This window comes from Maylandia zebra, linkage group LG5 (assembly GCF_041146795.1).
Source record: "Maylandia zebra isolate NMK-2024a linkage group LG5, Mzebra_GT3a, whole genome shotgun sequence".
NCBI classification, from domain to species: Eukaryota; Metazoa; Chordata; class Actinopteri; order Cichliformes; family Cichlidae; genus Maylandia; species Maylandia zebra.
In genome coordinates this window covers 39506846-39569757 of record NC_135171.1, presented here as the reverse complement: position 1 = coordinate 39569757, position 62912 = coordinate 39506846, and the positions used below count along the sequence as shown (strand labels likewise).

At 40.5% G+C, this 62912-nt stretch overlaps 2 protein-coding genes across 2 annotated transcripts; both read right to left on the bottom strand.

Annotated features, from left to right (window-relative positions):
- Positions 1–9544: 9544 nt before the first annotated feature.
- On the bottom strand, positions 9545–56920 carry LOC101482544 (serine/threonine-protein kinase 4). Its single transcript, XM_004559032.6, has 11 exons — positions 56452–56920; positions 45606–45686; positions 43867–43995; positions 42722–42836; positions 42301–42465; positions 41928–42095; positions 40351–40488; positions 39673–39801; positions 39224–39446; positions 23979–24139; positions 9545–14567 (listed from the first exon to the last, which is right to left on the bottom strand). The coding sequence occupies exons 1-11, from the start codon at positions 56493–56495 to the stop codon at positions 14409–14411; spliced, it is 1512 nt and encodes a 503-aa protein (XP_004559089.1). The 5' UTR covers positions 56496–56920; the 3' UTR covers positions 9545–14408.
- An 837-nt stretch (positions 56921–57757) lies between these two features.
- cox6c (cytochrome c oxidase subunit 6C) lies at positions 57758–62579 on the bottom strand. Its single transcript, XM_004559034.4, has 4 exons — positions 62456–62579; positions 59943–60057; positions 59378–59510; positions 57758–57900 (listed from the first exon to the last, which is right to left on the bottom strand). The coding sequence occupies exons 2-3, from the start codon at positions 60045–60047 to the stop codon at positions 59385–59387; spliced, it is 231 nt and encodes a 76-aa protein (XP_004559091.1). The 5' UTR covers positions 60048–60057; positions 62456–62579; the 3' UTR covers positions 57758–57900; positions 59378–59384.
- Positions 62580–62912: the final 333 nt, after the last annotated feature.

Sequence of the window (62912 nt, the reverse complement as noted above, 5' to 3'; positions counted from 1 at the left end):
ACGCTTTTTGGAAGTTAAATAATGTCGAAGCAGACGAAGATACAATCTCGAAAGACCACGGCCGTCGTGATGAACAATGCTAGCCAAACTGACATGCTAGTAGCAATGGGCGACCAGCCCTCGCCCCCGGTGGACACCGCAACTCTCGTCCGTGAGGTGACCGATAGCATCAGTGAGGTAATTGACCAAAAACTGTCTGCACTGTCGGGGACACTGGAGAAAATCTCGTCCTCGCTGGAAAACGTCTCCAAACGCGTCACGGAGGCAGAGCAGAGAATCTCAGATATGGAAGATGGGGTGACTGACCTCGCGGGGAGGCTGGCTGAAGCGGAGGGGAGGATTAAGGTTATGGCAAAAGGTTTGGACGACTTAGAGAACCGCAGCAGGCGCGACAATATTCGCATCATTAACCTGAAAGAAGGTGCGGAGGGTGAGAGCCCTACTCAGTTTTTTGAGGCTTGGCTGCCTGACACACTCGGGCTGGGACACAGCTCCGCGGGTAAAGCCCGCATTAAAATTGACCGCGCACACCGGGGCCTCGGCCCGCGGGGTGCTCACCCCAGGCCGGTGATCATCAAGCTCCACAACTCCGGAGATAAACAGCGGATTATGGCTGCAGTGAAAGCGGCCCCCGAACTCCACCACGACGGGCAGCGGATCTTCATACATCAGGATTTCTCCTACGCGATCCGTGAGAAACGACGGGGATTTAATGCTTCTTGCCGTGCCTTAATCGACAAGGGCATCCGCTTTAGGATGCGCTATCCAGCGACGCTTGTGCTGACTTACAATGGCAATGAGCACAAGTTTGAATCGCCTAAAGATGCACAAAGTTTCATCAATGCGCTGGATTAATAGATGCTTGCCCCGTACAAACTGTGGCACTGCAGGACTTAACTGGGACCGTGTCATTGGACGCCTGAGTCCGCAGCGTTTAACGCAGTTTGAGGAGGCAGAGACGGTTTAACGGGGAAAATAGCCTAATTGTTTACTCAGTCTCTAATTTTGATTCACAACTGACAGTAACCCGATTCCATTCAGGTTTGGGGAGCGGGGGCGGGGTTTTGCTTTGTTTTTTTTTTTTTCTTTTTCTTGTCTTCTCTCTCCTTCTCTCCCGTGGAGTGAAACTTCTTTTGGCTGCACTGGGCTTGTGACACCACCCGGTGGGTGGCATTTTCATTTTTGTTTGTTTCTTGTTTGTCTGTTTTTGGTCCGTGATACCTTGACGTTTATCTTGATTCTGTTATTGTATGCAATTTGTTGTGTGGGTGAAGGTTCCTTTGCCATCTTTTTGTGATGGTTTTGTTCATGTCAGCACGGCCGGTTCAGGCCATGGGTTAAGTCTTTCACATGTCTTTTATTATGATGACTCTTTCTGTTTGCCTTGGGTTGACGATTCTTGTCCAATGACAGATTACTTTTGCAATGAGTAACACTAAAATTATTACTCTTAATGTCAAGGGAATTAACCACGTCATTAAGAGGCGCAAGATAATTTCCTTACTCAAAAAAGATAGAGTGCAGATTGCATTACTGCAAGAGACTCACCTCACAGATTCCGAACACCTAAAACTCAAACGTGATTGGGTGGGACAAATTTATTATTCCTCCTTTAACTCTAAAAGTAGAGGCGTCGCAATATTGGTCCATAAAAATCTACCATTCACGCTACATACTATTGTAAGGGATACGGACGGACGATTTATTTTGATTACTGGGCTTCTATATGGGGAATTAATTCTATTGGGAAGTGTTTATGCACCAAATACTTTTGATAGATCGTTCTATTCAAATTTTCTGGCAAAAACCTCCCCTGTGTGTCCGAACCACGTAATAATTGGTGGGGATTTTAATTGTGGCTTGAATCCTGAAACTGATTATAATCCACCAAAATCTCAACCATCTTCAAAAATGGCAAAGGCTACAACGGACCTCTGCTCAGATCTTGGTCTCTTTGATGCTTGGAGAGTTTGTAATCCACATGTGAAGGACTTCACATTTTTCTCACGCCCCCATTTTTCCTTTTCCAGAATTGACTACATGTTTGTTTCTGGATCTGTCCTTGACAGAACCCGGGGCTGTTTGATCCACACATGTGCGCTTTCGGACCACTCATCAGTTTCAATGGAGCTATCACCACCTTATTATGACCCTTCGTCTAGACATTGGCGGCTAAACCCAGCTCTCCTTAGTGACCCTAAATTTGTAAAGTATTTAGAAGATCAGTGGGAACTCTATCTTTCTACAAATGACTTACCGGGGGTTAGTGCTTCTACTCTATGGGAGGCGGGTAAGGCATTTCTCAGGGGCTCCGTTATCTCTTTTACCTCGGCAAAAAAGAAGAGCAGCTTAGCCAAACAATTAGTGCTTGAACGCGATATCACTGACTTGGAGAGGGAGTTTAAGAAATCCTCGTCTATTTCTGTGCTTCGGAAGTTGGATGCAGCTAGATCGGCCCTGGACCAACTGTTAACTCAGAAAGCGGAAACTGCAATATTCTATGCGAAGCATAGATTATTTGAATCAGGCAACAAACCTGGACGCTTGCTCGCCCGACTTGCCCAAGGGAAACGGGGCTCTTATGCAATACCCTCTCTAAAAGATAAGGCAGGTGTCTTACAGTTTGAGGCTAAACTTATCAGCAAAATAATGAAAGAGTTCTATCACGACTTATATTCCCCTGAGTGTCAAAATACTGTAGACGCCAGGAAACTGTTTCTTGACACTGTTAACCTCCCTATACTGTCAGAGGAAAGTCGATTGGATCTATGCAGCCCTATCAGGGTGCAGGAGGTCTTGGATGCAATTAAATCCTTACAGAGTGGGAAGGCTCCGGGCCCTGATGGGTTTGGGCCAGAGTTTTATAAAAAAATGGCCAAACATGTGGCGGGTCCTTTGTTGGGAATGTATACAGAATCTCTTGAGAGGGGCGTGCTTCCACCCACCCTAAACCTTGCCCATATATCCCTGATCTTAAAGAAGGATAAACCCGCGGATCTGTGTACATCCTACAGACCTATAAGTCTACTTAGTGTGGATTGTAAGATTCTGTCCAAAATTTTATCCAGACGTTTGGAGGAGGTTCTGCCGGTTCTGATAAAGCCTGACCAGACGGGATTCGTCAAGAATAGATACTCCCGCTCCAATGTCCACCGACTCATAAATGTTGCGCAGTTCTCTCAGAACACCAATTATAGGGCTCTTGCGATCTCTTTGGATGCTGAGAAAGCATTTGATCGGGTGGAGTGGGAGTATCTATTTGATGTTTTGGACAGGTTTGGTTTGGGATCTGAATTTGTCAAGTGGGTCAAACTGCTGTATGGGGCCCCAGCTGCAAGGGTCTTGGTTAATGGCTCGGTCTCGGATGTCTTCCCACTGGGTAGGGGAACGCGGCAAGGATGCCCCCTCTCTCCCCTGTTGTTTGCACTTGCTTTGGAGCCACTGGCAGAGGCTATAAGAACTGATCCTGAGATCTGTGGGGTGACCTTGTCGAATACTGAATACAGGATTTCCCTTTATGCAGATGACGTGCTGCTCTTTCTCACTAAGCCAGAAACTTCTATTCCTGCACTGACACATATCATCAACCAATTTGGCCTCTTCTCAGGGTATAAGATAAATTATGATAAATCTGAAGCTTTGCCACTGGGTGACGGGGGGAGGTGGGACGCTCCTCCTAATTTCCCTTTCAGGTGGTCGACCACAGGTTTCACATATTTAGGTATCAGGGTGCCCGCAGACACAGCGGAGTTGTACAAGTTGAACTTCAAGCCGATTGTGGCCTCAATCAAGAATGACCTCAATAGGTGGTTTGACCTCCCCCTGTCTTGGACGGGTAGAATAAGTTTAATCAAGATGAATGTGCTACCCAGAATATTATACCCCATTCAAATGTTGCCTCTCAGGATCAACAGAAAAACATTCATAGAGATTGAGGGATGTCTTTCTAAATTCATATGGCGTGGGAAGAAATCTAGACTAAAGATACAGATTTTACAACTGCCCACGGATGAGGGGGGTCAGGCACTGCCTAACTTTTTATATTACTACTGGGCTTGTCATGCACAAATAATCTCAGGGTGGTTACATTCCTTCCTTCACCGGGGCGAACCATCGGTAGATGCCTGGTGCTGTGACCCTCTCTCACCTCTTAGTCTCTTATCCACTGACCTGGCGGACCTCCCTCTTGGTGTCAGAACTAATTCCGTCTTGATGCCCACTTTAAAGGTTTGGCGTAATATTACTGCCCACGTCGGAAGAAGAGGTTTCTCTAGTGCACTGCAGCCTCTAACTAGGAATAAAGCTTTCCCCCCGGGTATTGGCATTAATATATTTGATGATTGGTATTCTAAAAGTATAAGATTTATTTGTGATCTGTTCGAAAGGGGTAGTTTTATGGCCTTTAATCAAGTTCAAGTTAAGTATAATTTACCACAGAAACACTTCTTTGGATTCCTGCAAGTAAGGCATTATGTGAACTCCCTTAAATTTCCAGCCAATCAACCAGTTTTGAACCCTGTTGAAAGCTTTCTTCTCAAAGTTAACGAGGAAATGACTACAAAAAAGAAATTTATTTCTCTTTGTTATGGGAAATTGTTGTCTTTGAACTTTATAACCACTGATAAGGCCAGGGTTCGGTGGGAAACCGACCTCGAAGCTCAGGTTGGTGCGGAAGCATGGTCCAAAACTTTCAGATCTGCCATGAAATTGTTTCCCTGTAACAGACTAAAGGAAAGCCAGTACAGAATCTTACATAGACTACAGCGTACGCCGGAGTTCCTAAATAAAATTCACCCTCAGATCTCTGCTCTTTGTGTGAAGTGCAATACGGCTGTAGGGACCTATTACCACTGCATATGGCAATGTCCTTTGATTACTAGATTTTGGAAGAATATTGCTATAGAGCTTTGCTCTATTTTCCACCGAACGATCCCACTGAACCCTATGCTGTTCGTTCTGGGTTTATCTATAGAAGGGCTCTCTCTGTCTTCTGTACAGATGCTTTTGTTAAGTAAACTTTTACATTTGGCGAGGCGATGTGTACTGTTTCAATGGATTCAGAGACGGCCCCCTACTGTTACACAGTGGTACAGAGAACTGCTCAGGGTGCTGCCGATGGAGCGCCTCAGTGCCATCATAAAGGGCAATTGTAATGCATTCTGTAGCATATGGCAGCCTCTGCTTGATCACCTACCTCATGACCTTACTGTGCTATTACATAAAGGGGACTCGCAGTTTGTTTTTAAACACACTGATTAATGTCTGTGTTTTCCCCCCCCCTTTTTTTATTTTTTTATTTTTTTTTTTTTTTATTTATTGTTTCCCTTGACTTCGAATGTGAAACGCTTTACATATTTTGTCCCAGGCGTGTGTACTGGTAACTCATATACCTGCATTTGCTTTGGTTTTTTTTTTTTTTGTGCTTGGCTGTGCTGACTTGTTGCTGTTCGTGTTGTTCTGACAAAATCAATAAATCATCGTTTCAAAAAAAAAAAAAAAAAAACATTTCCAGACTTTAACACAGCTAAAAAAGTTCAGCAGTGTCGCACCAAGACTGAAGCTATTGTCTCTCTTGGAGCTATGAAATCCAGTACGGTGACATTTCTCAGACTTAAGTAACCATGGAACAGAGAAAATATTCCCAATTTGACTGGACGAATGGTGGCGTGCAAACAAAGTTAACTGAGGTTAGAAACGCCAATTTTTGTAAATTTATTTATTTATTTATTTGCACTTGTTGACTTGTAAAAGCCTTTATGACATTTTTTATTTCACCATTCATTAACCGCACAGAGAAGGCATCTTTTAAATATGTTAAAATTTTCTTTAAACAAACAGTATTATTAAAATTCTTCATAACTGGGCCAAGTGTCCTCTGTTTTGGAAATCAAAATATGGTCACTCTAGCAAATGCAGTTAGCCCACATGTGTCAAAATCAGTGTGACTGACTGACCTACAGCTTTACTGAGTGAGAGGCCGGTGTGCGCCGTGTCACTGTTATGTTGCTGAGGGTTGTGTTTTAACCCAAACCGTGATCTTTAATAAACCTAATCAGTGACTGAAAGAAGCGCAACCAAGTCCCAAATGACTCGGACCGCTCAGGTTCTAACAGACTTTGTAAACTGTCTCTGAAACTGGGTCGTTATTTTGTCACATTTGGTTTAAAAAGACACTAAAGCCAAAAGTCACCTTATGATTAACAGTGAGATGCAGGCAGCATCTGAAAAACCAGAATTATCTCTGAGAACTGACTGAAAAATCTCACTGAGGTGTAAAAACCTAAATTGAACACAGATTTTGAGTGTGCTATAATAAACATGGTTGTGGATGTTTATAAAAATCCTTCCAGACGTTTCAGACTGGCTCAAGAAGGTGCACGAGACCCTCTCTGTGAGGAAACACTAACCAGACAGATGACGCTTCAGTTCATCTCCTGGAGGGTGATGAGATGCAACGTTTAAGCTCTGACTCAGGACAGCAGCTGAAAACCGTAAAATCATAATCTGTTGCACAGAAGAGCAAATACATGAAACTCAAGAGTAAATCATTTAAATTTGGGTCATATTCTAAAGATAAATAAAGATATACTGCATCTTACAGTATTTATAGATTCCTACAGGCCTGTTTCAGTTTGAGATGCGTCATTGGTGTTTGTTTAGTCATCACTTTGTGAAACGTCAAACACTTTGTACTCGTAAATGAACCAAACCTGTCAAACTGTCACTAAAAGTCAGTTCTGACGCTGCTGAGAGCATCAAACTCAGCATTCACCTGAGCTAATGTCTCTTTCTTTTTAATTCTACTAAGTCCTTTTCATGTCCATCTAATTTTTACACTCAGTTTATATTCAGTGTCCGTTGGGCACTTTGCTCTCTCCCTCTCTTCCTTTTGTTTTCTTTGTCATCATATCAAATGCAAATCAAATGTCCTTTAAAACTTGTCAAAGTCAAACAGAAGATAAAAAGGCACGTGTTGAAGAGAGAAAGGAAACCTGAAGTGCTGCATTTATAAAAGCACTAAAGATGTTTCTTAAAATGGAGACAACAAGTTAATAAAAAAGGGAAAATCTGAAAGAGAGCAAAGGAAAACAGAAACATTAAACTCATCAAATAACAAAGTTAAAGACAAGACATTTAATGAGGTGAAAAGATACTTTCACAATAAAAAAAAAAAAAAAAAAACAGGAAATGAAGGATAACCAAAACTCTTAAACACGACAGCATGAGCCTCGGTGCATATTTCTTTTATAGTTTTATGTAGCAGACGGTGGACGACAACACTGTTCTGGCTCTGGACTAACTTTTGAACTTCTAACTTAAGAAGCTGTTAACAGAAGAACTGGTTTAATATTTAGTTCTATTCTAGTTCCAGTTCACTCACCTCTGGTTTACTTACTATAACAACTTTCTTTCTGAGAGGACTGAAACCGTTAAGACGTCTTAATGAGAATCGGATTTGGGTGAACTGGCCCTTTAAATGTCACCTCTCTGCCAAAGCTTCGTTCTGAAAGACAAGCAGGGTGAAATTTCCGCAGGATGAACGACATTAAGATTGTTCTGCAGCTTAGCTTGAGTTTCACATAATGGATGCTTGTGTCGGACGAGTCTCCGGGCAGGATTCCTTCCAGTCTGACAGAGAGCTGATGATCCACAGTTTGAAGCTGTGCCACGTCGAGTTGGGGCTGAACGCTGTTGTCTGTTTGAAAACGCGGAGAGAAACTGAGAAAGGTTTTTGTCATCATTTGAAAAAGCCTTGGCACAATGTTTCTCAGCCTAAACACAGTGCAACGTCTGCCTTTTCAGCATGATGAGAGTGTGTTCAGGACTTTGGAAGAAAAAGTAACGGATGAACTGTAAAGTTTCAACAGTGCTCAAAAGGAAACAATTAAGGGATTAAGGGAACAATCAGTCAGAGCAGTTAAGCATCAAGGACATCTCTCTGTCCAGTTAGGAAGCAAAAACTACTCCGACTCCACTTCAGCTGCTTTGGATCAAAGTGACATCAGGAGCCCTGGAGAGGCTGGACTCCTTTAAAGCAGCACAGGTAGTCCAGCTCCTCTAGGACGGCACGACCATTCAGGTGCCGTCAGGGTTTGTCAGTCTCAGAGAGAGACATCCAATTCATTTAGTTCAATTCAATTTTAATCATGTAGCTCCCAATCACAGCAACAGTCAGACAAAGGTGGCTTATCCAGTCATCCAGTCAACCCCCGGAATTTGTGGGGGTTGTGTTCCTAGAGCCCCTACGTTCCTGGATGTGGTGAATGAAAAGGCCATGAATGCCTATTTCTATAGTTTGAACCCTAAATATGCAGGTGGGCAGCATCTTAGAGCTTTAGGAAGAGCAAAAAGCTCAAGAACACTCAGCAACATGCAGCAGGTTGGGGGCAAGGCTCTACAGTGGGGGGGCAGTTGCCCCCTCTTGCTCCCCAGTAGATCTGCCCCAGTGCTGGATGTCCTCTTTCTAGGAAAACTCTCTCTCACTCACTCACACACACACACACACACACACACACACACACACACACACACACACACACACACACACACTCTTTCTGTTTTATTTTTGTCGGGACAAACAGCACATCTGCAGACAGACTGAAGGAGAGAGAGATCAGATTCGTGACTGGCTGATTAAAAATTCATTTCTGCTATTTTGGCTGACAGTCAAAAGTCTGAACAAGGAGAGGAAACAAGAAAAAGGGGGACGAGGCGTGCCTAAAACGTTTGGGTGTTTGTGATGGATCTGATAGGACACGAGAAAACTTTCAGAAAGTGCAGAAGGCAGTGAGAGTCCTGCAGCCAACGCTGATGATGAAGGCAGAACATGACTGTGCAAACTGGAACATCAGTTATTTCATCAGATATAAAATCCAGTATGGAAATACTGACAGACAGTCACATGGCAGAAACAGTGTACATTTAGCCACGTAGAGTCAAGACGACCTGCTGAAGCTCCAACTGAGCAGCAGGTCTGAGTAGTTCAGAAACTGCTGATTACAGGGAACGGTTAAAAAAAAAAGAGCAAATATCCAGTGAGCAGAAACTGTGTTAATGTTTGATGTCAGAGGTCAGAGTAACTCAGTAACTCAAATAACCGCTCGTTACAACCAAGATATGCAGAAGAGCATCTTGAACTGTAGACAGCAGAAGACCACACCTGTCAAATAACAACAGGAAATTGTGGCAATAATTGCAACAGACTTATTAAAACTGGTGAACAAATGATGAAATATAATTTGCCTGGTGTGTTGAGTCTCAGTTTGGGATGTGCTGCAACAGGAGAGTTACATGAAGGATGCAGCTGACAAATCTGCAGTTACTTTGTGACACTGTCATTTCAACATGGACCAAAATCTTTGAGAAGTGTTCTTTATATTTAATCTCTGCCATGAAGAATTGAAGCAGTTCTGAAGGAAAAATGGGGTCCAGCCTGTTACTGCCAAGGTGTACCTAATGAAGCGTCTGCTGCGTGTTTACAGTTACATTTGATTTAATTGGAACTTTAATAAGAATCTATATGTACAAAAGTAAAAGCAGCATCTTTTATTGCTTTAGTTTTTTATTTTCTTTGTTAGACAAGCAAACAACAAAAAACCCACAAAGGACACAAACCAACCAAACACCAGTGATCTCAAACACAAGCTGACTTTAAGGCCGACGCCAACAGGAAGCAAACTCAGATCCTGACATGCTCAAACAGATTTATACAAAAGGCAGAGACACAAGACGGCAGAAAGATTTTCACTTAGATTAACTTGTAAAATAAAAAGTCTAATCTGGAGTTGCTGAACTAAAGCAACATTTCATGTTTTTCTCTGGTTTTCTTTGTTTTGTTCGTTTGTTCACTTTTTTCCAAGAATCCAATTCTGGTCTTTATTTGATCCAAAAAATGTTTGTGCTTGAATATTGAGGTGAAATTAAACAGCTAGTTATATAAAACCAGCACGAAACAAAAAGTTAAAGAAAGAAATGTTCACAAAACAAATGTAGAGATTAAAGAGAGCCTCATTTTGAGTGTATGGATTTATCCATGAATCACTCGTTGAGTAAACTGACATGCTGCTCAGTTTTGTTTTTTTTAAACTCAAGCATGTAAATTATATTAAATCAAAGTAAAAATTCAACAGTCTCAAGGTTGAAGAAGTTTGGCTGTACCAAAAATAAACCTGCAAATGCTTTCTGATGTTTGTTGTGGTTTCCATATTCAGCAGTTTATGAAGAATCAGTCAAAGGTTGGAAAATCAAAGAAGCATTTAAAAGTGTCTCTGTTACATTAAAGAAAAAAAAAAAGAAAAAAAAAGAGGTCGTCTAGTCTCCAGTGACTTTGACTTAATTTCAGGCAGCAACAAGCAGCTCATGCAAATAATTCAACAACAATCAGGCGCCATTATTTTAAATATGTGTCCCCTTTTTCTGAACGTCGAGGGATCAAAACCAGTTTTTATATTCTGACAGCCCCACAGTGCATCCACAGTTGGTAGGACAAGGCAGAAAAAGCTTTGCCTGTAACACAGCAGGAAATGAATTGTGCTCATGAGTCATCATCTTACAGAGAAACACAGGAGACACCAACCAGCTTAAAGGGGCAGTTCAAACAAACTCACAGGTTCTTCCTCCGGCCTGCACTGATATCCATCCACCTTTATCAGTTTGGTCTCAGACATGCCTACAGCTGCTTATTACTGCAAAGTAACAGGCTGATAAAACACGAGCATGTCAATGACTGTAACCACAGACCTGATGGATGATCTGCATCACAAGAAGGCTCAAAAAACAGTGTGAACACAGAGAAATGATCCAAATTAGCTGAGCTGTAGACAGACAACGGTCAGCTACAGCTTCCCAAGGTGGACAATTCGAATTTCAAGCCACAATCAAATCTAAACAGACATAAAGGAAAAGTGAACCCACTGTACAGTTCTTATGAAGGATGAAAACAGCCACAGAGGGCAGAAACATTTCTGCAGCAGGCTGCTAACATGTTTATTTCTGCTATGATGCTGTGGACCGAAAGGAAACTGGCCATGTGACTAAAACATGGCTGGTGGATAAAGAGCACCGCAGGCCACAGGAAAATGTGCACATTGTGGATTTGAACCACCCGTTAAATACAGCATTGTGTGATGAAATCCATCTGAAGGGTTTCCCTCTGAAAGCAGCCATTCTCACATTTTTTCTAAAGTCCTGTTTTTGACACTGAACTTTTCAGCTGAATGAATCAAAATATACACATGCAGCCGAGTGTTGCTCATATATACAGACGTGACCGTGTATGAAGGAACTCTGAACCATCTACAGCGTTTTCTAATTGGTTCTGCCATTATTTCACAGCCCTGAGGAGTTTTTATGACCTGAGAAGCTCATTTTCATCCGGACACACACACAAACCGTCACCTCGCCGACTGACTGCGTCACCGCTAAACCTACGTAGAAAAATATAAACCGTCCCTTATTTTCTCTTGTGCTGGACCTCCTAAAGGAATGTCAGAAGTTAAGTCTTCTTGGCACTTTTTCAGGAGCGGCCTCGTCGAGTCCGCTGTGCCAGATCAAACCCGGGGGGATAAAAGCTTTGTTGAATCTGCTCCATAAATCTGTCAAACCAGGTCTGTTTTTTTAGAGCTTATTTTAGGAGAGATAAAGAAAAAAACTGGATCTGAAATGAAAATCCAAACAATAAGAAGGGCACTGGTGGTTAAACAAAAAGGCAAATGTGCTCATATTTCACATTTTGGTGCAATCAACAATCAGAACATCAAAATTCAGAAGTTTTAGGATCCCAAACTTCATGTTTTACTTACAAACCATCATCTGTGCTTTCAAAAAATGACTTTGTGGAGAGATGGAACAGTTAGCAAGTAAACGGATATAAGAAAGATGAGATCTTCTCGTCTATCGTCCACTGTCAAACATTTATAAGGAGACATTAATAAATGGTTCCTAACACACTGTAACGTTACAAGTGCCCACGATATGCTCATTTACAGTTTCATCGTTTCATTTTGCAGCAGACTACGTCTACATGTTTAATGTTAAAGAATGCAGGATTTTCCTCACAGGCTTCACTGATACAGAACCTCTGGCCCTGCTGTGATTGGTCACCTGTCTCTGCTGTGATTGGTCACTTGGCTAATCGAGAATAAGGCACTGTCAGAGAACGTCTTTGTAGGGAGTCGTGCTGAGACGATCCAAAATGAAGGAGACTTCATTGAGCTGCAGCCAAAAATGTAAAATTTGCAGGGTCAACATTTTTGATAGAAGGGCAGGAGAGTGTATATAATTCTACTTTCTCTCTCTAAATACTTTTTAAACAAGCTCAGCTGAAGTAAAATACGTTTTTGTAAGTATTAGAGACGTGACAGGAGCGTGCACCACGAGTACAGCAGCTTTGATTTCAGTCATGAAGCGAGCAGGAGAGATTTTTAGATACAGTCGCCTTCAATCACAGCCGGCTGCTTCTGTTTGTGCTGTGGTTCAACCACACTGCTCTGGGAACGGGCATAGTCGAGGGGGCCGTCCTGACCAATCAGCATGTTTTAGCACAATGCGAACATTTTAACTCGAAAGAAAAAAAAAATCTGCTTCACTGGAAGAAAAATTAAATGGCCTGAGTGTAATTTTATTTTTATCAAAAAACAAACACAAAAAAAGTCAAATGAGGGATTTTCTGTGTAGAGCACAATCATTTTAGCCCCCGAGCTCCACACACTCCACTTCACTCAGGAAAATCTGTCTACTGCCCCCTGCTGGACTTTAGGGAGTTTCTCTACAACAAGTTTTGCTTCAGTTTAGCGAGAACAGTGAGCGAAGTTCATCTGAGGACGAGTCAAACCAGCGGCCGGGCGGCCACTGTGCCCCGTGCTACACTCAGAGACCCACTCAAACAAAGGAAACGTATAAAAAAAATTAAAAGGGCACTTCATTTAGTCTGCATGTCGACAACAATAACTCCTCCTGTGCTGTAATGACAGGATACTGATGACGTACTGTAATACTGGAGTTATGAATGTCGACACAAACTGGAAACACTTGAAAATGTCTTTTAACTCCTAATTTACAGTGTGTTAGAAACATTTACTAAATATTGACATAGTTCTACAGATTTGTAATTTCATGTAGCCAGATTTCTTTTTTCTTTTCTTTTTGATCATCTCAACCTGTCAGATTCATCTTCTGACCCACAAGCCGACAGACAACCGAAACCCAACCGAACAAACCAATCAGAGAGCAGAATCATCACCTGTGAACTGTAAACACTCCTCATTAACTGGCCCAAGAGCTGAGATGACGATCGCATAATCTTATAAATATATAAAACTGGAAAAAGTGAAATGATGTGCTCTACAAAGCAAAGAATACGTCTGGTTCACGAACCACACTCTGCACTAACTGATCCCATTTTTCTGTCTTCTTTACTGAAGTAATTCTGCAGGCTGGCTTCATGCTGCAGCTGCAGGAGTGAGAGAAATGTGCTTCAGCCCACAGAAGATCAAAGACAAAAGAAAAGATCTAGTAACAGTTTGGTCGCGAGGCACAAACACAAAGTCCGATATAATGAGTAGGACTTCAATGTAACACCAAGTTATGAAATGTAGAAAACAGAAACGCAGGGACATGTACCAGATTAGAGAGTTTCCTCAAGCAGCTTTGAAAGAAACCTTAGCTTTGGAGTTCAGAGCAAACTGTGTGGAAACACAGAATATGTGCAGCATCTCTCAGATGACCAGTCGAGTGGAAGAGGAGAAAAACTGGTTATCCCCTCTGCTTTTAGCTGTGAATTCAAATTCAGTGATTTGTTGTCTTTTAGAGATCTTTGGAAAAGCAGACGTGCCGACAGAACCCAGTTTTATCCACTGTCCATGTTACATTTTTGTGCATTTTTCAAGAATGAAGATTCATCCTGTTCTATAAAACACCTCGCTGTCAGACGCAGAAACCTAGAAAAGCTCCGCAGCTTCACCAACAATGATGGCAAGAAGTTAAGTAATAGACGAGTACCGAAGTTTAACAGTCAGCAGTTCAAATGATGATGTACCACATGATTACAGACAGGACCTGACGGTCTCCAGGTATGTTCACCTGTTCACCTCCTTAAAGCAACTGTGTGCAAGCTTGAAATAAGCAGAAAGAAACTCGAGTCCAAAACTGCTGCTGATGATACTGAAATGAAAAGAAATGCCACAAACAGAAGGATCATGGATCTCAAGCAGACAAAATAAATGTCAATGATATTCAGCTGAACAGCTTTTCTACAGTTTTTCTTAGACAAAGGTCCAAAAGCTCAGCAGGCAGACGTCAAACCGATAATCCTCACTCCCCAAACGTCACATCACGCAGAAACTCCAGCAGCCTCGGTGACGTTCCTCCAAACTGCTGCGGGAAACGTGAGAGAAATCCTTCAGAACTTCTCAGAAGTTCGGCTGCCTTCGTTTTTTGGCCTCGATGGCGTCGAGGATGGGCTGCCTCTTGGACTGGTAGCGCTGGCGGATCTCCTCGATCTCCTGCTCCATCTGAGGGTCCAGAGAGGCGAGCTTCAGCCGCAGATCCTCCACCGACCACGTGCTTACCTAGAGGAGAACACATTGAACTATGTTAAGGCTGCTGTGCTTATTCATCAGCATCGAGGACCTCGGGTGTGTGAGACGGAAAGTCAGGGCACCTCATTAAGAGCAAACATTTATTTTCCCTGAGTTTGACGAGCGTTGACTTTCAGGCTCCTCTCATGTGGAACCAGCTCACAGTTTGGCTTCAGACTCCCTCCCTGCTCTCACCTCTCTGCTTTAAATTATAGTTACGAGAAACACAAAGTTTTCTGAACACTGAACGTTTGTCATGAGTGAACTCTCACGGTCAGCTTTTGATACACACAACGCGTCACAACGACATTCGAAGCAGGATTTGATGACTTTAGGGTCAAAGATCAACGCGGACGCAGTCCATTAGTGGACGCTGACAAAAACCTTTACCGCGCCCTCAAAGTACGTCACACATGACAGCAATAACCAAAGTGTCTGATGAAAGTATCTATTTTAGCAGCTTTCAAAGGATGAATCTATTGACTTGTATTCAATCCCTCCTCTCTCGGTTGCCGGCCTCAGACAGGGACCTGGTGCTTGCTTTAGCTTTTCCCCAGGGGATTCCCCCTCTCAGCTTTTACCAGCCGCACAACGCTCTCAGGCTATTTATTACCCAGAATCAATAGAGCTAAAATAACGCCGCCGTTTGAGTCCACTAGACAGATAACCGTGAACAAGGGAAGGTCCTACAACTGGACTCCAAAAAAGCGGCCAAAAGGGCCAAAAGCTCACATCAACATTTGCTGCTGATATGTCCAGTTCATTCAATATATTTACAGTAATCAATCATGAGTATTGCTTACAGGAATCATCCAACTAAAGCATTTAAAAATGGGACAAGACCTTCTTTGATTTATGGACTCATCAATGAAGAAGTAAAATTAACCCAACAGACCAACAAATATATTTTTTATGTCAGAAGCATTTTAACTTTTGGAGAAGACAGCTTAATTATTAAACTAGCCAATAAAAAAAATACTCACTTATTAAATAAATGATGAAGTGCATCAAAACAGCAACGGGAGGTTTTAACTGGAATATTAAGATGTGACCTTCGGGCATGGACGTGCTTGTTTTTTGTTTTTTAAAAGGTTCCTTCATGTAATGATCTGCTAGAGGGTGTGGGGGGGCCACAGCCCCGTCCTCCAGGGCATGAAGCAGGTATGGAGGAGATCAAAACTCCAGACATCCAGAGGCCCCCAGAACACAAGAGACCAAGGAAGACCCACACTGTCCCAGTAAGAGCTAAGGAGAGTCCCAGATGAGGGCTCACTCAGCAGCCGCGGAGCAGAAGCCAGGGGGGGTTGCAGTGACGCGCCCGTGAGCTCCGCCGGCAGCCAGCTGTGCCTGAGTGACCGAGCCCCAGGCCGAGAGGCCGGGGGCACCCCACCTCCGAAGTGGCCCGAGCGAGCCCCAGGCTCCAGGCCCCGATAAGCGGCCGCCAAGGAGTGAGCCGGTGTGTACCTGGACGCCCATCCCCGGACACAAAGAACCACCAACGCACCGACGTCTGAGGGAGTCCGCCACTGGCAGGGGAAGTGGTGGTAGGGGGAGATAGGCCTCCAAACCTTGGAGGGCCTGAGATGTCCCCAGAGAGGTGGCGCCTGACACCCAACCTGACATATAGACACAAACATCCATTCCCCCCTCATGCTCTCATATGCACTTACTCCACACTCAACCAACGTGGAGACAGACATAAAGAGACGCTGTACACACAATCACACTCCCCAATCGTACTCTACAAACCGGGTCTAGGTACCCTTGCCCCTGGAGGGGGGAACTGCACCCAGACCCAGGTGGTGTTTCCCTTTTCCCTGCGGTGGGGGGAGGCAGACCGCCCCGACTCCGCAGCAGCAGGGAGGCTCCACACTCCAGACCGCAGTCGGACGGCCAACTCCTCCTCCTAGCCCCCCCGCTCCAGCAGGTCGCAGAGAACGGGGGTGAGAGAAGACTCCAAACCTCCCTCCACCCGCTCATTGTAATGTTGATGCATGTGTGTTCTAAGGTGCATTTAAAACCCAGGAGGGCATGGAGCTACCTGCCAGAGAGCAGCAGGTAAGCGCATGGTCCCTCCTGCTAGCCCTCAATGTCTACGTGTATTTAACATTGAGAGGTGGGCAACGATGCCAGGGGTGGGGTGTACACCCTGATGGTCCATGCTCACAGGTGTACACACGGGTGATCACACCCACAAACTACACCCTTTTTGGCTCCTACCTCAAAGCACACTGTGTTCTGTTGATCTTATGTGCTGCACAATAATGTTTAACATTTAGTATTTACTGTCATATTCCCATATATCATTGTGATGTTGTTTATTCTATTACTCTTGTTCTCTTCTGCTTGCTTTCTTTTTTCTTTCTCAGCAGGTGACCCAGGTGATTGATATATGCATTTTTTTTTAATTTTTTTTTATTCTTTTTTTTCTTTTTCTGCTCATTCTGTTGGTTTTTGTCTTTTGCCCTTCTCCCCCGTCCCTCTTCTCAGCTGTTTCTCTTTCCCTCTTTCTTTCTCCCCTTCTTTCCCCCAGTCAAGTCTGTCCCATGTTCAGTAAGTGAAAATAAAATAAACAATAAAAGGTGAATCAAATGGACCATTATGGCAAGGCTGGGATGGTCAATTTGGTAAAGTAAATCCGTTGGGCATCTTTGTTTGCCTTTAGACAACAATTCTGATGCAAAAGAGCCAAACGGGACAGGCAAAAAAAAAAGAAAAAAAAAAAAAAGAAAAAAAAAAAAAGATGTGACCTTCGGAGCTTTATCAGTACTTTTGCTGATCAGCAGGTTCAAACCCAAAGTGAAAGTGTGCTTCACCTAAACACAGACGCACATCACACCTGTGCACCTGCTGCTGTTATTAACAGAAGGATCGCTCGGCTCCTCCCATCACAATCCTCAACACTGAAACCTGCTTCGACTCCAGCGGTCGGTGCGCTCGACTTCACAGCCGACTGAATTCATTCAAACTTCAACACAAACTAAAACTTTGACGACTTCTTCAGTTAAACCAATAAAATCACCTGATGCACTTTGACACATTTGACACAGCACACTCTTGACTTTGTTGTAACTTTCGATGCCGGGTTTAGGGAGGAGTCCCTCTTTAAGGATGCGGTCATTAAAATGAAAATATGAATTATCCATAATGTTGTTATGAGCGCATTCTTTTCAGCTGCAGCTGTGATGCATTATTTTGTTGAGCAAACAACTACAAAAACACACACTTTGGTTATGAAATATTTAGCACCTGAGCTAACTGCTTACAAACCGTCTGCTCTCTCAGCTTTTCCACAGCACGCTGCATAATTTGACCAAAAACACAGAGCCGCCCTCTAAAGGGAACGACATCAAAGCACTCGGTGGCTGTACAAGAAGAATGGGGGTGGGCTTTCCCTCTCCACCTATCCTTATCAAACCGAAGGGTATTTAAGGCTGCTGTGTGTATCTGTAGTTTTCATATTTTGCTGTAGTGGTAAACCCACAGCTGAATTCTCCCTTTTCAGCTCATCTCAGCACTTTTCTGCCATTTTAATTCCCTTTCATGCAGAAACAGTTCTGTGAGATCTCAGCAGCCAAACACGAGTTTGCAAAAACAGTGGAGCATTCAGCAGCTGAAGAGCTAAAGGATTTCACTGTATTGTTGGCTGCAGATACAAAGCTGCTCATCTGTTCTGACATTGTTGCAGCTCGTCCTGCCAGCTCAGAGCTTTCTATGAGTACACAACTTCTTAAGTGTGCGCAGACTACAAACGGGGCTTTGCTTGTAGAAATGGATGTACCGTCACAAGAACTAAAGATTCCATTTCAAACAAACTTCAGTGCAGCTTTAAGAGCAATCAGGCTCACCAACAGCACTATTCTCTCATCTGTTTCAAACTGTTCTAAGCAGGACAGCGTTATAGAGTCAGTCTGCTCAGGAGCAACCAGAAAGAGCACACTGCCCCATCAAGTGTTTCCTCACTTCTTCACTCCGGGACAGATTTTGTTCGATTCACATCTAAATATGAAATAAACAATATGAAAAAGCAGAACAGCTGATTACTGGTAATAATGTAACTCAGTGTTGCAGTTCACCACAGAACTAATGTAACAGTGTTACCAGATTACTTATTCTCAGTAAAGCATTATTTGCATGATTTTTTAAGTAAGGATTAATATGCGTTACATTACTTCTCTTGAGTAATGACTGAAACTATAGAAATGATCAGCTGTGTCAAAAACCTGCGGCAAATGGAGAAGACGAGCAGCACATCAGGATGCTTTTCACTCCCTTTCTTTAAAGCTGTATTTACACTTTAACAGCAGCATTTCATCTGCTAGATTCTCTAAATGGGGCTAATTATCACAATCATTAATTAAAGATTGCAAAACAACCCAAAACAAAACAGAACTTCGATATATCTCCGTGGGAACCTGATATGGGATCTCACTGTTGGTCAGAGTAAAATTCAAAGCAAAAGTTGTTCTGCTAGTTCATCAGGCCCTGCAGAAGCACCAGGCTCCAACTGCTCTGGCACAGCGGTCCCCAACCCCCGGGCCACGGACCGATACCAGTCCGTGAGTCGTTTGGTACCGGGCCGCGAGAGTTGAGGCTCGGGTGTGAAATTTATGGTTTTCAGGGTTTTTATCGTTAACTCTGTTTCCCTGGGTCTTTTTCCGTGTTGCAGTTGTGTCTTATTTTGAAAGAAATATTGATGTGTTACCATAGCGACCAGAGAGCATTAAGGGGCAGAGAGGGGGATGTTACTCTCAGTGTTGTTGGCGCAATTTCAGGAGGACGCTGCTAATAAAGTTACACAATTACACATGTTTCTGAATTTATGTTTATTTTTATATTTACAAAATGCCAAATACCAGTTTTTGTCTTGGTCGTATCATTTTATTTTGTTCTATTTATCCACGACACCTTAAAGGCCGGTCCATGAAAATATTGTCTGACATTAAACCGGTCCGTGGGGACCGCTGCTCTAGGGTTCTCTGAGCCTCGATCACACAGAGGTCAAAAGTTGAGCCATAGACTCAGAGTAGCTGAAGAGAGCCTTCTGTTCAATAGCTGCTTTCATTCCAGACATAAAGACTCAAACAGGAACCTCTGGAAACAAATCCATGTTCATTAAAGCAGTGGAGAACGTCTGATTTTCAGTTAAGGTACACAAATCTTTAACAATGAACGCCTGCTGGCTCTGGCTGTACTCAGACATTCAGACGTGTTCCCACCAAGTCTGACTCCCTCTCGAACGCATGACGGCTCCCTGGAAGAGGTTTTGAACCCTTTATGCAAAGTTTCCATTCATCCACAAGCAAAAGCTAGGGTACTCCTAGTGCTGGTGTAAGACACGGATAAATGGGAGGGTGGTGTCAAGAATGACTAAATTAAATGGGTTAACAATAACTGTTCCCAGTGCTGATCACCAGCAGGGTGTTTGAGGAAACTGCTACTGGCTGAAGGTGGAGGAGGCGGGGGAAGGCACAAAGGAGGGACAACCTACTGAAGGAGATACAGAAGCCTGGTGTGACAGAGGATGAGGATGCTAGGGAAAGGTAATAAAGAAAAGTTGAAAGATAATGTCTGCTGAGATTATAAGATGAGTCACTAAAGCAGGGTGGGGGAACTCCAGGCCTCAAGGGCCAGAGTCCTGAAGGTTTTAGGTATCACCCTGGGTCAGCACACACGAATCACATGAGTAGTTCATTACCAGGCCTCCGGAGAACTTCAGGACATGTTGACGAGGTCCTTTAGCCATTTAAACCAGCAGACACCTCAAAAACCTGCAGGACACCGGCCCCTGAGGCCTGAAGTTCCCCCACCACTGCACTGAAGCAGGAAAGCAAACAAACTCCAGTGGTCTGTGTGTGTGTGTGTGTGTGTGTGTGTGTGTGTGTGTGTGTGTGTGTGTGTGTGTGTGTGTGTGTGTTGGCATGTCTCTTTAAGTTGTTTAACAGTTACGTTTTGACAGATCATGTGACAGATGAGGGCTCACTAGACAGTGACTGGTTTCAACCTGCATCCGCTGACCGTCTGCCAGCCAAGAACATGGACCCCTTTACATCTGAAGAGGAGAGAGAGAGAGATAGAGCGAGAGAGATAGAGAGAATGGAAAAAAGCAGCAGGAGGGATGAAAAAAAGAAACCAATAAGTGAAGAACAAAAATAGACGGGAATGAAAACAGAGAAAAAGAGAAAGCGCTGGGTGGTGCGCGGGGAAGGTTGTTCTACGTCTTCTCATGAATAATGCCGGTTAGTGCTTTCCTCCATATGTTCTTATGCTGCATTGTCACACTACTAAGGAGGCTGGAGCTAAAACCACAGCTAAAATGGTAAATATTAATGCAGGACAGCTATATATAGACCTTAAAATCCTATACAAGATGATGACACACCTTAAAATAAAGGTGAAAGGTGATTTATGCAAACACCTCTGCCATGTACAATGGGGACACTATTAGCAAGGGTCTACAGAGACGAGAGTGAAAGAGCAACCCTGCGCGGGAAGAAATAAACCTCGAAAAGATTTTAAAAAGCACATGTATAAATCACAAACTGCTGGAGTTTTCAACGAGCCTACATGACTGTCCCGGGTAAGAGCATTAAAAAAACATCTGATAGCAAAATACAAAAATAGAAGAGCCGACATATCTAAAATTAAACACAGTCAGCATGCGGCTGTCAACAAGCTGTCTCAGTGTATTAGAGATCCAAAAAGAAATTAGCTTTTTATCCTCACATTTGAAAGTCTAATGGAACAATAAATCCCCCCGAGTGGGATTGGAGTCTTCGAGTAAAGCCGACTTGATTTTCCCCTAAACGCTGCAGAAACAGCTTTACTTCTGCTGCCATCAGGTCGTCTCTGTACACACAGAGGCTCAGTGCTAATTGGCAGTATGTTCATGCACCGCAGACACAGAAATACTCAGATCCTCTGTGCTACAAAACACAAGGCAAGTTCAACCTGTGAAAATGTCAGTATTAGTAAAACCTGCGTTTATCCTCTGTGCTGTTGTAGTTATACTGAAACTAAACTGAAAAGTCTTGAAAAGATAATTTAGCTGACTAAAATACAAAGATTACACTTTGAATAAACAGTATTGTGTAATAACAAAACTAACTGAAAGAAAACAAACAAATCAATCTGCTCCTCTATTAAAGTCCTGCGTTGCCACTGCTTGCATCCACACTCTGATTCATTTGGTCGCCACCTGCTGCTCGTGGTCATAATGAGGGCAGCACCTCATTACCAACCCCGAGTGAGCTCTCCACCTTTAAACTGGCTGATGATAACAAACACATTTAAAACAATGCAAACCACAAAGAGCAAACCTAACTGGAACTTCCATATGTCCAGTTATGAGCCAGCTGCTCTACACTTCCTGTAAATGTGCAGGTCCTGTTCCTCAGTGTTTTGGGGAGCATTTCAGCTCAACGCAGTCTCTGATCAAACAGTGTAGACAGGAAGCATCTGTCATGTACTTCCTCTTGTCTATAAATGCATGCTGCTTATATTCCTGCGTGTTCGAGTGCAGATGTAAATGTTTAAGTCAACTCGTCTCCCTCGAACACACAATCCAAAACTTTTTCAAGTCACTGAGAGACGATCTTCTAACTGAACGTGTGCCTGACAGCATGTAGGCGTCACAGCCACGAGCGATACACCTCTGTGATGATCCTCTGTGTGTGTGTGTGTGTGTGTGTGAGTGTGAGTGACTGTGTGTTTCTTCCCTCCTTCCTACATCGAACAGTTACAATATTAAAGATCCAGGAGAACAAGAGGGAAAATCAGGGTCAACCAGCGGGGAGCCGTCACTGTCTGTTAGTGTACCGACTTCAAACGCACAGTTGCACACATATAAGTGCATTCAACACACACACACAGACACACACACACACACTTGAAAATTATGAAGTCATACATGCGCACATTCAGCAGAACACACGTCTTTGTTCTTTTATGGCTCAAACAGCCGCTGTGAAATTCAGTGTTGTACATAATTCAAGCAAAGCTTCACCACTGATAATAAATTCTGCAAAATACAATTTTGCTTTATTGTTTTGTTTGTTTCTTTTTAATAATTTCAGCTTTTAGGATTCGGTGCCTACCTGTAGTTTTATTTATCGTTTTGCTTTCTGCTGATGCGTCGTCTGAACAGCTAAAGGTGAAACGGCAGCTGGGTGATCAGGTAAGAGAAACCACCTCGCAGTTAAAGGTCACATATTCAATATTTAATTCCAGCAGCAGGAGCAGCCACGCGTCCAGCATAAATGTCTCTGAGCGAGACAAACAACCTCTGCTTTTTCGTTAACATGATTTCATCTGAGGCATCAGGCTCTGAAAAGTGAAGCAACTCAGAAGCTACAATAAACTAAATTTTAACCATTTTTAGAGCTTTGAATTTAAATTCTTTAACCTAAGACCCGAACTCTTCCATGGCATTTTTAATTTCTCTTTGCTATTTGGGCTCATTGGCACTTGATGAATGTAAAAACAAAGAATTACCTGATTTTTGTTTCTGAGAAAAATGAGATCCACATATGAGGATATTCGTTTTAAATTTCGATAGAACAGTGGCAGTATAACGTCCTCGTAAGTGGATATCAGGCCCTTGAAGAGCAAAATTGAGTATTTTGGTCTAGACATCACTCATTGTTTATTAGACATCTCCACAGGTTGATCTGAAGACATCAGACATATTCTGAGAGGTTCTAAGGAGCATTCAGCCCGATCCATATTGTGATTAACCTCCGCCCTCCTGCCCTTTCTCTATGGTTTAATCTGAGTTCTGATTAGCTGCAGAGGCTCACCTGCATGCATATAAAGCCAAAGGAGAAGGTGCAGTTGGGTTAGCTCCATCTCCTCCATCCACTTTGGTAGTTTCTTATTTATAATAAGTTTATGAGCTACTGGCAGTTTTCAATCCTCACTAGTTTAGTTTAGTAACTTTATTTTAGGAGAGAAGCCTGAATCACACGGCTCATTGTGCAGCTGGTTCACCGTCTTCATCTCCATTACTCGTGTTGCTTTTTAGAGCAACCTGACTGCAGACGGCAGCAGCGCACTTAAATACACACACAGTATTTGTACAGGTAATATTTACCTTCGCCCATCAGATTTATGGTTTGAGTGTTTTCTTACTTTCAAACCTGTGTGACTTTTCCTTGTATTTAATCAGTATTTCACTTAGATACCAGGAACATTTCCAAAATGAAGACCTCTACTTTTTATTGAAAACGAAGCAGCTGGTGGGGATCATACCCCTGTGCCGTGTTCATGGTGCCATTTTAAATATAGTTCCTGTCACCTCAGTGCTTGTACTGATGTGAATTCAGTAACATCTACAGGTGTTCAGTGGACCAGGTAACGGCTTCACGGTAAAGTGTAACAGTGTGCGCCACGTTTCCAGCTCACCACTTCAAGATCTCCTTCTCCGGGCAGTTTGCGGTTATCAGCGTTGTTTTGTCCTTTTCCTCCTCCGTCATTATGAATGTTCGCCTCCTTCTCCTTCTGCTCAAAGTACTCCAGGAAGGACGGCTTGGCTGGCTTGGCAGGCTGCATGGTCTCATCTCGCCCTGTAAAACAAACAGCAAGTCCAACATTTACTTTACTGCAGATGAGTCTTAGACTGTGAGAGCGACACGCACAGACTCCATAATGGACTGAAATCTCGAGGTAGCTTCAGAGACACCGCACTGAAACACAGCAGCAGGACTGCTGAGACCTTTGCTGCTGTTCTTGCAGCGGATGACGGGTTTGCTGGAATCGAGTGTTGTTGAATTAAATATTTCTTGGAAAAGGTAAAGTGGGGCTCTGGGAGTTCAAACATGGGGGATGCTGTGGTTTTACAGCATTGTTTTAGTGAACTGCAGCAACACTGGCAGCTGTTAAGATATTTCTGTGACTGTAATTTACATGTACTCCCCTTTACAGACTGCATCCATTCATTTTTCCTCCTTATTTAGAAGCTTTGTAGAAGGAGAAGATCCTCCTACAGTCAGTCACATCAGAAATGGAGACGTGCGAGCATTACTGCGTGCTGACAAAGTGCATAATAATTCAAACTAAGGCAGAGCATTTAGATGCACTAAACTGCTTTCTTTTTGCACTTAGTTTAAAACAATCATTCACTTTACCACAAACTCGTTTTCCTTGTAACTCAGTTTTTCTGGTGATTTAAGTAAAACATTTATAAATGCAAATCAGGATCTGTTCCCGGCAAAAAAGGATTAAAACGGTGCAAACACAAATGTCAGCAAGCATCTGCCCTGCTCAAAGATCCCTGAGTGGATCCATCACCCACAGTCACAGGTTACTGCACTCTAGCCTCAGCATGAACGTGGAGGCATAAAGAGGATTTTCCTTCAGGGATCAATGAAGTGTTCCATTATTAAGGCAGCAATAAGCAGGGAACAAGATTATCATAATATATATGCATTAAAGTGATACCAGTAAGTGACTTGCTCAGGTACTGATGGCTTTACGGCTTTTAAAACTCTGTCAGTGGAAAAAAGATGGCAGAGGCTTTAATGTAACACTATTGAACCAGATAGAGAGAGGAGAGCACCTCCAGATTTTAATGCATGTTACAGGAAGTGCACGGCATGTGATGGAGCCCATTAAAAAAAGCCAATCACTTAGATGAAATATTTTAAGACTTGCTAACGAGTGCTAAATTAATAATAAATGGTCGGGAAAGCAAATATTAGGGTTTGGAAACTGGATGTTAGGAAAAGGCAAACAAACAACACCCAAGGTTGTGTGTCTTTGTTTTGGAGCGAAGTTTAGGGGTATTTTAGATTTTAGATTTGCCTCAAGTGTTGATTAGCATCTTGTTTCTTTCGAAGCATGAACTGTCTCACTGACATGTCAACAACAACAACAACAACAACAACAACGACAAAAACCCCAAAAACAAACAAAAAACAATAGCAGCTGTCTATTGTTGACAATATATATAAATAAGTATAAAACCCAGACGAACAGTAAACAGAACAACAGCAGGCTTTTTCCATCAGGCCATCAGACTGCTGAACACGTCATAGACACCTCAGCTTCACTACTGGAACTTCAACATTATGCACTCCATACTGTATATAAATGCCACTTGTTTTGCACATATTCAACTCTGTATATTTTATATATTTTATTATTATTATTATTATTATTATTTTCTTTTTTACTATTTAATTTGTAAAAATGTGTATACACACACACACACACACACACACACACACACACACACACAGGAAAATATTTAGTATACACATCCAGAAATGCATACACTATTATATATTGTACATATATTTATTAGTTTCAGGTTGGCCATTCTTGTATTTTGCTCGTTTGTGTTGTTGTGTTTGCACATCTCTGTTGCTTGTGGGGCTCGCACACAAGAATTTCACTCGCATGTGCTGTGCCAGTGTGCCTGCACATGTGATGTGACAATAAAAGTGATTTGATTTGATTTGATTTGATTTAAGAAACACTTGAGGTGATAGCAGGAAACACGTCATGCTTCGATGCCTTTTTCTTTTGTTTTTGGTGCTCATTACAGATTTTCTCCAAAATACATTTACATTTTAGATTACTTCAGTGTAGACTTTTTAAAAAGACCTCATCATTTCCAAATTATTTCCATTGCTGTAATGAAAACAATGTTAGCTTGTACTTTTAACGAACCTAACAAAACCTGCCCCGAGACAAGGATGTAGATAACGAGTAATATGGCTCAATTTTGTTATAATTACATTGACCAGTCGGAAAATTCACCCAACCTAAGTAATTTTATAATATACACACTGTGTGCTTTTGAGTGCATGTGCATGGAAAAGTCAGCAGCTACATGGACAATTCCAGAGGAGTTACTGACACGGTTTCTGGTTCACTGAATAACACTGTCAATTTTACCCAAGCGAGAGGAAATCAGCAAGTTCATGAGTGTCGTTGAGCGTTTGATTCATGGCTTTAATAAGCTCCTGCGGTCTTTACACACCTACATTATGCACAGATTCCAGTGTGATCAGATAGCACCGCTCTGCTGTGATAACAGAGATCGTTTCTACTAATAATTCTCTACTTTTTAAAAACGCTCCATCAGGTTTATCCTTAAAAAGCTCTTTATGTAAGAAATTATTCACAGATTTATAACAGCACTTGACTTACTGAGCCTCTCCTTTTAGATGTGCTGGAAACTCTGATGTCATAGTAGGAGGACATTAGAGCTGGTTAGTGTGTGTGCGCTCACTTAAATAAATTTATGGACAGCAATTTATTTATTTATTTATTTTTAAATGGGCAAGTAATAACTGGGATACGCTGACTGTGACTCAGGCTTGTTTAATGCTGTAATGGCTGAAGAAATATGTTGATTTTTAACCAGGTGGTTGTGCAGCTTTATGTCACACAGGCTAAAGGTGTGATGTCATGCTGAGACTTTATTTCCTCATATTAATCATCTAAAGTGATTCAAATCTGTTGTTTACTCCCTTTACTGTTTACGGTCAGAGAGACACACACACACACACACACACACACACACACACACACACACACACACACACACACACACTTCTCTAGGTGCAGACCAAATAATTACTATAATACATGAAATGTGTCTGCATGACTCCTACAAACTACAGCTGGTGCGCAGCTACACTGCAGAACTCAGAAGGTTCTCATCTACATCAGCGGTCTCCAACCTTTTTTGCGCCACGGACCGGTTTATGCCCGACAATATTTTCAAGGATCGGCCTTTAAGGTGTCGCGGATAAATACAACAAAATAAAACTAGTACCGGTACCGAAAAAAAAGAAGATTTATTCATAACACATGTGAAAAGACCCAGGAAAACAGAGTTAACGATAAAAACGTTAACAAAATAACGCTGAAAACTGATAAAAAACCTGAAAACCATACACTTCACACCTGAGCCTCAACTCTCGCGGCCCGGTACCAAACGACTCACGGACCGGTACCGGTCCGAGGCCCGGGGGTTGGGGACCACTGATCTACATGACATATGATATATCATCACATTGCCTTACACCCCACCCAGCAATGGGCTAAAATGATTGTTTTTAGCAAATAAACATATCTCATTTCTAACTTTTGTTTTTTCAATGTGAATAAGTATATGCCAATTATTCCACCAACACAGAAAGCAGTACTGCAGCACGGGCATGTATTAGTACTTCTAAATCAATACAGTCACAACATGTTGGAAGATTGTATAGATTTCTATGAAAACTGTTACCAAATGCTGTTTTCCAGTGTAGACGTGATAAACTTGTTGTTTTTCATCCATTTTCAGAATTTTTTGAAAGAACTCTACTAGTGGGAGCAGAAAATAGTTTAAAACTGAATTAATAAAAACTCATTCTCTTAATGTTCTCAAGAAAATATCACTATCTTAGATAAAGGTGTCAGATTCTGATCTGGGTGAGATATGTAAGCTCTTATTGTATTTATTTCCAAGAGCGTCTGCCTCCTTATCACTCAAATGCAACAATGAAGAGGGGAAAAACTTGTTTTTGTCAGAAACAGAAAGGCATCCGGCGATTACCTCCACCTCCACTCAAAGTGTTTTGCTTTCTTTGTAATGGTGACTAATGGCTAACATCGCATCAATAATCTCACTTGGGGCGCCACAGTTTGTTTTCATTCAAGCACAAAATCAATTTAAAGTCTAGTGCCCCCCCTAAAAAGAATTAATGAATGTTCTTCTTCATTTGTGCTGCCGGGTGCCTTCTCTCCCAGATGAAGTTGCCAAGGGCACACACAAAGTCATTGTTTAAGAAAGCTAACCACAGCTACCGACAGCTACCCGCGGGCATGTTGGGAAAAAAACCTCTCCTGATAAGGAATTTTTCAGCATAATGCAGTTCCTCGGAGACCTTTACTCACCTGAGCTGCAGAATGCAACAGGTCTGTATTTAAAACGAGAAATTATAGTAACATTGAATCTTCACACAGTTGTTCTAATTTCCACGAGTGAAGCTTCAGTCTGTTCAAAACCAGCCAGCACTGCACTCGTGGTGTCACAGTTTCACTAAAGTAACATGAAAGCAAACGAAGCATCAGTGAGCCAATTCTACACAAAGAGGAACAAACACAAAATTAACTACTAATGTTGGCTAACATCGATTAGCTTCCTCCAAACCCAGGTGTTCAACATAAATCCAATGCTCCATGTGTGAGTGGACAGAAGGCTTTTATTGTGAGACATTTGCAGGCATGCAGCTGGATGTAGTGAGGGGGGCAGCCTTTATTTAAAGACTTTTACTTCACTCTTGGTTTTCTATTAGAGGAAACACTTTAATCAGATGACAAAAGGTCAGACCCATAAAAATCAATGAGCTAATGTTACTTTGATCCTAGTTTGTTATCTAGTGCTTGGCATCTCCTGTTTGGTAACTTGAGGAATTATCTGACTGGACAAAGACTTTTTCCAGCTGTGCACCACATTCCTGTAAATGGACATGCTGCTTGCAATGCCATGTGGGAGGAAGTATGTTACAAAGCATTCTTTATGTTTTAGACCTTTACTGTTTAGGACAACGTTGGTCCAACTAGTAGGCAATCTCAGCTCTTACTCTGAAAGTTCAGTCGCTGCTGTAAAGCTACACCTGGACCTTCCTGTCAGGTGTTTCCATACCACCTGGCTCACTGGCTGGCCACTCTTATGGCATGTTTATGGTAATATGTCTCATTTACAAGGTGACGGGGGGAGACACATTTTTAGACATAAGCTGTAATGGCCGCCGTTTTCTTTGTGAGTATTTATTACACGGCGTGCTGCGGGGAAAAGCCTGTTCTAACGTTTGAGTCTAAGGTTTATTTTTTTGCTTCTCAACCGTAAATACTCTGCATCTTTCACGTGATTCCGTTTATTTTGAAAAGTCTCAACAGGATCTTGAGCTTTATTGTGAAAGGTTTATGTGGAAAATAAACAAGCTGACACGCCGTGGTTTTACCGTCGTTGTTGCTAACGACAACGCATAAAAACAGGCCCTTGTCCGTCCGTAGTGTGGTTGTATTAAATATAAGAGAAAGAGAGAACTTTAAGAAATGAATATAGCCACTACAGTGACCATCAGAACCATGAAAAAAATATTGCCGTAAACAGTTTATTTTGCGACACCACAAAACAAACGATAGCGTAAAATGAAACGATAGATGTTTTTATATCGTCATCCGATATATATCGTTATATCGAACAGCCCAATTCCCAGTTACTCTCCAAAAAGTTGATTCTGTTCATCTGGACGTAGCGTTTTGTGGGAGGAACGTTTCGTCACTCATCCAAGTGACTTCTTCAGTGGACGTTCCTCCACTCAACTTAAGCTTAAAACAGCAAACTCCCGAAAAACCACAAAGACATGACGAGGGTAAGTGTTAGACTGCGAGTATTTAAATGTGAGGTTTTCAAACGTGATTTTTCACTTTCAAAACTTCAGCCGGAGACGAGAAAAACAAAAATCAAACCAAACACTTGATCTGTGCTCCATCTTTTATGCAGCTGTCCATGTTTGAATGTTTTATAACACCCATTACCCTTACACTTTAACTAAACCACTTTTTTGAGGAGATACTCACACCTAACCTGACCCACACTGTGATCCACATCCAGCTTCTGTGCAACACAGCCTTTTAAATGAGTGAGAGAAACATCAATAATTGATAAAACTGATGACGACACTGGCAGCAAATGAGCAAAACAAGAAGATTTACTTTAAGTATCCCATATTTGGAAAATAATTTTGTTAACAGTTGAAACAACAGTAAAATATAAAGTTTATGCATAATGAAAGTAATATGAAGAGTCAAATGTAGAGATAAAAGTTAATGAATTCTTTTATTTGATCTTTCTCAGCCTGCAGTAAATTTTCTCTCATATTTGTTTGATCAGGAGACACAGGAAACTTATAAAGAGAGCTGAGCGACACAGCAAGAGTCATGACTGGCTTTGTGAGTAATTAATTTGACCAGAGCCGCCGCACCCAGACTCCACACGTCCATCACCTTTAATGAAAAGATTCTTGTGACATTTAGATCTTCCATTTATTTTCTACTTTCTGACAGCAGATGCTGCAGACTGCAGCGGGGGGAAAAAAATGGGGACACTGATCTCTTTTTCCCCCCCTTTACTGGAAGCAACAGCCACCAGAATATTTCATACCAATTGAGCAGCTGATTGAGACATTAAATCTAACCGCTGCACAGACACTGAGCGGCTTGGAGACGCAGCCTGACTGCCCTCAGCTGATGGGGCCTGTACCAAAAAGACAAAAATAAAAGAGTAGAAGAAAAGCATTCTGCCATTACCGTTTGTCACCCACTGACAAGCCCATTATTCTGTCCTCTCTGCTCTGCCACTGATCTGCTTTGCTGTCTGCTGGGTCTTTTCTGACCAATTACATCATCACTGCAGTCGCATCACTGCAGGAAGTCGACATGGTGGCGTTTACTTTGAATTAAAAAGTATAAATAGTGGCCTGCTTTTTATTTTTGTAGAACTTTGTATAAGTTTAACGGTTTAAAGTAAAAAAAATTGGTTTTATTAGAACTTGGATTTCAAGAAGCTTGCTGGGATGTCGGTTTTAGCTGCGCACCTGGGAGGACACCTCGAGCAGGTGGGCTGGTGACATTCACAGGTTATTTTAAGCGACTTTATTTCCTGGATTCTATGCATTTAAAAACAAAACAAAACAACTGTCTATTGCTCATCCTGGGCCGTTTGATCTCAGTAAATCAGATAACAGGGTGTGGCAAGGTCTCACTATGGGTTCACCCAAAACCTTGGCTGAGAGTGACTCGTTAGGTAGAGGATCAATAGGGGTCCATGACCCTATTGGGGACACTCCCAATCTGGGACTCTCCACCAGACGCTCTCAGTACTGAAGAAACTTCTCGGATGAAACGTCTTCAAGAAACTTTTTTCTTAGACTACGATGATCTGGATGACTGAGAACCTTCACAGACAACCCAAAGTTCTGTCTGCCTGTGTCCCTTTTCTTTGGGGAAGTGACCCGGCTGTTCAGAACCAGTAAACTTAATAACCTCAGACAAGTTTATGCTCAAGTTTGAAACTTTTTGCATATCTAAAACAGATCACATTAGGGTTGTGCAAATGGATGATGATTACGGGGACTGATAAAGGTCAGAGCGATCACCAAAAGCTCATTACTCAAATACTGTTTTCCTATTCCATCCATATGAAATTCATATTAGCCTACAGACAATATGCTTTTCTGCAGTTTCATGCCATCAAGTCTGAGCATGCACAACAGTTAACAGAAGCTTTTGATTAGGAGAAGAAACCAGCACCACAAACACCTGCTGGCGTAGCCGGCGATCCGTATGGACATATGTCACATATATCCATGTTTTGGGGTGTTGGATCATTAGAATTAACAGCTAAGGCTGCAGTCTTTAACCTACAAGTTTAGGAAAATACAGTTTCAATTTAAAGCCAAGGAAGTGCGTTCTACGACTTTCCACAACAAAATTAAACTTTAATAACACAAAGAGCTGTGAGAGATGAGCAGGTTTAAAAAGCTCTTCTGTCTTTTTAACGAGGATCCGTAAAGAGAAGGTGGAGGAAAATGCACTGCCCTGCTCATTTTAAGAGTACAGAGTTTACTGTGTGATGGCTGTGAGTTGCTATATTAGAAAATGTTAGCGACATTAGAGAACACTGTCACAGCTCAGAGTTAGAAAACTATTTAAATAATTTAATGGCGCAGACTACATCCACTTCAGATGACAAATGGAAAGCCTGAATCGGTCTCAGATCACACTGCCAGCCACTCTGCATGTTTGCATGAGAGAGACAGAGGGAAAGAGACCAATGTCAGAACTTGCCACATGTTCCCATTTTGTGTCTCTGCGTTATGGTCGAAGAGCACAGACTACATCTTTATAGCTTCATACTTGTCTCATTAAGAAATATCAAAGGAGATTAAGGTTACTTTCTGACATAAAATCAGAGCCTGTGGTTAGAATATTAGTTGCAATTAATGCGTTGCACTTGCATGCTTCCTCCAACCAGCTAATTTAAAGTCAACATCATCTCTGCCTGTACTGTAGTGCAGACTTGGGAGGAATTTATTGAAATGTCTGTCAACTAAATCTACTTCGAATATCGATGGTCCTGCAAAGAGCTCCTAAAACAGGGAGGTTTTATGTGTACAGATGTGGCCATAATCACCACTTACAAGATGAGTGCCAGGGATTAATGCACTAATTCAGTATCTGATCACATCTGAAACACAATCTCTGAAATAATGTCTCCTCCTGCTCCTCAGTTACCATGTGAATAATGGACAGAAAAGTGTCTCTGCAGAACAATAAAACGGCTCAGTGAATCTCACCTTTGGCTTTATCATTTTATCTCAATATTATACAATTTGTGTGACCTTTGTCCACCAAAATCCTCTTCTGGGTCAGATTTTGTCAAGTTATTGATTTGATTTTTTATTGATTAGCATTCAAATATCTCAGTGAAGACAGAACAAAGATCTACCACAAAGCAAGAAAGCATGAGACAAGGCTAGTCAAAAGGTATTGGCTGAAGCGTTTGCTTATTACGCCAACCCTTTTAACAAAAGATCTTTTTGCATGCAGCTCCTCAGGGCTCGAAGCAAAGACTAAAACAAAGCAAAAACAAAACAAACAAACAAACAAGAAAAAAAACAAACAAAAAAAACCAAAACTTTCCATCACACAAGTAACTACATCAAAGCAAAAGAACCAAGAGTTTTGGTTTTTTTGCTCTTTTCATTCTTGATTTATATATTTTTCTAATACTCTATTTTTAAACATGTTTTTAAACAAGGAAAATGAACTACACCTTTTTAAATCACTGTCATAACTATTCCACAGGTTAACTCCTCTAACAGAAACACATCTCTGCTTTATATTTGTCCTTATCTTGTTTTTTTTTAAAGAAATCTGTTCCCCTTAAGTCATATTGACTATCTCTGACTTTGAACAGCTTCTGAGTACTGGGGCAAAGCAAGTTATTTTGTGCTTTATAATTATCTGTGCCATTTTATATTCAACTAAATCATAAAATTTCAGGGTATTCAGATTAATAAACAAAATGTTAGTTGGTTCTATATAGTTTGATTGGTTTATAATTCTTATAGCTCTTTTTTGTAACTTGAAAATATGAAGAGTGTTCGTTTTATATGCATTAGCCCATATCTCCAGACAGCAAGTCATATATGGAAGCAACAGAGTACAATAAAGTGTGTATAATGATTTTTTGTTCAGGACATGCTTTGTTTTATAGAGAATATCGATGGTTTTTGACATTTTTGTTTTCACATGGTTTATATGAGACTTCCAACTCAGCTTATCATCAATTATCACGCCAAGAAATTTATTTTCGTACACTCTTTCAATTTCAATTCCATTAACCCTTATTTTAGATACATTTTTCATTTGTCTAGTGCCAAAAATAATCATTTTGTTTTCTTTATATTTAATGATAACTTATTTACATCAAACCAGTTTTTTTAATATATTTAACTCCTTTTCCGCTGTAGTCAGAAGCTGTTCTAGGTTTTTACCTGAGCAATACAGAGTGGTATCATCAGCAAACAATACACATTTTAACAGTTTGGAAACACTAGATATGTCATTTATATATAATATAAATAATTTAGGGCCCAGCACAGAGCCCTGAGGAACACAAGTTACCTTCAACTGCTTAGATTTTACATTATTGAATTCGACATATTGATATCTTTCATCCAGGTAACTTTTCATCCACTTGTATGCTAACCCTCTTATGCCATATCTCTCTAGTTTATTCATTAATATAGAATGATCAATTGTATCAAACACCCTTTTTAAGTCTATAAAAACACCAACAGTATATTCCTTATTATCTATAGCATTAGATATCCCTTCTACAAGTTCCATCACTGCCATCGAAGTGGACCTTTTCACTCTAAAGCCATATTGGTTATCACTTAGGAGATTATGCTTCTCAATATATTTATTAAGTCTATATTAAGTCGTTATTATTTCTTGACTCTGGAATTTCTTTTGCTAAATTAAAGCCAACATTTACAAAGAAATCATTAAATTCATTTGCAATATCTTTAGTTTTATCAAGCACAATATCTTTATCTTTTTTAAAATAACCTGGATAATTCTTATTTTTTGAGCCCTTTTTGATTATACTGTTTAATATCCTCCATGTTTCTTGTGTGTTACTTCTACTCCAATAATTTGTGGTAATATTCTTTCTTACTTGTTCTTATAATATTTACTAATCTATTTTTATATAACTTGTACTTTATTTCAGCATCTTTTGTCCTCTGTTTTATGACTCTCTTATATAGATTATTTTTCTTTTTACATGCATCTTCTATCCCCTTTGTGATCCATGGCTTATTTGATCTGTGATGCTTTCTAGTGATTTTCATTAAAGGACAATGTTTTTCATATAGTGAAATTACAGTTGATAAGAATGCATCATATGCACTATTTGAATCTTCATTTGCAAAAACCTCATCCCAATTGCGTTCCTTTAAGTCCACCTGGAGGGCAGTAATGACTCTTGTTGTTCTATGTCGTATCATATCAAATATTTGATTCTTTTGTTTAGTTTTAATCCCAAAATAATTTTGAAAATTTTAAATTTACGATCTAACTACAAAGTTAGATCGTAAAAATTGCAATATTTCTACCAGTTTTTCCATTTAAATGTAGATCTGGCTGAAACTCTACGAGGTTTTCTGTCCCGTACAGTTTTCAGGAGATGAGTTTCTAATCCGGATTCTAGTCAGACACAGTTAAGGGCTAATCACTGCAAATTAAAATTCCTTTTATTTTTCAGTAGCATTAGGGAGGATCAATAACTGATCTAATATCTCATCTTGATCTTCAGGGCCCCTTCAGCATCAGACCACAGTCATTAGCTTGGGACACACACAGGCACTCTCTGAGGAGCACATTAAAGACAAGAGAAAAAGGCACACTCGCGCGCGCGCACACACACAAACACACAACTGAAGGACACTGGAGTTGTAATGCAATTATGAATTCGAAATGTTCCAGTGTTAATGCAGTTTAAACCGCTGCCTGTGGAGATCCATACTAACCTGATATCAGGACGTCTGACCGGAGACACACAGTGTGTGTGTGTGTGTGTGTGTGTGTGTGTGTGTGTGTGTGTGTGTGTGTGTGTGTGTGTGTGTGGGGCAAGGTTTTTCTGCGCAGTGTACCAGGAGCACGGAGAAAAGTCGTCGTACCATAGGCACGAGAAAAATTGTGGTACCATAGGTACGAGAAGTGTGTGTGTGTGTGTGTGTGTGTGTGTGTGTGTGTGTGTGTAAATTCACAGTGGCGTTGTGGCAGTGTACGTCTGTACATCTGGTCTCATATGAGAGTGTGGTGTCTTGCATTAAAAGTGACTGTGAGCATCAGTGTGTCAGTCCAATAAAGCCTGTTACTCCAAGTCTTCAACAGTTAAGCCCTCAAAATAATTCAAATTACACCTGAAAGTCGACTTCTGGTGTCATAGTAAACAGCACGTGGTGGACAGCGTTGTTTATGATGAAACAGCCAACCATGCCGTTACTGTGCGGGTCAAATATAGACCGTTTATTTCTGTAACTACGTGTGGTTGGCAGTCAGAGCAGTTCCAGTTTCTTGAGCTTGTGCAAAAATACCAGCAGTAAAAATCTATTTCCCTTTTGAACTTCAGTTAAATTCTCTGCACAAACAGCCCCTCGCTCTTATTCGTCCATCCATTTTCTTCCACCTGGAGGCCAATTTCATTCACACCTATGGACAATTTAGAAACACCAACATGCATGACAGTGGGGGGGGGGGGGGGGGGGGGGGGGGGGGAGTCAGAGTCCCCATGTAGATATACAGGCCCACGGCAGGCCAGGGGATTCAAACCAAAGACCTCCTTGTTGTGAAACGACTGCACACATTAATTCTTGCAAACAGATAATGTTAATTTGGTAGTCGTCTTTGCTCTAGACATGAGCTGAGATGATAGAGATGAGTTGCTGTAAGTGAGTTTGGGCTTTTATAGAGCAGTGAAATGCACAAAATAAAAACTATTAAAGTCATTTAACCTGAGATCCATCAACATTACACTGCCTTTTATTTATTTTCCTGTGGTGGGAGGTCAGAGTCTGGACTGAGATGGCTCACAGACTAGCTTTGGCCTTTGGGTTGTATGTCGCTCATGTGAGTATATCTGAATCTAAAAGGTCTATTTCTCCACAGATGGTGGTTCCAGATTACTTTGGTTTTTTTCTCATCAGGGCACTGGAGAATTGCAAACTGGTCCAGTGAGCACCTGAATGCTGCCGGTTCGTGTCAGTGGTAGTAAATGTGGCCAGCGCTCCCCTGGTTTGAAAGTAACTCTCATTAGATGAAGTGTAGGAGTTGTGATATTTGGCCACGAACCTCCACAGTAGCTTTATTTTCATCAGAGCGTATTCTGGCTGCATATTACTGGAGTCACGCAGAGCTAAAGCAAATATACACTCACGCACACGTCAAGCGTCAGCGTGCTCAGTGTCTCATTGGGGTTAATTCTTTGCGTATAAAAACAAACATAAAACACGCCCACAGACTGCCAGCACTGATCAACTCAGTCCAACTCTTATTGAGAATCTGTTCCAAAGCACCAAATACAGCCAACGCTTCAGCTCCCACACAGTCGACAGACGCCAACAGACCGATGCAGCACCAACACATCCCTGAAAGACACTCCAGCAGGTCTGATCTTATTCATCTTTTTGTTCTAACTCTTTGCCCTCTGGTTTTGTTTCTCTCAGGTGAACTGAGTCTGGTCCCTCAGGTTATGTCAATTAAAGGTTATAGCAAAGCTTTTGGGGGAGCGCACAGGCAATGCTTGAATGGCTTAAGGTTTACTTCAAAGGTAACTGAAACAAAAACATACAGAATCAGTCAAATCAGACAAGAAGAGAAAAATTTGTGATTTTCCCCTAAAAGTTACACATTTATTAAACACGCAGCTTCACATAATTTCGCCTAAACAGATCAATCCAGAGCATCCACATGATTAATGCCCATGCCTCCTCCCACCAGAGGACTGCACAAACAGGAAGCTAATGAATATTCTGAATAGATTGCCGGGAATAAAATATAAATACATTTACCTACATTGACTGGCCCAATAAAACAATAGATATACCTGCCACCACACAGCTGAAGCTGTAATAAAACATCTCCTGCAGCCACACAACTGGCTGTTGATTGGCTCCCTGGATGCAGAGGTGGGCCAACTGCCAAGAATCGCACTACATAATTCTTCTACTTCTACTCGTGGTTATCTGAGTGCCACGTGTCTCTCATATATTTTCACAGGTTATATAAAGAGACAAGAAATAAAGCAGAACTACATTACCCAGAATCACACGTGACCATACAAAGTGTTAGTGTTCAGGACATCACTGCTGCTAACATCACACACACTGAGCCATTAGAAAAATCACTGGTGTATAAATCAAACATGGAACAAACTCTGCTGTTACTATTCGAGGCCTCTGCTGACACGCATCCCGCCCGAGTTCACCAGCAGCAAGTTCGTGCTTGTAATTTAGGAATTAACGGACACACCCAGAATTAGGAGGAAAGTCACTGTGGTACGAGAGTTCAAGCCTCTGGAGGAAACATCCTCAGTAACACCGACACACACAACACAGTGAACCTGTCGGTTCACAGCTCGGGCACAGTCTGCCCCCTCGTGGACAAATTAAACACTACAGCTGCATCTTTGGATATTATGGCTAAAAAATGACTGCGTTGCACCTGCAGTCATTCCAGCCTTTGAATATTCTGAGCTTTTTGTTTCAATTTCAAGCATTTTGCATGTTCTGCAGAACAATGCATATACCTGAAGGCATTATTAGTTTCATTGTTGGTTCAGTTATAATGTGTGGTATTTGTCTGATAGATATCCCAGTGTCAGTAAACATGCACCAAAGCTCAGGCTTGTTTTCTTTAGTTTTGTAAGTGGCCATTAAAATCTCTGTTTTTATTTCGGTTTTGTTTGCACACATAGTTCAGCTCACTCAATTCTCTGTCATAATCCCGCTGGCCTGTCACAGAGGTAGAATATCACACAGTGCATGTCCATGAACACGGTTCTGAATGTCTCGATCTTATTATTCTAACCCTGAGTGCATGAAAGAGAGGGATGACGTGACGCTGATCCTGTCTGTTTAAAAATAATGCCAAAGCACGTCATCATCTGGTTCCTCTTACATGTTTTCCAGTAAACTGAGAGCTAATTTATCACTGCATTTATCAGGCACAGCTCCACAAATGTACGAGCACATTTCACTGTAGCTAAAAACACACTGAGGAGTGCAGAGCAAACACTTACCCAATTTAAATATTTAGATTTCAGCACTGAGAAGTCACTCGACTAATCTCCAATTCATTCTGCAGCGAGACAACCAGCTCCTCAAAGCCAAAAATCACAGAGAAGCAACACTACTACACTACTACTATTATACTACTACTACTACTACTACTACTACTACACTTTGTATAAAGTTAACTTTGATTACGATCAGAGGCCAGAATTTAGTTGATTTTGCAGCCCTCATCGATCACTTCAGCACGCATGTCATGTGTTTAGAGGGACTTACTTTTCATAGTGCCAGCATCTTCGTCATCATCATCGTCCTCGTCATCATTAGAGTTGATGACCATGGTGCCCAGCTGTGACTGCAAGGTTCCCGTGTCATCGTGTTCAATCATTGTTCCTGCGGAGCTTCCAAGAGAACTTCCTAAAGAACCGGCAGCCCGGATGGTTCCTGAGTCACCCGTACCTGCCCGAACCATCGTCCCCTGGTCAACCTCATCTTCATCCTGAAACACAGAGGCAGAGGGCAGCGTGATTTAATGCTCTCCAACGGCAGTTACAATATCCAGAAAGGACATGTTTATAAATATGAGGCTGTGTTTAGCTTTGGAAAGTTAGAAATCAAAAGCTCGTCAAATACAAAAACACTCGTAAGTTAACGTCTTCTTTTGTTGCAGTAACTTAAAAGCTGTAAATGCTATCCTATTGATATTTAAGTTGCTGAGTCTGTACCGAATTCTCATCGTCGTCTGCATCCTGCTCTCTTTGTTCTTCCTCCTGTCTCTTCAGTTTGATCTCCATGGCGTCTGTGATCAAAGCTCTGAGGATGGAATTGGGCTTGGCCGATTTAATAAACGGATGCTGTCGAGGAGAAAGACACGTAACGCTCAAACCAAACGTTTATGGGTTTTGACATTAGTTACAATTAGAAATGATCCATGAAAGCTAAAGCATGACCACAATAGCAAATATTACAGCAAATACTACGATTATGTAAAAAAATACTACTATAATATGATGTATTAAACTGAAATTCCAGCCAGCAACAAAACAAAATAAAATGAATGGTTAAGTGAAGCTGTCCACTAAAAGACAATATCAAAAAAATAAAGCTCATTAATGTAAAAAAGAAAATATTCAAAAATCAAATCAAAAAAATGTAAAAATTTAAAATAAAAATACATTTGATTTGAAAAAGTTAAAGAGCAGGTCACACAATAAAACAGAAATAAAAATAATAAACAGATTAAAAAATGAGCACATTTTTTTTTAATAGTTATTACCTCATTTACATAGTGTGGCTTTAATAATTAAAAATCTAATTTAAATATCTAAAGGTTTGAATGTTTTCTGATCACACGGTCATCCACGACACTCGGTCTGTTGTCAGTTACAGGATTGCTTCGTTACCTGTAACAGCTGTGTGGCCGTAGCTCTGTTTTCTGGGTTCTTCACTAAACACTGGCTGACAAAGTCCCGGAAGCCCGGAGACCACAGATCCGGGTTCCGAAAGGTTGGGGGAGGGTTTGTGGGAATCATGAAGATGGCCTGGAAGAGGAAACAGTTCAGCACACTGAAGGCAAAACCAGCTAACCATCACTGTTCAGCTAAATACAGTAATTTATGTCACACTCCTTCGTTTCCTCTCTTTGTCTTCTCTTACACACACATACAGCTGTTATTATTTACATACTAACATTTTTGGGGCTTACACACACAGTGCAAACACACTTGCACTGCTTTCTACTAGAGATGTAGAAAGCAGCTGGTATCTGTATTTGTATTTGTTGAGGGGGGAAAGTATTTGTACTTGTATTTGTATTCAAGTAAAATTCAAAAAAATTTGCGTTATACTTTTAATTAACGTAATAGAATTAAAGAATACTTGCACTATCCTTTATAATCATTATGGATATGCAATATTAGTTGATGTTTTTCCATAAATCCAGCAATGAACATGTAACAAGGAACGTCATTGAAAAGAAAATAACATAACAGCCATTACCTCATCAGTGGTCAAACCAACAACTGATAAAATACCATTATGAACATTATGAACCCACCACCACCCGTCCTGTTGGAGGAGACTGAACAGACAGCGAAACTGACTTGCAGGGGCAGAACATGGCTGTGATGATGAATTGGTGCTTGTGGGGGGGTTGGCAGACAGTGCCAGGAGAGGATGCTTTAAGTGCATGTGATTACGCATAACAGATGTTGACAGATGTTTGATATGTGTGCCTCTGCTGATCTGACTTTTGCACACATTACATATCACTTTGGTTTCATCTGCAGCACTGACTGAATGCTTCCACACAGAACTTGATCAAGTTGTTTTGGCTGGTGGAGGACCAAGAGGTGGCTCAGCAGCAGCCACACTCTTTTCTATTTTGTTGCCCAAATGCATGTGGGGAGTTTCAGCTAAGTTCATGCGTGACGGGAAGCTATGCTAAGGTTAATTAGGTATAGTAACTTAAACGTATCATATAACTCCCACAAGTGCATACAATTTGACACAACTACACAAGCATCGTTTTAACCTTTTAAACCAAACTTTAATGTTACTCTGTCAACAGCCTATTTTTAAATGACCGAGCTAACAAAGCTACGTAAACAGAGCGAACATGAGTTAAAGTTACCATTGACCATTGAGAGCACTGACTGCAGTCGTCAGTAATGCAGCGTAATGGAATAATCTCTCAATCTTCGCAAAAGTTATAAACTGTCTCCGGAACCCAGTTAAGGTACAAAGAAATATATTCAACAAAAATAGTGACGCAGTTCAGCCTTTTTTCACTCAGCCGAGCCTCTCTGTCAGTCACCTCTTCCATTCACTCATCCGGTCGTGCACTGCGGTCTCATAAGGAAACTCAGCTTTTTGATATAAAGTTTTTCTTGTTCCCGAATACAAATATTTTTTCAAGTATTTGTTCAAAATAAGTATTCGTAAAAAACACGTGATTTGTGGACTATAACACGATACGTACCCTCATTGGGTGTATGTCCGCGTAGGGTGGCTTGCCCTCAGCCATTTCTATAGCTGTTATTCCCAGAGACCAGATATCTGCCACACAGTTATATCCGATCTCCTGTATGACTTCTGGAGCCATCCAGAACGGCGTGCCGATGACAGTGTTTCGTTTCGCCATCGTGTCCTGATGAAGGATGGAGAGAAAATAACATAAAGTAAAGCATAGAAGGTTAAAGCTTCTACAACATTCAAAGGGCAGATAGCATCTTTATTCAGCTACTGGTGTTTAATTGTGTTTTCTTTCTATATTAAACCAGATATAACAAAACATTTAAAACACATCAAACATACATCATATGCATTTACAGTAGCAGATTGATTTCTCTTACTGTGAGCTGTCCAGCAACTCCAAAGTCGGCCAGTTTGGCCTGACCCTCCGAGTTCAGCAGGATGTTGCCTGCTTTGATGTCTCTGTGGATCTTCCTCATGAAGTGAAGATACTCCAGACCTTTCAGAGTGGACTGAAGGATGGTGACTATCTCCTCTTCTTTGAGCTACAAGGCAAACGCAAGTAACATTAATTAGATTCATGTATGCAAAGCAATGTTCAAACAAGACGTAGCACTGATGTGGAGGAGGCACATCTAAATATTCTTAAACTGAAACCGTAGAGATGCATCAGACTAACATTCATTTATCGAAAACCTTGAAGTCGTGCAGAAGCCTTACACACACGCTGTGCTCCATGCAAACTACATGTGAGTGAGTGTGTGAGTGAGTGTGTACGTGTGTGTCTGGGTGTTACATTACCGTCTTGTTACGTATTCGGATGATATCCGATACGGACCCAGCGCCACAATATTCCATGACGATCCACAGGTCTGTGTTTTTGAAGTAGCTGCCATAGTAGCGCACCACGTGGGGACTGAACACAGGGACATCGGTGAGTCAGACCACATTCATCCATTTATTTCAGGATGTTTGAGATTCAATGTGTTGCTTTTATGCTCAGTCAGGCTACGATTCTCTCCCTGATGAAACTTATTTCCTAAAGTTGAGCTCAACATTAGCAGGAGACCTTATGAAACGGCCAGCTCACGTCTGAGTTGTGGTGCAATCACACAGGGGTGAAGTGAATTTACAGACATCTGTGGTTAGTTTCAGAGTGTTTGTTCAAGTTTAGTTATTATTGTTTCAAAGTGTTTAGTGTTGTGCTAACTCACAATGGACTAAAACTACCACAGAACCTCTGAGGTTGATGAAATATTGTAATAGTTATTTTGTTACTACATGTAATACTTTACTGATCTCACTATTTTTCTAGTGGAAATCACAGTTTGTATTATCTGCAGATCAGCAGACAGAGTGCAGTAGTACAACATCCCCAGGCCCTGATGAGGTTTGTGAGTCAAAGTGAAAGTGTCGCTCACGTTTGAAGAACACTCTGGAACTGCTGGTACTTTGTCTATTTATAGCTGCTGCAGCAATGAATGAAAAACCTCAGTAAACACTTTTATATGACAGACTCTGCAGGTCTGGTACACTTCCCAGTGAGAAACAGACCATAATAATGTGTTTCCCCTGGAGAATTATATAACAGTCAGTTGGTGTGGAGGTGGGGCTGTCACCTTATGGGAAAGCCCCCCCAGAAAAACTTAATGAAACTTTCTAAATGTTTCCGCAGAGGCTGAAATCACTTACTGTAAATGTTTCGAGTATCTGCTTCACTGCTTTTCAGCAATTTAACCAAACATCTACGCCCACACTTCTCTTACGGGGGACTTTTTTTAATCCAGTTTGAGGTCGTGTGTAATTACAGGGCGGAAGGACGTGTGCAAAAGATGAGCGGCAAAACGCTGACCACACAAAACACCAAGTCACACCAGTGATGCTCTTACTGCCTTTGGGTTTTTCTTATGTTTCATGGCACGGATCGAGTTCAGTAACGCATGTACCTGTTACACTGCTGCATGATGGAGATCTCCTTGATGATCTCTTGCAGATCAGACTCCACAGGAACTTGTTTGATGGCTACGATCTCCCCAGTTTCTTTATAATGAGCCTTAAATACGCAGCCGTAAGACCTGCAGGAACACAAAGAGAGGCTTAACATGTTCTTTCGGCTGTTAATGCCTGAGATCAATGAGCAGATAGTTGTTATCTCCAAGTTTAACCAAACAGTATCGAGCCACACCCAAGAGTTGGTGAGGCTGCTCGATTATAACAGAATTTAAATGATTTTCATTAACTTAAACACAGACAGTTACTGAACTTATAAACTTCATTTTAACAGATTACATTTACTGAAAAAGGAGAGAAGCCTTTTTCTTTTTCAGTCTAAGGGATGCTCGTCTGTCCGTGCTGGCCTTTACAGCAGGATGTGTGAAGGTGCACAAAGCAGTAAAAAAGCAGAAGCTGTGAGCTCAGGTGCCTCGGAGGACCTGCATGACGGCCAGCAGGTGGGCAACAGCGGCCCTATATAAGTCATAATGTCCGAGTTCCCAGTCGGGTTTTTAAAAATGGAACGATCCCTCAAGCTGGATTTCCAACTCGGAAAGTCAGAGGAGCCCCACGAATCCTGAGTTAAGGATCCAACAGTGGATGGAAAATAGTCAAAGCTAATCTGTGCTTTATTAATATTGATCTGTGAATAGCTGTAACGTGCTAAGAAGCAACAAATCCTCTTTTTCCTGCTTTTCCAACCGTATTACTGGAACTCACTCAGCTCTGAGGTGAAAGACGCTGAGCGATCTAGAGACAAACGCACCTGTTAACGATCTTTCCACAGGTCTTCCTTCAGAAACCTTGTAACTTTTTCTTTCCCTAGATAAACTCTTTCTTTCAGTCATCTTGTACTGCGCTTAACTAGACAGCAAGTGAAAAGCACGCCTCTGTATAGGAGAGCGGTGGGCTTCATTTCTAACACTGGAAAAATATGAGAGGGTTGTAGCAAAACTGAATAGAAACTGTGAACCTTTTATCCTGATTATTTTGTTTTCACAATCGCTGGAAACCAAAATTCAAGTAACCGTCTAAGAAGAGGTCCTTCTTCTCTTTCTCCACTGAAAATAGCCCTCGGGGGGGTTCCCACACTTAAAGGTGTGGCCTCCCAAAAACTGTCTGCGAGTTCCTGCAGTGGAAAGACTTCACAGACACATTAATTAGTGACTGATGTCAATAGTAAACATCAGTGTACTATTCAATTTATTTCATTACTTTCCCACCAACAGTTTTTCTCACTTTGACAGATGAAGCAAGAGTGAGAAAAAGCTGTGATATGAGCATGAAAGAAAACGGGTATGAAAAAAATAGTTTCATTAAAGCCAGCGTTACTAATAAGACGTCTTTATTGCAAAAGTCGAGCAGCACCGAATGACTTTGATTAATTGCAGGATCATTAAGAAATGTCTGGAATCAGCTATGACGCGTGCAGGCGAGGAGTCAATCAACCGCTCGGAACAGGAAGCACATTGCCTCTTCATATCCTGTTTCTCAATGTTGACAGGCAACAGAGGAGGGCGGAGCCTGAAGTCTGACAGGAACAGAGATGAAATGAAGCAGAAAGAAGGACAGAGATACGGAGAGGACCAGGATGACTAACACAGTCCAGGATGACACATAAATACAGGCAAAGTGAAACTTTGCTCCTGTCAGGACCGAGGTGAGCCTCAGACTGTACGGCTACATGACTCACCCTTCACCCAGCTTCTCCAGGACATCAAAGACTTCCTCTGGCTGCTTGGTGAGACTGTCCTCGCTCAGCTTCTTCAGCTGTCTGCAGTGACAGAAAGAACAATTTTCAGGATTTTTGTTCGTGGTTTTTGGTTATTTGTCTCATCGTTTGCAGCACACGATCACAGCTTTTGTACACTACATGCCTCTAAAGCACTTTAGGACAACTCCTGCTGACCTAAACTGACACTCTGGCACTTTCACATTAAAAAAATATTGCAGAGCGTGCCAGTAATTAACACCTGAAAGTAAAAAAAAACAAAAAAACAATTGTAAATGCATTAATTTGGTGCAGGATCTTTATTATTATTATTTTTTTTTTTTGTTCCATTTTCCACCCTCAAGATAAAAAAATGTTAAAAGCTTAACATTTCAAGGCCAACATTTTATGCAGTAATGAAAACAGTAAATACATTTTTTTCCTTCCAACAAAAGCATGTGTGTAATCTGAGAGAAGACTTTATTACTGAATTCAGCCTTCTTCTGAGTGCTGATCACGTTCATTCTCTCCTGAAACATTAAAATATCTCCACAACCTTTGAACTGAAGAGACAAAAATATCTCTACGCAAACAAAAATAGATGCAACATGTCCCAGATGCAGCTTGTGATGAGATATTTTTTTAGGATAACTGAAGGTCCTCTGCTCACAAGTCCATGGGAATAAAATAAAAATGCAATACTATGTTATAATAGCATTACTTCTACAGTTAGGCTAAGTAATGCTAATATGATCACGATATTATAAAGGGAACACCCAGACATGCAAGCTTTAGTATGAAATGTGGTCACTTAATTTTTTTTTAAAATTGGCATTAATTTACAAAAACAGGGTCACTTTGAACTCCTGCTGATAAGCAGATGAATACACCTACATATTAGGGGTGCAACGATACTCGTATTGATAATACCGCTGTATCGAACAGTTCAATATCAATTTGATATTGAACTGTTCGATACAGTGCTTTCATTTCGGTACACATATGTATCGAACAATACAAAATTATTTATTTATTTTATCAACTTTTCTTCTGACGATGCTGTCTGTGTTGAGAGCTCAGTGGATCTGCGTTCGACTACTCCGCCTAGGCTGCACTGTCGAGCGCAGATCCACTGAGCGCAGCGCAAGCTAGCAAGACAGAAGCTAAGCTCGTTGCAACATGGCAAACTGAACCTCCCCCACCCTCATTCAGATCTGGCCTTTGGAACTATTTTGGTCTTCACGTGATGTATGACCCTGAAGGTAAGCGCGTCATGGACTAAAGTAAAACAGTATGTTGGATGTGCCACGCAATGCTCAATTACATGGGTGGGAGCTAGTGCATAAGCGCAGTTAGCTCGTTAAGGTGTTGATGCCGTCCAGCCCCATACACGGGGCGATCGTGCGGTAGCTCGTTAACGGAGATTTGTTGTGGCGTTAACGTCATTTCAGATTAACGCTGACAGCACTAGTGGGAACACAACGAATATGACTGCACATTTACACCGACATCATCCTAGTGCAAAGACAAGTGGAGGCAGACAAAAACAACAAGCACGCATGCTACAAACTTTAATATGTTTAATATGCTGCTGAGAATATAGCCCAGAAGAAGCGTATAGTATAGCTTTTATTTTGGAAAGAGCCATTTCTCTGTAATAAAGATGAGTGATTCCTCAATCAGATCGATTTTTTTTTACTACTTTGTTGTTTCAACAACATTAAATTTAAAAACTGTACTTCTGAGTTAAAATATATATTTATAACTTAAATAAATGACAAATTAAACATTTTTTTGTATCGACAAAATACCGTGAATTTTGTGTATTGTTGCACCCCCAATCAATCAATCCTCTCTCTCTCTCTCTCTCTCCACAATTTATACTTTATATACAACAAAGTAGATTACTGATGTTCAACGAGCCTGAGGAGTGACTATCTTGTTTGAACTGATATAATTATGACAAAGAGTCTTTGTTACTCTAAGATTATAGATTTTCTAGTTATTTGTGGAGACATGAAAAGTTTATTTCTAGATTGTTAAGAGGCAATTAAACAGATCAAGTTCTGTAACAAGTTACTTTTTCTACAAGTACTTAGTACAGTAAGGGAAGTGTAAAAGACTCTTGAACAGGTCGGTTCTTTTTATTAATATTATTAGAAAAAAAAGCACAAAATAGTGGAGCAACATCGGTTAGCAGTAGATCGTTTTCGACTCAGAATCTTTTCTATTAACTAGAAGCTGTTGGGAATGTTATGATTTAAGTAATAATGATGGCCTTGACTCCGAGACTCTGAATCACAGCAGCTGTAAAACAGAGTGGCAGCTTCTGCTTGGGCAAATAAACTATGATTACTTTACTGCTGAGTAATAACAGGGAAAAAACTGTAGCTGGCTGCTGTGCTGAGACTTCAAGCGTATACCTGAACTTACCTGGACTGTATTTACACTTCTGTGAGAGAATTTAAATCCAACTCAGTGAGAGCAGGTCTCATTTATTCTAAAAACAACTGACCAAAGATCCAGCCGAGTCATATCCTGAATAATCTGCTGCCTCCTCTCTCGTTGTATTTGACTTGTGTTTGTCTAAATTTTGTGTTCTGAGTATTTGGATTAGTATTTATAGTATTTAATGATTATTATTGACGTCTGAGGGACACTGCAAAGCCAAAGCAATAAATGCTGTGTGTTGTTCCAGGGTCATACTGCATGCTTATCTCTGTAGAAATAAACATTCAAGTATAAATAAATAATTAATAATAAATAACACTAGTAGGGGTTAGTGCAGTTTGAGCCTCTTAGCGACTCTAAACAAAAAGGTTTATCTTATTTCTTTAGCCACAAATAACACTGACCGATTTCAAACACTCGGCCCAACACAGCACTCAGATATGAACACATGAGGACTATTTCCATTTTAATCTGCTCTAGTTTGAATTGTGAGGCCTGATATTACAAATGGTGACTGTTATTGCATCTACAGAGTAAACAGAGATGTGTTTTATTGCCCTTTTTATAAGTGTGCATTCATCAGTGGGATTACACAAAAACCTGACCGACAAACTTTATGCAAAGATAAGGACGTGTGACGTGTGACCAGAAGAAGTCTGGAGCAGATTAGAAGTGTGAAAATGATTTTTATGGTCTGAGCTAGGGCTGAACGATATATCGCATTTGCGATAATATCGCGACATGATCAAGTGCAATTTTCTAACCGCAAAGGCTGCGATTATACTCTGGACATGTCCAAATTCATGGGCTGCATCCTCCTGAGGCCGCATTTGTAGACCGATTACGTCACAGCGACGCGCCGAAGGCTGTCCAAATTACTACCATATCCCAGAATTCATAGCGCGGCCCAGCCAAACTCCAGTTTCCAGCAATGGCGGCCGCTACTAAGTTTTAAAATTACTCATACTAATCTTTCTGGGTCACAAAATAAACTTTTAAAATATTTTCAGGCGAGAAAGTAGTTGTGTAAACATCAAATATCTGCTCGGTTTATCAAGATATCCCATATTTGCAAAAGTGCTTCGACGTTTTCAGAGGCGTCTGCTACCCACCAGCTCGACAGCTAGCCGGGAGCTCGAGGGTTACTGATGCGGCCGAGAACGGCACAACTCCCGGCACATCATTTTCAGATCACTGCGGAGTTTCGCTGCTCGGGTTAAACGTAATATATAAGTCACTTAGACAACCTAAAAATGTTATTGTTGGGCTTTTTTCAGTGTTTTGTTTGTTCGTGAGTAAATCGGTTTGGCTGAGATTAAAGTTATTAGATTAGATAAAATAAAACTTTATTAATCCCCCGGGTGGGTTCCTCCTTGGTTTTCACACAGCTGACTAAACGTCAAACAGAAAACTTATTAAACAGAAGTATGAGACAGTCGAGAATTTACACCAGTGTCTGGTTATATTTTAGATAGCAAGAAGCAGACGGCCGAGTTTATTAAACTCCACCGAGACAGCGGTGACGCTAATCAGAAGGCTAGACCGTCCAATTTCACGCCTTTAAACTTTAAAGGCGTGTTTGTGTGTGTGTTTATACAATTGCTATTATGTTTGCACTTTATGTGTAATGTTACTGACTGCAGAGATCAGTAAGATGTGTGTATTTTTTATTTATTAGTTTGATTTATTTAATATTATTTTTTAATTGAATGACTGTCTAGTAGTTCACAGATGTCGAAAAACTGAGTGTGGTAAAGCCACTGATTTTGTTTATGTATATTTCTGCAATCTGCACATTGTACTGACTTTCATTTTAATGTTTACACCAGGGTTCCTTGTCAGCACTTTATGCTCAGATGTTTGTAAGCTAAAAATAAACTATTGTGTATGTTCAAATATACTGTTGTGATTGAAGAAGTTAAATAAAAATGTCAGTCATCAATTCATGCATCACCTCATGTCATCATAACAGAGGTCTGTCTTCCAGGAAAGAACAGTTTAAAATTAATGTAATATAGTATTGGCCATACTATATGATGTATTGCTTGTCTTTGTTTAATAATACAGAAGACAAAGACCTTAAAAAATAATCGCATATCGCATCGCAATCGCAATATTGGGGCAAAAAATCGCAATTAGATTATTTTCCATAATCGTTCAGCCCTAGTCTGAGCTCAAAAAACATCATACAAGATTTTTTTTATAAGAATAAAATCCAAAAACAAAACAGCAGAGATGGCAGAGAAGTCTTTACAACACAGAGAACATCTCTTTAAGAACATACTGAACGCTGAGAGCCGGTCTTTCTCTTGGTGTCTCAAGCAGCCTGATTTGTGAGTCTGTGCCTCTCTAAAGCCAGCAAACCACATTTTCTACCTCACACTGCCCAGCACAGCTCAGTAAGCCAAGCTGTCCAGTGTATCAGCGTCAAGCCACAAAAGAGAGAGTGAGAGCAAATCATTGAGATGCTAATCTACCACAGCAGCCCATGATCTGCATTTCAAGTGAACTTCTAAAAACGCATGTGTGGATCTGCTGAGGCCAAAAGACCTGGACTCCTGTTCCTAAATTTAAAATCTTTGAACCTAAAATCTCCTTTCCTTGTATATGCTTCAAGTATGTCTATTTTTCCTCTAGAAATTCAGTCACAGTCCGACTGATCAGACTGATTTGTTCACTACCAACGTCTGCTTATAATATTCTTCCATATTTATTAAAACACTGAGAAAGAAAACCTTGTGTTTACATTTTTTTAAAGCGGCTGGCAAGCAGCTGTGATGGTGATTAATGAAAACTTTCACACACGAGTGAAAGTTTTATCCCAAGTATCCCACAAATAAGAGGATGCTAACAAATACCAGCAGACATTACATATTAATAACATGAATAACAGACACCGTTAAAAACAATGAAAACGTTTTTTTATTAAAACTCAACGTGTATCAAATTGATCAAAGCAATGTTAAACAGGGGTGAATGTATTTGGCCCAAATGTTCCCTCTAATCTGTCAGCCACAACTCCGTCACACGTCTGCCTCGTGTGTGCCAGATGTCAAATGTGTGTTTTGACATTTAGACCACATGTGGCCGACCCGCTGCTCGGTGGAAGTCACATACAGCCTGTCTCCTGTCATTTGGGGCCACGTCAGGCTCAGGCAGATATTTGCTGGTATTCTTACTGAGACTGCCGGTTGGAAAATTTTTACATTTCGCCCAACCCTGGAGTCTACTCTGTATATTCAGTAAGTATATGTATTAATATACATATACTTAAGTATAAAATATGAAATGTATCATCGTACCCATCAGTAACATTACTGGACAGTGTTAATTTAAAAGCATAACACTAATATTTGTGTCTAAAAAGTGCTACGTTTCTTTTAAAGACCCTTTTTAAAGTCTACCCGAAACTAGACACACACAGTAGGACCTGCTTCCCCAACTATATTTGATGAGCATTAAAAACATGGTGCCAGGTCTTTTTAAGCATAGGAATGAAACAGGACTGTAGCTTTTTACATCTACATGGACCAGTATTGTTCCAATCATTACTTATAAAATCTATTTCCTCTGCTCAGTTTATCAGGACACCACATATTTTCAAAAGCGCTCCGACGTTTTCGGAGACGTCTGTTACCCACTAGCTCGATAGCTAGCCGGGGTTACAGGCTCACTAGAGCCGTGAGAACACCGGACTCCCGGCAGATCGTTTTCAAACCCACCGCCATCTTTCGCTACTCAGGTTAAATATATATAAGTCACTTAGATAACTTTAAAATGTTGTTGTCTGGCTTTTTTTTTTGTATTTTATTTGTTCCTGAGTAAATCGGTTTGGCTGAGATTAAAGTTATAGTTTTTACACAGCTGAATAAACGTCAAGCAGACAGCTGATTATCAGAAGTGTGAGATGCTCGAGAATTTACTCCGGTGTCCTGTTATATTTTAGATAGCAAGGAGTTTATTAAACTTCACCGAAACAATCTGCAGATTTCATTAAAATTTAATAAACTATCATCTTGTCTTTATTTTTAGTTAGCACAGACCTGAAACACTTAAAGCTGTAAGCTAATGATAGTTATATAAGAGCAGATGCTGCTGGTGCAATAAGCTGTACGTCCAATGGATGATGATCTGATTAGTCGACTAATCGCAAAAATAATCGGTGACTAGTCGACTATCAAAATAATTGTTTGTGGCAGCCCTAGTAACGATATATATCACGATATATTCTTTTCTTCTGTATAACGTATTTTCCACACTATAAGGCACACTTAAAATCCTTTAATTTTCTCAAAAATCGAGAGTGTGCCTTATGTATGAATTCTGGTTGTGCTTACTGACCTCTAACCAATTTGGGGGTGCAGAAATCTGTTAAAAAATGTTTTAGTACAACTTTGGTAAGCCACACTGCTTGATGGATTGTCGGAGCATTACTGCCGTATAGTGATGCGCGAATCATGAACGAATCGTTCGATACTCGAGAATCATGATTCACAAGCCCAACTGACTCACTGACTCATCCCTGTTGCTGTTAGAAGCAATATATCTAGCTTATAATTACAACTGTGGAGAAAAACACAACATCCAGTATCTCAACAAGAACGTTTCTGCTCTGAACTGGAAGAAAAAACCCTGAGTAGAAGCTCACATCAAGACAATAGCTCCACGGTTCACAGTAGCATCGCTCTGCTAACATGCTAACAGCACATTTGAGCTACTCACCCCTCCCTCCTGGCTCACAGCTTCATTTTTTCTTGGTTGGCAACCAATGTTAAGGCGCATTACCGCCCCCTGGCTCACAGCTCAGTGGACATTTAGATGAGAAAATATATATTTGACACATTTAAGGAAAATACTAATAAAATAAAAATAAACAAAATAAATGTTTATTAAGCAATTTTAATAGGAAATTGCTTAATTTTAGAAATGTTTTTGCTCTTTTTTGCTCTATAAAATAGTTGTTTTCTTTTAGAATCATTCATCTTAGCAGTAGGATTTACATGAAAAGAGAAACAAATTAAGTTTGAGTGAAAATGTACATTTTTGCACTCTCTGGTCGACTGACTCAGTGAATCAAATGACTCAAAAAACCCGATTCACTTTGGTGAGTGACTCATTAAAACTCAATTCAGTAAAAAGAATCAAATTTACCATCACTACTGCCGTAGTGAGGAGCTTCGCTGATGCTATACACGGGCCAAACTTCAGTCAGGAGAACAACAGATTATTCATCCACAATACGAGGTTAGTCATTAATATACTGCAACAACATGGGAATAGAGCAGCTGCCAGAGAATTCAACATTAATGTATCAATGTTACGGAAGTGGAGGAAGCGCAGTTTTTGGATTTCCCCATATTTCAAAAGTGCTTCATCTCTTTGCTATGACTGTCGCCCGGCATAATTTGCAGATGATAATGGTTCTGCGATGCTTTCGACCAAAACAGGTGCAGCTTGATGACATCATCAACATGCGCTATCGCGATAGAGCGATATAGTCAAAATCTCTATCGTTGGCCAAATTTCTATCGTTTCTATCGTATATCGTTTATATCGCCCACCCCTAGTCTGCCAGCCACCAGCCTCCCTGCAACTGCAAACTGGATAAGCAGCTAAGAAAATATTAGACTGGATGGGTTTAGGTGATCTGCTTCAGGAGACGATGAAAATAAAGTAAAAGCAACATAAAACCCTAAAAATAATATACCAAGTCATTTTTTATATCCTAAAATGAACAAACAACTCATCCTTGCACTTTTATTTTGAAAGACCCATCACTCCTAACACGCTAGGTCCTTCCCATCTCTTGACTTCCTCTCAGCAGGTTGTTATTGTAACACACCTTAGTGTCATTCAGCTGCTTCTACAGGGTCTCTTTATCCAGGTTACAGGTGGAGAACAGACTCATGTACCACCGCACTGAGCTCGCAGAGCAAACGACGACTATCATCAGCAGCTGCAGGGCAAGACTGTGGAGTCCATCCACAGGACGACAAACTCAGTACAGCAACAGTGGATTTTGTTAGCCTGTTACTGATCTGCACAAAGTACTTGCTTATTACGGTATTTGCAGAGGAAGGCCCCATAAAAGTATTTATTTAATAATTCATTTAAAAGAGCACGACTGTGACTCCCCCACACACCTGAGGGTGACAATGAAATACATCAGGATATACAAACATGATTTTATATTTGAACACAAAGTCTAACCCAGTCTTGCAATAACAAGGGATGAAACCAACACAAAAGTCCTGCGTTACGTCAACGCAATGAGGAAACAGTGGATGAGTGAGTTAAAATGATAACATAAGAGCGGCGAGTTTTACCAGCATCCTCCTGATAAGAGAGGATAATAGGAACCTCTCAGTTCCTACTGTCAAACACGCTGAGCTCACAAACCAGTTCCCACAACAAACAAGTTCACGTCTGTTCAACATCAACATACAGAGTGATGACAGCGAGGAAAGAAAAAAAACAGGATGCATTTTTAATGAAGAGTTTGTTGTTTAGTTTTCATTATTCTTCTTCTCTTTTTTATTTTTAGCATTTATGGTGTTTCATGGTGAAAATGTCTCTAAAGCTGCTCAATAATGGAAAACAATCAGTTATTTTGGCTGATGCTATTTAACACGATTACTCAGGCTTTAGAAAAATTGTAGATTTGTTACATTTCAAATAAGAAAAGATGCACTGCTTTCCCTGAACTTTAATTATAATTCAAACAAACTGAACAAAACGTGCCACAGCTTAATAGGGAGCGAATCTGAACTTGTTTGGCACAAGAGAGGGACAAAGGTAAAGAAAGGAGATGTATAAGGCCAAAACAAAAGCATCCTGAAATATGTTTTCCATACAATAGATTTTAGTCACTTTCGGCTGATCAGTTAATTTTTTTATGTGCTTTATATTGGTGTAATTCTACAGAAACTAAGACTTTGATACAAACAGCCAGAATATCACATCGAAGCTCTAACTTCCTGTACCTTAATACCCGAGTGGAACTAGACAAGTGAATGCTGTGACGTTTAAGGACAGCTCAGGAAACGAGTGAACTGCAAATACATCATCATAATGGAGGGTTTTTTCTTTGGTCATGAATAACTGATCAGGCAACCAAGACTTTCCTGTGTTTTGTTATTCATCTCGAGAAACCAACGCATTAACTAAACTGTGGTTTTGAAGAATGTTTACACCACTATGACTTGTATTTTATATGTGTTTGGTATTTTATAGCTTATTTAATATCGCGAGTACCTGCCGAAGGATTGTGGATGGAAAACATTTAATTTGGATACAATTGAATTGGTACAAGTTTTATGGGCATAGCACCAAACACATAATGACTAAAACTAATCTAAATTTAGAATCTCAGAGAAAAGCAATTTTTACCTATATTTACAACTTTAACTGAACAGGACATTAAGCCACTCCTGTCTATATATTTTTGCACATATACAATTATACCCGTTTCCTTTTAAAAGCCTAGTCACACTATCACACATTTCACAACTTCATATCTGAATCAGGTTATCTGCAGTGTAAATAAAAGATCTGCAGGTGCAGAGACACAGCAGCCACACACAGGAGCAACAAAGCCCCGCATGAATCACACTCATTTCATTAAAACGTGTTCTTCTAACCCCTGTATCATTCTTTCCACCTGCCACAAACCCAGTGCTGTGGACACCCCACACACTCACACGAAGTTTCACACACACAGCTCTTCTGTTAGAATTACTGCGCGTTTTATTGACTCTGAGCTGATTCAGTAACAACCTGTTGGAGATTAAAGCAGATAATCCGAGATCTTCAAAGAGATTTACGGCATTAAATTAGATCACTGGGCCTTTGATGGTGACAAGCCCAAGGATTTGACACAGCAGATCAAGTGTACACAGGCGGCTTGGTTAATGCAATAAGAGCTGGGATAGCGTCGTACTGACAGGCCACTATTTATTTAATCAATTAAGACAAAAAAAGTTCTGTTTGCAGCTTCTTAGGTGAGAAACGTTTAAGATCTTAAGGAATCGTAAGACTGACTTTTGACTTTTTGTTACAATTTCTGGATATTGTGAAAGAACAACATATCAGAACAGACTCTTTTAAGACATAAACTACATGTAGGACAGCACGATCCATTAAAGTTACCCATAAGAAGACTACAGGGGACATGGAGAAGCTTTAAAGTCGTTTTAACTTAATGTCTGTTTTATCGTACAGTCGGTTATGTAATGCTACAGCCTCATTGAATAGATACCAATTGGCCGGAAGATTGCCACCCCACTGACAAACTTCACCGACTGCTACCGTTAGACTGATAAAATCAATGAGATGCCAGCCATCAAAAAGCCTGTTTTCATTCTTAGCATAGCTTTACCTGCGAGGGTTATGCCTCATCTGTACTTTGTCCTTGTAGTCCATGATGTCCTCTTCAGGAGAACCGGACTCTTCTGGATCTTCTGGCCTGCAGTCAAACTCGGGGGGAGCTGGCCAACGTTTCAAAGCAGACACTCGATGCTAACAGTAGCAGACCGCTTAATGCTAACTCGCTCGCTAACTGGCTAGCAGCAGCTAGAGGGACACTTAGCCCGCTCCTCCGCCTCACAGCAGCCTCCCCGCTGCCGCCGCTGCTGCCTGATATCCGCCAAAAATACAACGTCCGGTCATCATTCTGCAATACAGGCTCCACACACACCGCGCGTTTCTTCCAGCTGCCGTATTCTCATCACTGAATTCATCCTCCTCTCCCGTCCTCCAACTTTAGACTTGTTTGACAGACCGTTTGGCAGCCGCTGTGACATCCACCTGAAAAAACCAGGAAGTGTAGTAGAAGGCGGTGCAAACAAAGACTGCAGTGCGGGACGCGGCCAGCAGGGGGCACCAGATAGAATCCATCCATCCAATACACGACAGTTGTTCAAGTATGTTGAAAAAACAATTATAACACCGAAACATGATAAGTTACTAATATTATATAAAGTTACCGTATTCTGTTTCTGTTCTTCATGTTTGGAGCGGGGCATGTTTTGGGTCGTTGTTGTGTAGGAAAACAGACCAAAGACCCAGACACAGATTTACTGCTGACTGCTTGAGATTTTCTTTCAGAATCTTCACACATCCTTTTTTCTTCAATTCAGTTCTGTTAAATTTCATTTATAGGGTGAAGTCTAGTGATAGTTTTCTTTGAGACTACAATTCCCAACTCAGTCCTTTAGTCTTTAGAAACATTTACTACTAGCTTTCTTTCTTCCAGTCTTTGAAATCGTTCACTCCTTGCCTCTATCAGGTTTGTTCTGTAGTGAGCATCTCTTTAATTTCTTCATAATGTATTAATTATAATTAATGTATTATTAATAAAGTTTAGAAATGTTGTAATAACTTGGTGTATCTATCTCCTGCTTTGTGAGAAATAATGTCTACACTGATTTACTTTAATCACACTGCTTTCTCGGGTGATAGATAAACCTCGAAGGTTTTATGCCATGTATAAGATAACCGTCAGTTTGAACTTGATTTTGGAAGCTTTGAGCATTTTCAGTAGACACAACCTCAGCATTTGTAATGCGCACACTTGATGCTTCACCTCAAATGTCAAAGCATTTTCAAAATACTCCATCTCAAAAATGTCAAACCGATTAGAACAAGATTCAAAGCTTATTTTGAATAAATCACAAAGGCAGATGTTTGATCATTAATAGAATAGTTTATTTTATTTGAATGAACAAAAACAGCAAAGCGACGTTTACATCTGATCAGTAGGTAACGTCAAGGTGGAGGTGGAGAGGAACCATCTTTTAGACCAGGAATGAACAACAGGGAAGCAGAGCTGGAGGAAGGAAACAACCAGACATTAGAGATGCACGTGGTTTGATACGTCAGTAAGCCCGTTGACGAGCACGACAAACGTTTTGTTTAAATAAAAAATAAAAAAATACTATTCTTACTGAGCTAGTATAAAATAAAGTACTATTCCAGTTTACATACAATTTACAAAACTTAAATTAAAAAAAGATCTAAGATTAAACAAAAGCTGTATACAAAACATGAATGCAGCCACCATGACATCACCTATTGGCTCGTAAAGTCACCGTCTCACAGATGTTTTGAAACTTTACGTGCCTGCGAGACACAGACCTGACTGAGAAACTGAGTGATGCTGCGAGCTCATCACAGGGCAGCAACATTCATATGGTAGCCCCACCCTTAAGCAAACCTTGCTGTATCATCCATTTCTGACTCCATAATTTATAAGAACGGCCATCATGTTGTATTCAATGAGACTTTAAACAACTCAGAGACCAAACTCCACAGAGCCAACCGTCTTTTTTCTAAACACTTCTCTTCAATCTGAATTATTTCCAGTCAGAGTCGGCACTCCCTGTTGGCCTTTAGAAAACATACAAATTCAAAGGACCTCAGCAGCAGGCACCAAGCTGCGTTCATAATTAAACGTAACAGTTTCACTAAAACAAAATCTGAGCTTGCAAAAGAAAACATCTGCAATATTGTGAGATGGTCCATCTCCATGTACTGTGTTGCTCATGCATAATGTGCAGCTGTGAAGCTAAAGCCTGATGAAAGGTGAACTGCTTTACTTAACACTCAGCTTCAAGAGTGAAGTGGAAATACTTCAGAATAATGGAATTTATCATTTGTTTAGGATTCAATTAAGATCATGCCTGTGGTCAAAAAAAAAAAAAAGACTTTTAAAAACATTTTTAAATTATTTAACTCTCCCCCCCCCCCCAATTTTTTTAAAAGACTGAGATCTGCATCATTCTTTTGAAGAATTGCTACAGCACCTAACATGAAATACTTTCCAACAATGTTGTTCAGCGATGTACAGACAGCCTTCAAACACTTTCTTGAAAACATGGCTGCTGTAATGTTTGTTTGCATGCCAATAAATCTGATCAGATCCACTTTCCCTATATTTAAAGCTAGCTGTGTCTCTTGTTCCAACCACAGATGTGAACTTTTTCCTTTGAATATGCAGCCCTGCTCAGTCACAGAAACTGCCCGTAAACAAGAAAGAAGTTGTTACAAACTGCAGTAATAATAAATTCTCAATATCTGCACATCTTGTATCATTTTCAGAAAATATTAAAAGGCTAATCCGACATATCGTAGATGAAAGTTTGTGTTTCCATGACCTGCTTTAGACTAAGAATATTATCTCCAGGAAAAAAAAAAAAAAGCAGAACGTTAATGCTGATGGAAACACCATCATATCATATGTTACACTCCATATGATACCGAAGTTTGAAATGACAATATTTAAAGCCAAGTAATGAGGCCCTCACCGTGGCTTTACTTCCCAGTGGGCTGCACACTCTCAAAGACCCCAGCTTCCCTCATGGCGTTGAAGTCTTTGATGGCATCATACTGCTTGTAGAAGTCTGCGTACGCCTGTTTCTTGGGCTCTGTCACCGTGTACTGTGGGGAATAACAACAAAAATATGACAGAACTTACTGCAGGTAAAATTAGTATAACTACAGAGATAACAGAGACTACTCAAAGTATTAAAAGTGAAAGTAGGATACTCACTATGCAGAAGAGTAAAACTGGTCACAATAAAAAAAAAAACTATTATATTACTGTATTTATTTGTCAACATCAAAAATGTCATATCCTTTAAGTGAACGATTCATTGCATCTTATAAACTGATCTGAAAAAAAGAAGTTTAACTAGAAAATAAATGTGATGAATAAAATATGATCAGCTGTCTGCTGAGCTGTAAGTGGATCTAGACACTGACAGGACACTTGATGTGTTCCTTTCATCACGGCTGTGTCATTTTTTTTTAATCTTAGCATCACCATCAGAGTTGTGTTTGTAGCCGCCTGAGTGTGCGTCATCCTCTCACCTTGAATGCAATGGCAGCTGTTAAAGCCAGAGTGAAAGCAATGGGCAGGTGAAACCTCAGTCGCTTTGCAAGCAGCCCCCTCATCATTGGCTTTGGCAGAGACATGATGAATCACCTGCAGAGGGGAAAAAAATACAAAAAAAAATCATTTAAATTTCCCCCCAATTATTAAATTCTGTACAAATATCAGAGAGAAAGAACAAAAGTACTGTCTTTATATCATTTCACTTTAAAATGTTTAAAACAATCATTTCCTGGTTAGTGATCAGAGTCAAATAAAAGCTGAATTTAACAACCCAATTTAAAGAATGACCCGATGTAAATACAATGAATACAAATCATGGTGTGTGTTTTGATAAAAGTGGATTTATAAAAATAAGATGCATGTAGTTTTATAGCTTCCATGTTTTACCATTGCCACCATGGAAGTTTTAATAGAGACAATAAAAACTGCAGTGACGACACAGAGAGTGACCGTGGAAGGAAATATGGGAGAAAACGTGGATGAGACTAAATGGCCTGCACACAAATTTTATGTATATCCAAATACTGCAGCACACTAAAAGTACCAGGATGCCTGTTGCCAGCATGCTTTGGTGGCTACTGTGACCCACTCAGCAAGGGGGTCAAAGGTGAAAGTACAAAGTCAAAATATGTTGGAATTGTACACATACTGAATACTGCAGTACATACAAAGTAGTTTTTAAATGCAGTTTGCTAAGCAGACAGTTTTGAAAACAATGAGACTCGTCCCTGATTCACCACAAAATTTCACCATGTTGGCTTTATTCTGTAGTTTTGCTATAATAAATGGACTAAATGGGCTTCTAACAGTCCTTTCTTACTCTGAGCAATCCAATTACTCACCCATTCACAAGCACTTTTTCCAATTACTTTTCTATGCAATTGCTTTCTAACATTCACACACATTCATACTATGACGGATGCATCAGAGAGGAATTTAGGTTAGTATCTTGCCCCAAGGATCTCTGGAATGAGGACTGATTGCCTTGGATTGATCCACCAACCTTTCGATGAGTGCATGATCCGTTTCTACCTTTCCACCAAAACACATTTAACAGAAACTGAATTTAATGCAACTTTATAAAATAAACTTGATCAATTTTTAAGACAAAAACAAAGATTTTAATTTGTGAAACTCATTTTTGGATTTTTAGACTATTAAAAAACAGAAACCCTGTTGGTGACAAACCAAGGCTGCAAATCTCCTCACTGGACAAACTGAAATCTGAAAATATCTTCCATAAGACACCCTTTTCCCTAAAAACTGACACAACAATTAAACTCACTATTTGACTAAATTAACTTAGTAATAATAAAACAAAATCGGTACATTTTCCTTTAATTTCTCATTTTTGATAAATAAAAATACATTTCATACAGTATATTAACCCTACTTAAACATAATGTGTAAAAAACACATTTATCTCAGTCCTGATTTTTTTTTTTTAATAACGCAGGAAAGTTTTAATCTTGAAACCTTGAAATGCATGTAGACATTTACTCAGGCAGTTATTCTGAATCATTTCATAGATTAAAGTTAATTTCGGTAGTCACCAAAATATAAAGACTATACAAATAAGAACCCGACTAACAGTTGATATATCTGCTTTAAAAAGGTGTGATAAAAGCTTTATTCGGCTGGAAGTTATACCGTCATCTTTGTTGGTGCAGATTTAAATCCTGGATTCTTTAATGGTCATGTTTCCACCTCACGTCTCTGGCACCAGTTAATAAATAAAAGCGGGTAAAATGACCCATCTGAGGCTCCTAATTCGCCTGAAGGTCGTTAGCAGTCACCCCTAAATGAACCTGCTGTTCTCAGATCCCTGCTTCACCTGAACTAACTCAATACGACATACAAGATCCAAGACAACAATAAAATATTGAAAACACGCAGAATGAAATGAATCCGTGTGTGTGTGTGTGTGTGTGTGTGTGTGTGGAGGATCGCCATTACACATGGCTGCAGAGTCAGGTCTGCACTCAAGCGGTGTGACCTTAGTCCCATTACTACCTCTGACGTGTGCCCTCGTTTACACTTAAAGACTCTTAAATAATATCTATATGCATTATCGAAGGGCTTGAACGGGCTGATTTTGATTATTAACGAAGTAAAATCGGTTTGACGCCACCAGCTTCGGCGCAGGGTCAGAATAACGTTAGCTCACTGGCGACACTTAAAAAAAGTAATTTGCTTTCTAATACGACCATTTCTTTACCTATTGGTGGGACAAGCCATACCAACACAGCCTGCATAAATTAGCATGTATTGTTGGACTACAGTTTATAAGAGTAACAGGCTTTGTGTTAGCGCCGAGGTAGCTTTAGCTGTACACAATGACAGCTAACCGGCCCGCGACAAAAAGAAGAAAGCAGAGAAAATAGGAGAAACTAATAACCCGGAAGATATCAGCCATCTGAAAATCAACATATTATATACAAAATTCAGTGTAAGAATATAAACGTTTACGGTTTTGACAGATACTCACAGGTTGGATTCACGACCTTCACAGAAACCGCTAACGCACTGCAGCTGCAACCGGAAGAGATTCTGACGGGACGGCGGAGGGACAAACTTAGGTGGAGTAAAAGCGAAGTCAGTCAGTCAGAGCAACTGAGGTCACAGAAGGCAACAACGACAAGGTGACGTATGAAAAAGTTTTGTATGATATTATTTGTAAAACTATTTTATCTTGTTTTGTTGTCTCGCATTATGACATCACATCAGGAAATGGATCTTTCAGTATATTGCTTTGCATTTTCAGTTCTTGTCAGTATTGTGGAAATTCTCTCAATTACAATTACAAGAATAATTAAAAAGACTAATAATAGCACTGAAAAAAACTAAACTAAAACGGCACTTTTCAAACAATAAAAAATAAAACTGAAACTAAACCGAATTATAAATACAAGTCACAATGAAATAAAAAGAAAACTAATTATAAA

Excerpts from the sequence above, each read along its gene's own strand:
- LOC101482544 (XM_004559032.6), bottom strand. The coding sequence starts at position 56,495 with ATGGACTACAAGGACAAAGTACAGATGAGGCATAACCCTCGCAG. Across the intron at positions 40,489-41,927 it reads CGGACATACACCCAATGAGG|GCCATCTTCATGATTCCCAC; the intron begins GTACGTATCGTG and ends TTCCTCTTCCAG. Across the intron at positions 39,447-39,672 it reads CAGACGACGATGAGAATTCG|GATGAAGATGAGGTTGACCA; the intron begins GTACAGACTCAG and ends TCTGTGTTTCAG.
- cox6c (XM_004559034.4), bottom strand. The coding sequence starts at position 60,047 with ATGTCTCTGCCAAAGCCAATGATGAGGGGGCTGCTTGCAAAGCGACTG. Across the intron at positions 59,511-59,942 it reads CAGCTGCCATTGCATTCAAG|TACACGGTGACAGAGCCCAA; the intron begins GTGAGAGGATGA and ends TATTCCCCACAG.